At 35.7% G+C, this 72,089-nt stretch overlaps 5 protein-coding genes across 6 annotated transcripts in view; 1 reads left to right on the top strand and 4 right to left on the bottom strand.

The window, feature by feature from the left end:
- Positions 1-240: 240 nt before the first annotated feature.
- LOC120426821 (uncharacterized) lies at positions 241-30,549 on the bottom strand. 2 transcript variants are annotated; one of them, XM_039591607.2, is made up of 8 exons: positions 30,056-30,547; positions 22,933-22,997; positions 21,974-22,387; positions 16,732-17,937; positions 16,524-16,673; positions 8,942-10,333; positions 8,677-8,802; positions 241-2,865 (listed from the first exon to the last, which is right to left on the bottom strand). In XM_039591607.2, the coding sequence occupies exons 1-8, from the start codon at positions 30,132-30,134 to the stop codon at positions 1,798-1,800; spliced, it is 4,500 nt and encodes a 1,499-aa protein (XP_039447541.1). In that variant the 5' UTR covers positions 30,135-30,547; the 3' UTR covers positions 241-1,797. The 2 variants fall into 2 exon arrangements, with proteins under 2 accessions (XP_039447541.1, XP_039447542.1); XM_039591608.2 differs by lacking the exon at positions 8,677-8,802 and having other exon boundaries at positions 30,056-30,549.
- Positions 30,550-41,149: 10,600 nt separating this feature from the next.
- Positions 41,150-43,322, top strand: LOC120426831 (uncharacterized). Its single transcript, XM_039591618.2, has 4 exons — positions 41,150-41,305; positions 41,384-41,476; positions 41,535-42,357; positions 42,421-43,322. Exons 2-4 carry the CDS (start codon positions 41,394-41,396, stop codon positions 43,231-43,233), a joined length of 1,719 nt encoding a protein of 572 aa, XP_039447552.1. The 5' UTR covers positions 41,150-41,305; positions 41,384-41,393; the 3' UTR covers positions 43,234-43,322.
- Positions 43,323-61,336: 18,014 nt separating this feature from the next.
- On the bottom strand, positions 61,337-61,723 carry LOC120426819 (RNA guanine-N7 methyltransferase activating subunit). The gene has a single exon (XM_039591602.1). It carries the CDS (start codon positions 61,721-61,723, stop codon positions 61,337-61,339), a length of 387 nt encoding a protein of 128 aa, XP_039447536.1.
- LOC120426833 (protein cereblon-like) lies at positions 61,601-62,752 on the bottom strand. The gene is made up of 4 exons (XM_039591620.2): positions 62,525-62,752; positions 62,215-62,417; positions 61,852-62,029; positions 61,601-61,781 (listed from the first exon to the last, which is right to left on the bottom strand). Exons 1-4 carry the CDS (start codon positions 62,661-62,663, stop codon positions 61,735-61,737), a joined length of 567 nt encoding a protein of 188 aa, XP_039447554.1. The 5' UTR covers positions 62,664-62,752; the 3' UTR covers positions 61,601-61,734.
- Positions 62,753-68,535: 5,783 nt separating this feature from the next.
- The window catches only part of LOC120426832 (protein takeout-like), a 7,216-nt gene continuing 3,662 nt past the window's right edge, over positions 68,536-72,089 (bottom strand). The window contains exons 2-4 of the mRNA XM_039591619.2: positions 69,222-69,456; positions 69,018-69,154; positions 68,536-68,951 (exon numbers count right to left, since the gene is read on the bottom strand). Of these exons, the coding sequence (XP_039447553.1) occupies positions 68,653-68,951; positions 69,018-69,154; positions 69,222-69,456 (671 nt within the window). The 3' untranslated portion in view covers positions 68,536-68,652. The remainder of the gene's footprint in view (positions 68,952-69,017; positions 69,155-69,221; positions 69,457-72,089) is intronic.

A 72,089-nucleotide genomic window follows, 5' to 3' on the forward strand; every position in this document is an offset into this window, starting at 1 on the left:
ATTTGTTGAAGTTTTGAATTTCAGTATTTAAGAATTTTAAAATTTTAGAATTTCGGAATTTGGGATATAAGAATTTTAGAATTCAAGAGAATAAGAATTTCTGATTTTAAATACTTTAGAATTTTAAACTTCTAAACTTTTATAACCTGTAATTTTTTTTAATTTTTTTTAGAGATTAATAACTTAAGAATTTGAGAAATCATGATGTGATATGACTGAATTGAACTAACTTTGCACTGATTTGTGGAGAAAAGTTTAACTTTTTATTTCGATAATAAATTATTGTATCTTGCACAGGAAAAAAAAAAATCATTGAAAAGCATCCTTACTGACGGTTCACAATTTAGCTGGAAGAGTCATACAAATTGTATTTGTTTCATGCATTCTTCCATATGCGCGTGCTTCTTTATTGTGCCGTTTGATTTTTCTTTTTTGCTATTTTTGCTGGTGTATAATTTAAGTAATGTATATATCTTTAAAGTTTATGTTTTTAAATAGAAATCATTCCTGGTCGAATTTCCGCTTCCTATTCCTTGTTTTTTTTTCTCTTTTGCTAAAACTCTCTCTCGCATAGTTTTGAATGTATATGAAGTGTATATTGCCTTGGATTGTTGTCGCTACACGTGAGAGACCGAATCATTATTTTTTTTGTTATCTAGCACACTCTTCCATCTTTCCTTCTGTTTTTTTTCTCAACCTTAGAACAATAATGTAAAATTTGGAAGCAGAAAATGGGGGGAGGAGGAGGTGTTTAGGGAAAAATAACTACGAAATTAATTACAGTATTTTTTTTGTTAGAACTCAGAAAACAAACAAAAAAAGCCTACATTGGGTGAGAATCGATCGTTCTCACGCTTCGCCCAAGTCTTGATTAACAGGAAGGGAAGAGTAACGGGTTTGCATAAGGCACTTATTTAATTTTTCCTAATCAATTCACCTTTGGTTTCGCGCTGCTGCATTTCCACGACACGCCCTCTTTCAAACTTATTGTTTAACAAAAAACACGTGTGTAGGAGATTCTGTTTGCTTGTCTTAACCGCTAGAATATAGAATATAGCTCTCTCTTGTGAAAATATGAATGTTTGTAACAACTTTTTTTTTATTTGGCATCAAGAAGGCACACTGATTTTTTTTTTGTAATCGATTTGATGGCACATTTTTTGTTTTGTTTAAATTGCTCTACTTTTGTATGGTGTGTGGCACCTTAAAATTTACACTTGTGCGAACAATGATGTGCATTGTGGAAGCTACCTTCACGTCGACAGTTTTTTTAAGCTTCTTTTTTGTGTGCACCGAATTCGATTATTGCATTCCTGCTGAGTAAACTTCAGTTTCAAGTTATTTGTGCATGAGCTAAAATGTTGTGCTATTCGAAAGGCTGTGCTGTGCCCAAGGACGACTAGATCAACCTTTAAAAAAGGGACGCGTTTGTCCCAAAACAGGTGGATTGCGTTTTGTTTGTTTTGAAAACAATCAACTGATTTTAGAGAACCAACAAGTTTGGGCACATTAAAATATTTTTTTATTTATGATTACTATTCATTTTCTCTGTATTGTCACTGTAGATAAATATAACTTATCTTAGTCACGTCGGGGGTACAGTTCATGCTGCCAAATTCCACCAGTTTTAATTATAAATAAATATGCGCAATAAATAGAGCTTACAATTAAATAAACGAAAAGCAGGTAAACGAAAAAGAAAACACCAAAAAGCACTTCTTTCTTGACTTAAACAACTAGTGATAATCTGGTTTTTAAGGGAAATTAACTATACCATTGAGAATAAATATTTAGAACTTAAATCAAGAGCACGTTGTCCTCGACGTTCAGCAGCTTGTCGCCAATCTCGTTGGAAGAGTCGTTCGCCATCAGGTTGTTCTGCCACTTGAGCTGTTCCTCGTCAAAGGACAGCTCGGCGTCCAGCTTTTCCTGGATCTGGTCGAACGACGTCTTGAACCGCTCCTCGATCATGTTGTACGACTGAATGGACGTGTTGTCATCAAACTCGTAGTTCTCGATCGAGATGTTGTCAAACAGGTTGTCCAGAATCATCTGGTTGTCAATGTTCGTCGACTGGCCACCTCCCCCTCCTCCAGCGGTCCCAGGTGGATGCATCGGATTACCACCGTTACTGCTGCTGCTGCCCTCGCCTACTCCGATCGACTTCTTGCGCAGATATTTGAGCGCCGTCCCGTTCGAACCAGCGGCGGCAATGTACCGCACCTCCTGACCATTGGCGTCCACCAACCTAATTCGCTTGACCTCCTCACTGCTCTTGCTGCCGCCGCACTGTCCCACACTTCCGCTGCCACTTCCCTCGACCACTCGCCGCTTCAAGCCGTTGCTCTCGTCGTCGCTCCTAACTTCCGGTCCGTTCGCACTACTCCCACAATCCACCCCCTGATTCTCCTCACTCTCGTAACCGCCCAACTGCTGCGAATTGTCGGGAATCGCCGCAGCTTGCTGAGCCGGCTGCTGCTCATCCGAGTAGGCGACACCGATCACCTCCTCCTGCTGCTCGCCAACGGACGCCGCCACATCCTGCACAATCACCACGGCTTGCTGCGACAGCTGTTGCTGCTGTTTCTGCATTTGCAGCTGCAGCTGCTTGGCCTGCTGTTTGGCGCACTTGGCGCGGATCTTGCGCTCGTTCTTGATAAACAGCTCGTTGAGAATTTTTTCGTCCTTGACGACCAGCGTGGCGATAAACTTGTTCATCTCTTCCTTCGGGGGGGCTCGCTCCGGGTGGACCGTGTTGAGGTGCTTGCGCACGGACGTTTTCGCCTTAAGCGGGGACCGGTCGCAGTACGGGCACATGTAGTACGTGCTGTCGTGGATCTCCATGTGGCGCTTCAGCTGGTAGTTCTGCGGGGAGTGAAGCAAATGGTTTAAATCAAAACTCAACACAAAATACGATATACAAAGATCAGAAAAGGAACTTTTATGAACTTTTCACAGCCTTTTAAGGATATTTTTTCTGATTTTTAACCATTTTTGTAAAGATGTATTTAAAAAAAATCCTGAAATCTGGAAAAATTTATCAAACGTTTTTTGAAATTTCAACTATGGGTATTAAAGTAGGTAGGCATTTTTTTAACTTTCGTTACACAGTTCTGACTCGATTATCCAAAGTTAGATTACCAGAAGGTTTGTATGGAACTTCGGATAATCGAATCACGAACAACACATTTTGTTTCTTTTTTTGTTTTTAATATCAAGCTTGAGTTCTGCGACTCAATTTTAGGCCTTCGGATAAACGAGTCTGTACTGTATATAATATACACAGAAAAAATCATGGTAATATTACATCTGGGAAAGGGGTACATTTTTTATGTCAGAAAAAAATAAGTAATTTTACCTCTGAAAATGTGTTATTTTACCACTATTCTGGTGTAATGTCGCTTTTGAGAATGGAGGTAAAAGTTGATCATTGAACCTTCTAAAATAACACCTTCCAAATTTACAAAAAAAATTGCTGTGTACCAGACTCGATTATCCGAAGGACTCGGAAAGTTTTCACTTCGGATAATCGAATCACGAAAAATATGTTTTTTTGTTGTTTTATGTTTGATTGTTGAGCTCAAGTATGCGGATGGCACGTTTCGCGCGGATAGCGCGGATCTGGCGCGGATTTGCTGGCTAATTTTGCTCAGGCGCGGATTTCGCGCGGATGGCAATTTTGATAAATAAATTTATTGAGAGAGATAGAATGAATTTTAAGTTATTAAGAAAAATATTATCAGGAATGACGATAATTTGTTTTTTACTTTGAGTGCAAGAATTTCATAATTTTTATTAATTGAATTTTCTTCTGAAAATGTTTGTTTGTATTTTCTTAGTACGAAACGTCGAAAAATGAAGATGAAGATTATGTAGAAATTATTTTTTATATGTTTCTTGTCATTTCTTAACATCTCCGGCTCTGAATATTTAATTTCTTTTTGAGTAATGTTTTTTAACCTTATTTATTTTTAATTTTATACTGGATTTATTCAATTTTTATTTTGGTAAATCAAATATTACAAACTTTTCCATAAGATATAGACATTAGAATGTGTAACAAAAACTATTTTTGGGGCTTGTTCTTGTGGGCGCCAAATTAGAGCTTGATTGGACGTAACAAAAGCTGACCTTCACTTTCGAATTTTGGAATGGAATTTAATCGGTAGAAATATTTTTTTTCTAAACTTAAACATTCTTGGCAAAAATAAAAAGATCAGAACATTCCAAATTCAAAGCTTCAGAAATTCAAAAATTCGAAAAAATAATTTGTTTTAATAGTTTTTATTATAAAAAAAATTTAAATACATATTATTATTTTTCGAAATTTCTAAAATTGTAATTTAAAAAATCTGAAATTTCGAAATTCAAAATTTTAGCAATCTGAAATTCAGAATACCAAAAATTTGGGTAATCGAAAATTTGAAGATTCAAAAAAATCAAAACTAAAAAGTCAAAATTTAAAATCTAAAAAATAAAAAATTCAAAACAATACAGAAAAAAAATCTCAAATCTAAAATAATTTTAGTATTCTTAAATTCTTAAATTCTAAAATCCTAAATTCTAAAATCCTAAATTCTAAAATTCTAAAATTCTAAAATTCTAAGATTCTAAAATTCTAAAATTCTAAAATTCTAAAATTCTAAAATTCTAAAATTCTAAAATTCTAAAATTCTAAAATCCTAAAATTCTAAAATTCTAAAATTCTAAAATTCTAAAATTCTAAAATTCTAAAATTCTAAAATTCTAAAATTCTAAAATTCTAAAATTCTTAAATTCTTAAATTCTTAAATTCTTAAATTCTTAAATTCTTAAATTCCTAAATTCTTAAATTCTTAAATTCTTAAATTCTTAAATTCTTAAATTCTTAAATTCTTAAATTCTTAAATTCTTAAATTCTTAAATTCTTAAATTCTTAAATTCTTAAATTCTTAAATTCTTAAATTCTTAAATTCTTAAATTCTTAAATTCTTAAATTCTTAAATTCTTAAATTCTTAAATTCTTAAATTCTTAAATTCTTAAATTCTTAAATTCTTAAATTCTTAAATTCTGAAATTCTGAAATTCTTAAATTCTTAAATTCTTAAATTCTTAAATTCTTAAATTCTTAAATTCTTAAATTCTTAAATTCTTAAATTCTTAAATTCTTAAATTCTTAAATTCTTAAATTCTTAAATTCTTAAATTCTTAAATTCTTAAATTCTTAAATTCTTAAATTCTTAAATTCTTAAATTCTTAAATTCTCAAATTCTTAAATTCTTAAATTCTTAAATTCTTAAATTCTTAAATTCTTAAATTCTTAAATTCTTAAATTCTTAAATTCTTAAATTCTTAAATTCTTAAATTCTTAAATTCTTAAATTCTTAAATTCTTAAATTCTTAAATTCTTAAATTCTTAAATTCTTAAATTCTTAAATTCTTAAATTCTTAAATTCTTAAATTCTTAAATTCTTAAATTCTTAAATTCTTAAATTCTTAAATTCTTAAATTCTTCAATTCTTCAATTCTTCAATTCTTCAATTCTTCAATTCTTCAATTCTTCAATTCTTCAATTCTTCAATTCTTCAATTCTTCAATTCTTCAATTCTTCAATTCTTCAATTCTTCAATTCTTAAATTCTAAAATTCTTAAATGTTTTATTTTTAAATTCTTTGTTCTTGAATTCTTAAATTTTTGAATTCCGCAATTTTTGAAGTCCTATTTTATGTAAGAGATTTTGAAATAATGAGGAAACATTATTTTAAATATCGGAAATTAAATTTCTTTCGGAGTGAAATTTTAGCGAGGATTTTGGATTACAAACTATATAAAAATCTTAGATTTTGAATATTTAGACTTTCGAAATATAACATTTTATCATATTATAATTTTAGATTTTGATTAAATTTTGAGGTTATATTTTTGAAGTTAAAGTTTTAGGTTTTTCAATATTGTATTTTCTATTTTGAAGATTTGTTTTTTCATGACCCTTGCCTTGACCGTATCTTGAGGATTTTTTTAAAATGGATTTATTGCTTTCATTCTTTTGGAGCCTTTGAACATAAAACGAGTTTTTTTAATCAAATACTTTCTGAATCAGTTTTTCTTCATTAAGAAATTAAATGTCTTAAATGTTGGTCGCTTTTTTATATGGCGTGGAATTCGCGCGTTTTCGGATTTTAGGTCGGCGCGGATTTTGCGCGGATTTTTTTTCGACTTTCCCGTAACAACCCTGAAAAATGCATTTTTTAATTTTTAAGGCAATCAAACATTCAAGTCTGATTGAAATGGGGTCGCAGAATTTGAATTTGATGTTGAAAGCAAGACAATAAAATGAAAATACGAAAAAGTTGTGTTCGTGATTAGATTATCCAAAATCCCATACAAACATTCGGATAATCGAACTTCGTATAATCGAGTCTGGACTGTATTACAATTTTCTATTTATTACCGATTTCAATGTTAAAAGTTGAAACTTTTGAAGAATTCTTTTCGATAATAATAATTTCATAATTCTAAAATCAAACTTGATTTTTGTTATAGACTTTAACAAAAATCAAGTTTGATTTTAAAATAGGTAATTTTGCTGATTTCATAATTTAAACCAAATTTTAAATTTGTTGAAATATTTTCATTTTTATGATCAGAAAATTTAAGTTTCAATTTTTAACATTGAAAATTTGATCAATACTTGAAAATATCAAGGGAGAGTTATTTTATAACGTAACGTACTTTGAGGGTGGGGGGTCGAAGACCGTGTTACGCTCCATACATTTTTATTTAAATTTGTATGGAAATATAACCTGAACACGGTGCATATTATCAAAAAAGTGTAAAGTTCTTTTTGATTGCATACGAAATCGATATTTTTTATATTAATTTTGATTTTTGTATTTTTTAATCCGGCTGAAACTTTTTTGGTGCCTTCGGTATGCCCAAAGAAGCCATTTTGCATGCCATTTCGGTATGCCCAAAGAAGCCATTTTGCCCAAAGAAGCCATTTTGCATCATATTAACTTCCATACAAATTTGGCAGCTAGAATTTTTTTTTATCGATTTGGTGTCTTCGGCAAAGTTGTAGGTATGGCTAAGGACTACACGGTTTTTTGGTGATTCTATTTTCTCTTTTTGTCACCAAAAGTTGATTTCTCAGGTGAGTTTTCAAAAAGCCGTAAGAGCCATTGGTAAACAAAGCCCTTTTTGCATCGGTATTCGACCTACTTACGATAAACCAATTTCAAAAATGCTTGTGATTTGTCATCTACACGTCCTTCAAGTCCTGCCCGTGTGGATCAATCGGACCGCGCACTGGACTCACAATTCAGAGGTCGCCGGTTCGAATCCCGCGGCGGGCGCTCTAAAATTCTTTGTGTAAATATGGGTATTCGGCGCCGTCGCTCCGTGCCATACTTTCATACACTTAGGAGCCCAGGGCGGCGAAGTCCTTGTAGATAAAAGGAAGGCCGACAGCTATAAAGTCAACTTCGTTTTTTCGTTTTTTAAACTAAAAACAAATGAAATATTGTTGCAATTTGAAAAAAAAAAACTGATAATCAGTGTCGGAGGTCACGGTGGCTCTTACGGCTTTTTGAAAACTCACCCGAGATTTGCAAAAGAAAAACAATTTTTATTTTTTTTTTTTTTCATTTTCTGATATGTTTTAGGGGACATTTCCAGAATGGGCAGAAAATCTTCGACCGAGTAATGAATATTTTAATCAATACATTTTTTTTTCAAAAAATCGAAATACTGGTCGCAACCATTTTTCCACTTAATTTTTCGATGTAAAATCGAATTTGCAATAAAAAAGTACTTAAGTGAAATTTCGATAAAGTGCACCGTTTTCAAGTTATAGCCATTTTAGGTAACTTTTTTGAAAATAGTCGCAGTAATTGCCAACTTTTGAAAAAAATAATTTTGAAATGCTGATATTTTTCATTTTTGAACTTTGCAAAATTTTTAAAAACAGGAAAATTGATGTTTTCTAAGTCTCACCCAAACAACCCACCATTTTCTAATGTCGATATCTCAGCAAGTAATGGTCCTATTTTCAATGTTAACATATGAAACATTCGTGAAATTTTCCGATCTTTTCGAAAACAATATTTTCAAACAAATTTTTGATCAAGACTAACATTTCAAAAGGGCGTAATATTGAATGCTTGTAATAATGTGAAATTATTTATATAAATTTAGCGTTGTTTGATCCCATATTGTTAACTATGAAAAAATCTACATTTTCAAAAAATATTATCATTGTATTAACAGTATTCGAAGTCCGGGAAATTGGTTTTGATTAAATTAATTTTCAAAAGTTACATTACATGTGTTATCGATACTTCGATACTTCTATCTTTATCGTTTCTACGAAAACGTTATCGAACCACGATATGGTTATCGATATCGATTGTCTCATGTAGTTTCTCGACTTGAGTAACAATTCAGTTATTTTTTTTTTAAAGAGAGAACTGTAATAAAAAAAACTTTAATACATCAGAAGATGTAAATTTAAACACTGTGCTTCAAGGCTACGGCCCTTGCGAAGAATTGAGTAAAAATGTTGGTATTTCAATGATATAACCTATTTAATGAGTACAACTAACTTACAGACTTGTTCCAAGTCTTCAACATCATCCTTCGAAAACATTAGAGCCAAAAAATCAGCCAACACAACAAAACAATCAAACACACACTCACCTTCGGGAACACCCTATCGCACTCCTCGCACGGATAGCTGGCTTGGGTTAGTTGCGCACCAGTGGGGCTATCGCCACTATCGCCGTCTTCGTACAACAGCTGCTGGTTACTATCGTTAGCGTCTGCCTATTTTTCGGGAAGGCATTAGGGGGGCAGAAGGCAGAAGCCACACCACACGGAAGAATATAAGCGTTTGAGCAGTTGATAGCGCAATGCAATGCGATCAATCGGCACATCGAGAGAGAGAAACGGAATCGGTACTTACGGAGAGTTCGTCCGGTCCGAGGAAGCTGTTGCTGCTGGCGTCGCCACTGGTGATGATGGTGGTGGCGCCGCCATTGCTGTTGGAGCCCATTTTGATCGGGGACAGCGTGAGCAGGTGCGAGTCTTGGCTTTCGTCCACGTTGATGCCGCTGCTCTCGATGAGGGCGTTCAGGGCGCACGAACCCTCGGATTGGGGGGCAGCCGTCGTCGGCGTCGTTGTTGCTGTTGTGGTGGGATGTAGCGACGGGAGTCCGACAAACTGCTGCTGCTGCTGTTGGGGCGGTGGGAGAATCGAGGGTGGTGACGGGCCGTGGCTCGAGATTGGCACCAGCTTGGGTAACTTGTCCGTTGAGTTTAATACTTTAACATCTATCTTATTGCCTAGAGCGTTGCTGTTTTGGTTCAAAAACAGTTGACTAGTATCGATCAGGTTGTTGTTGGTCAGCTCGAGGTTCGAGATGATGATGATGCTGTGCGATTTGTTGCCGGCCGTTGTTTGGTTGGCCGTGGCCGTCGCCGGGATGGTCGTGAGCTGCAGTGGACCGGCCGGGGTCGTCGAGGTTGGTAACTTGACGTTGTTCAGATGTTTCTTCTTGTTGTATGGGCGAGGCACGTGGACCGGGGGTGGAGGTGGCGGCTGCTGGATCTGCTCCACGGGCGTTATGACGATGGGACCGCTATTGGTGGGACTGTTGGCCGCGGCAGGAGATGCACCGTTGCTGGATGCGGCCGCGGCTTCCATCTTCTTGCTCTTCTGGGTTAGCTTCGTTGCGAGTGCTTTGGCTATTGCCGGCTTAATCGGCGAAGTTTTCTTCTGGTTGATCTGGGTCAACACCTTCTTCTCGGTCTTGTAGTCATTCGAAATGGTGTAGACCGTGTGAACCTTGCGCAGATGCTTCTCTAAAGCGTTTGGATTCTTGAACAACTTTGCACACACGATGCACTTGTACAGCTGCTTGCCGTTTGGAGCCTGAACGTCGGTGATCATGTCCTGACTCGAGCTGGTATTCGTGATCGGGATCGTCGTGATACTCGACAGCGCCACCAAAGGCTGCGCAACCGAAGGTTGCTCAAATTCCACCTGCTGCTCAACCTCCATATCCGACTGTATCTGCAACGGCTCCGCTTCCAACAAAACAGTCCCATCATTTGCCTCGTCCCCGGCCATGTCCAACAAGTGGTGGTGATGATGGTGGTGGTGATGGACGTCCATATCGGTCCCCGGTTCGGTCGCTTCAAACGGCTCCAGACTGGGCTTCAACTCGTCCAGCCCGGTAGACTCGAGCTCGTCAAACGGAATCGACGGCTCGTCCTTGGGTTCACCGCCGGCCAGAAGTAGCATCTTATCGGATGACTCTGACTGTTGGCGGAGCAAACCGTCGGTCATCTGATCCTGGGGAATGAAAATAATATATTCGATGTTGTTAAAAATTTATTGTATTTTTAACATATTTCACGATGTTCACATAGGCATCATTTGCGCTAGAGTTTAGGATGGTATAAAATCTGGTTCCTGAATTGTGAATTTAAAAAATATATTATTTTGGGAAGTACATATCAAAAATATGTCAAATTAAATTTTGAAACTCATATAAGGTTCATTCTCCGCTAACCCACACAGCAGTTGCTCAGACCACTCTTTGAATTGCGTGAAACTTTGAATTAAAGTGTTATTTTTGATATTTGATCCATTTTTTGATTTGGAAATTTTTATGTAAAATTGGACGTCCAATTTGATGACGTACCGTAATCTGGGGTGAATCGGGACTACAGTCTGAATAGGGACAGCAGTTTTTAGAGCACTTAAAGCTTTTAAATTTGGAAATGGATGTACACATTTTGTTGGCCTGAGTCTGTTCTAACCGAAACCAACCAGAAAAATCAAAATTTAGTGCTCCAACATGATTAAAACTGCTGTCCCGATTCGCCCCATGTGTCCCGATTGACCCCAGTTTACGGTACTCAAAATTCCGAAAAAAATCTTTTTCATCGAAAGAAGTACAACACTTGTTTTAGATATTCATCGTTGCTTAACTGTTTAAAAAATGAGATAGATGTAATTTTAGTGGGAATTTCATGTACCGTAAACCGGGGTGACTTTGATAGGATTTCAATTTGTTTTTAGAATATTTTCCAACAGGTAAGGTTTTTCTCAAGATTATTATATTTAAAACATGTACTGGGGTAGACCACACAAAGTCCATGCACTATTTCGGAAAAAAGCTTTTTTTTAATAATTTTTAGAAAAATAGTTACGTTAAAAATTCTTAGTTTTAATTCCGGGGTGACTTTGATAGTCATAGTTTTTCTTGTCAAAATCATATTTAAGATGTTCAAATTTTATTTGTACGCTAAATGTACCATCACTGAAGTAGCTGATATAGTTTTAAAGCAAAAAAATCAATGTTATTATATTTAGTTAACTAAGTGTATAAGCTTTTTAGCAAACTACATATAAATTTTAGGTAAAATTGTTAAAAAGTCGGAATTTTACTTGAAATTTGTTAAAACTAGTTTTGTTTATAAAATTATCGATTTATATTGCATTGTATACTGAATTCGAAGCACAAATCACAAGTTTTCACATTTTACATGAAATTTGTTCAACTGAGATTGCCTATAAATGTGGAGATTTTTTTAATTGTGTTTTAAAAACACATATTATTTATTATTTACAAACTTTTTTAACCTTCTCCTAGTGGAAAATTGTCCAAAGAATCCGAAAATGCATTCCGTTTTCCGATTCAAAATCATGTTCATTGAGAAAATCATGACATTTTGAGTAGTTTAAAATAATGACTTTCATCAACATTTTCTTAACTATAGTTAACTAGCTTTTTAAACTTTTCAAAATTTTATGAAAAGTTCTTCTCGTGGTACTTTGAACATTTCTCTACCACGGTCAGTATGATTCTAAACCATTCCTTACGTATTTTAATTGTACTCTTCATTTTGCGGAAAAATCGCAAACCTATCAAAGACACCCCGGCTACCAAAGTCACCCCTTTTTACGGTACCTTCAAATCTTAAACAACTCAGAAGAGTCTTCCTCATTTAGAATGAAATAAATGATTTTAAAATTTGCTACAAAGCATGGTATTTTTAAGGTGTAAAAATGGTCAACAAAGACGTAGAGCTAAAGCGTCCAATTTCCCGTCCCGGGAAAAAAATCCCGGGAATTCCCGGAAAAAAATATTTCCCGTTTCCCGGGAAATTTGCCAATTTTCCGGGAATTCCTGAAATACAAACGGAATTAACATTTTCCTACCTTTTTGGCACCAATGTTTTGAAATCATACAAAAAATAATAATTTGAGAACCTTATTTGATTTTATTCATTTCAACCTGCTGTTCATATTGAACTAATCAGCTTGTCTGTAAATTCCATGTCAAGGTTTAATTCAGATAATATTTATTCCTGAAGCATTCACAACTTGTTTGCTTATGTGTTAGGCAACAAAAATTATGCTATTATGGAATGAATATTACTATTTTATTTTCGACAACCTATTTCAACGAATTCCCGGGAAATTTGGAAACGATTTTTTTTATATCATTTGAAAATAAGATATTGACCATTTTTGTTTACCTTGTTCAAATTGGATGAAAATTGATATAATAATAAATTTCAAGAAGGGTCGTTCGAGAAGAATTTGTTTAAAAGTATACGAGAAATAACTGTTTGAAGTTATAAAATTTAAATATGAAAAAACATCGTTTAATTTCAACCATTTTTATATTATTAAAATTATTTTAATTTATTTTACATGGCCATAAAATTACATAACTAAAATCATACCATAAGCGGTGTATGCACTTCGGAAGGAATCGGCCAAGAAAAATTTCAAATGGGCAGCGGCGGCAGCGAAAGCAAGCCAGAGAGGGTGAAGAAAAGCCCCAAGAAATCGTTCCCTCTCCTTTGTTCTGCTGTTCGTAAAGCCATTTCTTGACCCATTTCCTTCCGATCAGCGTACTAGCCTATAAATGGAACCATGAAAAATAAAAAAAAACAACTTCGTATCATATGAAATTTACCCAACCATATTTCAAAAACACGCTTTAAATATTGTTAAGTAAATTGTGTGAGTAAATTGTGTTTCAAGTTAAATAGCGATTATCTATTTATTCACAAGTTGAAAATACTTGTTCTGGAATAAGAAATTTGCCATAAAAACCGTTATGGTCACTGAGACAAATTTAAAAGCAATTTTATTGTTGTGGAGCATAGATTTTCACTGTCCGAACAGTTTGTTTAAAAAAATACTTTTCAACAAAAAAATACCTATAATATTTTTTTATTTGGTACGATTTAAAAGACAACAGAAAACATAAGAAAATGTATAATATTTTCTCAAAGTTGCATGATCAAGCCATAATTGACCCTCACAGGGTGGCCACTCAAGTCGGGAAAAAGTCGGGAATTCGCCAAAATCTGCCAAAAATCGGGAAAAAGTCGGGAATTTATGATTTTTTGTCAAAAAGTCGGGAAAAGTCGGGAATTCTGAGCATACTTGCTTGAAAATTTTGTTTTAACCCTTGAATAATTTTGTAATATATTGTACTATTTTCAAATTGAACTCACTCATTGCTGATTTAGTAACTTACTTTAAATTTAAGGTTCTTTTCACTATTCCAATATATTTAAGTATGAAAAGAAGTTTAAGACATTCAAAATCTTAATGAATATTGGAGTCTTTGACACAGATTTTCATAATATTTTTTATGAATCAAATGATCGCTATTAAAAACAAGAGGTAAAGTTAATGAAAAACTCATATAAAAATAGAGTCTAATGGCCAGCTTAAAATTATGATTCTATTTAATTTTGTCACATAAATAATTGTTTAACTAAATTCAATTAGTAATTTAAAATATGTTTTTTTTTTTAATGCTGCCCTTTAACTTTTTTTGTGAGTATGGGTAAATTACTTACCATAGATAAAGCTTGAATCATCGGAAAACTCAAATATCGAATAAAATCCAAAATTGAAAAACTGTTTTTACGTTTTGAAAACATAAAGAAAATATGATTAGTGCGCTGACCACGGGGACGCGCTGTCTTGTTTTTGCATGTTCATTTTCATTTCTTTTGTGTCGCTGTTTGTGTGCTTGGGTACGTGGTTATTATATATAGGTGAAGGGATTTTATTAAATGATCATTATATTGCATTATTATAATTATTTGATTATATAAGCACACTATACTTTACACTTAACACATTTTACAAAACACATATGAAACTGTAAACAAAAGCGTTTGGTACGGTATGTCCACGCATCCTTCCTCCCCTGTAGATTCTGTGAAATGTGATCCGTTCTCAGAATCCTCTCTGCGGTAAACACAACGTAGTAGGGCTGGCCGCTTTAATTTTTGCAATACATTTTCGGGTGTTCTCGGATGTACTGTAATTATTAATAATGACAAGAAAAGTGCTTGGGGCGTAATCTAATCACAAGACTTTCCAGCATGCTTTCATCGGACTGGCTGCGTTTGTGTTAGATTAGATTAGATTAGATTAGATTTGAAAATATAGAATATATTAGATTAGATTTGAAAATATTGAATATATTGAAATTGCAAAAAAATTATCCAAGAAATTTTGAGTTATTGCAAAAATGTCTCTTCAAACAATTTGCTTAAAATAAGTGGAAAAACATAAAATCATATCAAACTGAATTTTCATTGAAAAAAAACAGTTAAATACTGACCACTAGATAAATTAACATTGAAATTCAATATAAAAAAAATAAGGAAACTTGGCAAAAACATTTTTTTTTATGATTTAAAATGATGATGAAGTTTAAAAAAATAGGAACGATATTTTAAGTTCAATTATCTTTAACTTTTTGTTATATCCAGTTGAAACGAAGTATCAAAAACTATACGTTTGCCAATTTAAAAAATAACATGGAAGTTATAAGTATTTGTTGAACTTCAGATTATTTTTTCAAAGACTAATTGTTTGTGTTTCTACTCTGAATCATGATAATGAAATTCCATTTTTGAAGTTTTTTATTTGTTGTTTAGTTTCTGTGTTTACAAAAAATGCCTATACTTGATTTTTTTAAATTCATTGAGATTTTTTTTCTGTGGTTAATATTGACTTTTCTTATAGAAAGTTTTTTGTTTGATATCATTCTTTAGATAAGAAATGCATATTATTTGAGCATTCTGGAAAAGTCTGGAAAAAAGTCGGGAAAAAGTCGGGAATTTGAAAATGGAATTTGAGTGGTCACCCTGCCCTCACACTAATTTTGGACATTAAAGTTGCTGTTCTATACAATTCTGTTGCAAAATATTAATCAGAAACAGGATCAGAATAATTTTCGTAAAATTTCAAATTTCCCGGGAAATTTGTTGAAAATTTCCCGTTTCCCCTTTTTTTTTTTTTTTTGACAGTTTGCCAAACTCGCAAACAAGGCAGGCTGGCGTTGGTACAAACAAATCCAGTCAAACACACAAAGCAGGCAAACTGTCAAAAAGTGCGGGTTTGTTTGTTTGTTTGCCGTAGTGTAATAGCTTCTTCAAAGTTTAAATTTTGTGATAAATGAGTTGTTCTTAGTGACCTTTTATCAGACCTATTTTTTTTAAATTACATTAAAAAAATGTGTCCCGCCCGTGTGGATCAATCGGACCGTGCACTGGTTTTACAATCCAGAGGTCGCAGTTTCGAATCCCGCGGCGGGCGCTCTAAAATTCTTTGTGTAAATATGGGTATTCGGCGCCGTCGCTCCGTGACATTCTTTCATACACTTAGGAGCCCAGGGCGGCAAAGTCCTTGTAGATAAAAGGAAGACACTAGTGGTTGGTACTAGCAATGGTGGCCGACAGCTATAAAGTCAACTTCGTTCGTTAAAAAAATGATTAAGCTGTTTTGAAATGTTAGCCTTTATTTGGAAATTAACAATAAGAATTTGATAATTTATGTTGAAAATTGTCAGATGTTCAAGTTTAAATATAATTTTAAATGATAAGCACAAATTTCGTTCTGTTGTTCAAAACATGGCTAAAACCGCTGTCCCGATTCGCCCCTGATGACGGCATATTCAATCTAATGATTACCGAAATTTACATAAATTTTTAATTAAATATTCGTTAAATATTTGCTTTATCCTCCTAGATCAATTTTTTAAAGAATTGTTTAGCATATAAAAAAAAACGCAAATATTGATTTTAAAATTATAAAGGATAAAATACGAAAAGAAAAGAAAAGATATGATGAAGAACCGGTCTTGTTTGAAAAAATGCAAAAACTTACAGATTTTTTTCTGTTGAGAGGCCAACACTACAGTAAAAAAAATGAAGTACGGCTAGTTGTTAATTTGTTGATTAAATTTAAATCTTTTTTGTTGAAATTTGACCTTAATTATTGTGTAAACAAATTTATAATGACTCTGATTAAAATTTCACCAGTTTTGATGTAAAATTACAATTCTTAAAAAAATCTTCAACGTTCAACAGCGATTACAAAACATTAACTGATTTGGCTCTTATTTGCCACAAATATTTAATGTTTTTTAACGAATCAAAAAAGTGCGTGGGTCCAAAAGTTTTTTTTTTCATAGTCACCGAAGTAAACGTACCCCGTTCGAGTCCTTGTGGATCTTCATGTGGCGTTGCAGCGACCAGGAGTTGGACAGCACCTTCAGACACTTGGGACAGTGCAGGTAGGCGGTCTTGGACTTGCGCTCCGTACACTCGTGGTCCTTCAGCTCCTCGGCCAGTTGGAACAGCTGGAAATACACGAATTTTTGTAGTGAAATGTACAGTTCAAAAGCTTAAAATACCAACCTTCATACAAAACACGCACAAAAACAGGTTATGCTTGCGCATGTGCTTGTCCAGGTTCGACTTGGTCATGTACTTTCGCAGACAAATCTCGCACGGGTACTTTTTGTCCGCTTCCGGATCCGCAGCGCCCGCCAACACCCCCACTCCACCACCACCCATCGCAGATGGAATCGGCGTCACGGAGGACGGCGCCACCGGAACCATTCCTCCGCCCATGCTGTCGTTCAGCGTGACCAGCGAATCGCTCGAGGAAGAGTACCGGCTGTGCAACTTGCCACCGCCGTCCATCAATCCAACGCCCCCATGACCAATGCTGATGCCCGAATCGGCCAGGTTGCTTCCGCTGCTGCTGTTACCACCGTCGTACCCAATCAAGTTGCCAGCTTCGAACGAGTCGAACGCAATGTTCATGTCGCTTGCCCCCAGCGAAATGTTGATCAGGTCCGCCGGGCTGAGCGTGTCCTCGGGAAGCGTCTGCTGGTGATATCCGCCGTAAGAAGAGTGGACTAGCTGCTGATGCTGTTGCTGGTGCATGTCCGCAACGGTGCTGTGATGAGGTTGCTGAACCGCAAACTGCGAATGTGACGGACTGTCGGACAGCTGACTAGAGTGATGATGAGGGTGGTGATGGTGCTGTTGCTGCTGCTGATGATGAATCGGTACCAACGATGGTGAGCAGGAGGTGGCCGTTGGGTTGAACTGGCCATAGTCCTCGCAGGACTGCGAAGTTCCGCCGATTAGATCGAGATCAAACATGTGATAGTGATTGGTGGTGTATTTGGGCGACGTGGTCTTCATCAGACTGTCTATCGGTGGAAGCGAAATTTTGTCATAGCTGCTGGAACTTGCGTCGCCGCATAAACTGGAGGAAGTCACCGTGGCCGAGTTGCCCCCATTGCTGTTATTGTTCACATCACTTCCACCAACCATCGAGGAAGACGAAATCGCGTGGTGGTGGTGATGGGTCAACTGGTTGCTCGACCCACCGGACGTCGACGGGAAGCTCTCCAAATAGTTTTGGTTCTGGTCCAGGTCGAGGCCGTAGTCCAGGCTGACCGAACGCAGGATGTTGTTGCAAATGTCGTACGGGCTGGGCTCCAGCAAGGTGGCGCCGATTTTGGCCGCGTAACTACGCGAGTACCACACGCGCAGAATGTCGCCCAGCTCGATGTCCTTGATGGCGGTGTAGTAAATCTCGTCGTTTTCCTGGCGGGTGGGAAAGGAGTTTGGATTAAAATAGCCTGATTTTGACATTTCAAAAATGTGTTTATTATAAAGAATTTCAAAATGATTTCATTTAATGATATTAAAAATCATACCGATATCTGCCGTGATATCTTCAGTTGCAAAATTATGGCTAATTGGATAGCAATTATATAAAAAAAACTCTATTTCTCAAATCCAATACTTTCAGAAATGTTTTGTCATTGTAAACTTTAAAGACATATTTCTGAGACAATTCAGATTTCTTTTCCAAATTTTATTTCACCGTGAAAAAGTTGTCCATGTAGCTCAAAAGCAGTGTTGGAATTCGAGCGAGAAGAAGGAAGGCATTTCTCGCTCGCGAGCGAGGGAGAGAACTTGTAGTACTTTTCACTTCTCTCGCGAGCGCCTCGTGCTAGCCGTTCGTCGCAAGCTATCAATTGCGAATGCGAACCAGGCAATGGTATAGAGGTGTGTTGTTTTTGGTTCGTTTCTGACACGTTCAACTCCTCGCGAACGGACAATTCTGGCTCCCGAGAAAGCCCGTTTGCGAGCCTAGGAGAGCACGGTCAATCGGAGAGTTTCTCTCGGCAGCTCGAGACTCGCGGCGAGAACTCGAGAGAGAGGGTTTTTTTCTCGCGAGAGCGCGAGAATACAAACACTGCTCAAAAGTTACCATTTATGGCTCCCTCCTATACATGAAAAAAGCGGGTTTGAGAGTTCCACTGTTTGCAAAAAAAAATATATTTTACAAAAAAATATTTTTTTAAGAGTGTAACTTTTTTGTCTGAATTGCCCTACATCTTTGCTGAATACACCATATCGATAAGATTTTTTTATATAAACGGTTGCAAAAATTGTACCAAAATTTTATATGGAAAGCCCTTAAAAACTACGACAAAACAAAACATGTTTAAAAATACAATTTCATGAATTTTGTTACATTTTATAAAAGTTTTTCGAAAATCGAACCAAAATTGGTCAAAATGTCGAAATAACTTATTATTGGCAATATTATTTCTTTGTTAGGCTGTATTTCAACAACAACTTAACCCTCTACAATCTAACCCCGCCCGCCAAAAATCCATTTTTCAACCAATTTTTGATCTTTAAAATGCATTGGAAAGAAGAACTCTTAAAATTTTAGATAATTTTAGGGTTGGAAGTTTTGCTTGTTTTATGTGACTTTGCCAATGTTTTTAAACATGTCCTTTTTTTAGGGGTCAACTCTGGCTGTGTTTTTTACTAACGTTTCCGTTACTTTAAGTAAAATTAAGTATGCAGTAATTTTTGTAGTGTCCCAGACTATGCCTCTACGCATTTTTTTTAACAATTTAAATCATAATGGTGCCATTGTATAGCAGAAAATGTTAAAACAAGTAAAACATGGAAAAAGTGACTGTAAAAACATGAAAAAATTAGATAGGCAAAATGTAATGATAGGAGGTGTTAGTATATGCTAAATACTACCAAAAACAAACATAAGCATAAGCATAAGCATAAGCATAGGTGCCCACCCGCAGTTGCTACTCCGTTATTGACCAGGACCTCCAGAAGTTACATCCACGAGCCGTGGAAGATAAGTGGGAGCTATCTTTCCTCGCTTCGCAACTTCTCAAAGGCCCCTATCATGCTGATCAATACCGGCGCCGGCCACGACCAGTGGTAGGGTCACGGGGAAGTGGATGGGAATGTTAGTCCGATACTTGAGTGATAGAGACCGCCCAATCGACTGCATCTCCGACAAAGTATCACATGAGTTTTGAGGGGGTTAGTAGATGGGTATGAGGTCAGGATTCACGAGTGGCAGTGATGTGACCATGAGCATTTTGTTTATCGGTTGAAAATTTTAAATCTTAAGCAGCCGGCTGCGGAAAGATAGATAATTGATTATTTAAAAAGTTTTTTTTTATCGAACGCGTGCCAGCCGAGCAGTAGTGCTATGGGCTGGACTTATCAGTATATTTTTACTGTTTTTACAATTATGATAACGCGAGCAAATTTCAAAAATAGTAAATAAATAACGCTTTACTCTTCATAAAATCGATAGTTTGATGAGTTAATACTAAAACTGCCAGTTGGAATAAATTTGTACGATCATTTACGACGAAAATTATCGCGAAAAAACAGGACTGCGCGTTCCCAGAAGCACTGCACATTACTCAATTATAATAACCAATCGCCACATGCATACAAACAGCGACACAAAAGAAATAAAAATAAGCATGCAAAAACAAGACAGCGCGTCCCCGTGGTCAGCGCACTAATGATGCCATTATTTAATTATAATAACCACTCACCCAAGCACACAAACAGCGACACAAAAGAAATGAAAATGAGCATGCAAAAACAAGACAGCGCGTCCTCGTGGTCAGCGCACTAATCAAATACTACCAAAAACAAACATAAACTTAAAAATATAATTGAAAATTAAAATTCTAAAAATAAAACAAGAAAAACATAAAACAAGAGAAGTGAATTTTTTCGTAGAACAAAAGTTGCTCAAAATGACCTCCGGAACACGGAAAAAATAAAAAAGATCGAAAAAAAAAATTGGGCAGTAGAGGGTTAATCGATCAACATATTAATAGTTCATTATAGAAAATAGTAATAAGACAACACAACATTTAAATAAAATAAAATAAATATGTGTTCTGAGAATTCTAGCGTTAAAAAGTGGAATAAAAAGTCGGGATTTCCGGAGTGTGTTCTGAATAGTCCAAATCAGCTTTGATAATAATAAGGAAAGTTGATTCACGAAACGTAGACAAAAACTTGTTCAGAATTTTAAAGTCTGTGAAACAATATTGTATCGCAATTTGGATAGCTTCTGCTTGTTTTCATTTATAAATATCGTTTTTTTGCTGGGTTTTCCGAAATACCGAACAAAAAAAATATAAAAAGCAAAATTATTTGTTTTTAATTACCATTTTCTGTGGAACAATTTCTAATTAGAATTATGAAAAGTTTACTACAAAATATAAAGTTTTATAGCAAAAAATGTTGTGAATTCTCAATTCTTTTTTCGACAAAGTATTAAGTAACTTTTGATTGTAAATTAAATTTTGCCTCCAAAAAAATTTTGTAATATTTTTTTGATCGAAAATATTTTAAATGTATTTTCCAAAATTCACTATTTTTTAAATTTTTTATCGTGGTGATTATTGCACTCGATCGACATTTCAGAATCGAAATATTACTATCGTAATTTGTTGTAACTTAGTTACAAGAATTCAACATTTCAAATATTTCCGAAGCTTCAGAAAAAAAAAGAAAAAAAATCTCAAATCCTAAATGCTTTAAAAACTTGAAATTCATGAAATCTTCAAAATTAAAAAAAAAACAGCAAATCGAAACTTTCTCAAATTTTAAAGGAATCGTATATTTCCATTAGGATTTTAAAGTTTTTAGCAAAAATATGTTATGCCCCTGATTTTTTCGGACCGATTTCAAAGGGAGCAATGGCCTGACTTGTGTAATGCATTTACACAAAAAAATGGCCTAAAATTTCATTTGTTGTCCGTTTATCTCGACTTTAACGAAGGTTGTGGAACACACAAGCCTTCCGGAGGAATTTATAAGTCTTTACTTTTTAATTGTTCTCATGATACTAATATTAGTTGTAATACAATAAGATTGAGTGTTTGATGTTGTTTCATAAAAATAATAAAAAAAACACTCTTTGAAAATGTTTCACAAAATGTGACCAAACAAAATAAAAAAAATAACATCAAACTCAAGCAAAACAATGTTAACAATGTTACCGAAGTGTGAATATACAGTCTATCCTGCTCACGTCGATATTAACGTTAGGATTAAGCAGGATAGACTGTTTGTTTTCAATACCACATTGGCATAGTTTTGCTTTAATTCAAGCCTCAACACTAAAATCCACCACGCGTTTCCATCACAGTGCACATTGATCAAAATATGGAGACGCTTGGTGTCTAAACTAAAGTTGACCTACCATGCGTTTCCATCGTAACCCCCATCGATCGTACTAATTCCAACGGAGCCACGCGGTGCCCCCCAAACTCACCTGGTAGCAAATCAGGTTCTGCTCGTTGCTGAACCGCGCCAAACTGACGTGGATCATCCAGTTGCACTTGGACTCGTTGCGCGTGTCCAGGTACACGTTCCGGCCGCTCAGCAGCGTCTGCAGCTCAAAGTCCAGCATGAGCAGATCGGTGCCGTAGTAGTACGAGGGCGGCGTGTTGGCAAACAGCACCAGCGGGAACGGCAGGCCCTTGATGGGGGTGTAGCTCTTCTGGGCCAGCAGCGGTCCGAAGCGCGTTCCCTTGGCGAACTTTTGCGACGTCACGACGCAGGTGCTGCTGGAGGAGGGTGAGGGGGTGGTAGTGCCATCTCCGGCCGCCACCACCCCGGAGTCCATTATCAGCAGCCCATTGGGAACCGATGACCTTGAGAGGTTAAGCGAGGGCTTATCTTTGATCTGCGTTGAGGCCGTCCAGGGTTGGTGGTTCCGTTTGAGGGGAAGTAGGAAAAAGAAAATTAATTAATTAGTCTTTTTTTTTTTAAAAAAAAGTGGGTTTGTAAGTTGAGAGGTGGTAGGTGGGTGTGAATCTGGAACTCGGAGTGGGCGTTTTGGGTCATGGAACGGAAACACGTCGCATCGTTGGAGATCCGTCCATTTGCAAAGTGGCTGCAACATGGGGATAAAAATATTGACTTTTTTTCGCTGCGCAGAAATGGTCTTAAATGGCGCACGGACTGCGCACATGTTGTCATGGACATTAAAACGCGTAATTATATAATTTAATCGAATCGGGCAGCCAGTCTCGGTGTTTGGAACTGATCTCCAACGGTTCCCGCACCGGATGGTACCTGGTCCACGGCGATTGGCCGCCCGGAACCAGTCCAAACAGGAAATACTTCCATAAATGGTATTAAATGTGTCTACTGGTCTGGGGCGCACACACACGACGTACTCTCTTCTTCAACGGGGACGGTTTTTTGGTGGTGCATGGTTCTACTTACATGATCTCCCTTGGCAAAGTCTGGACAATTTTGGGTGTAATGCGATGCTCCGCAGATGCTGCACACTAGTATCATCGTGATGAGTCAACCGGATGATCACCACCAGCCGATCCGAGTCCGGATTTTGACGGATGCGTTGGCGTTCCGGTGGCCACGATTTTTTTTTTCAAAACGGGACGACCGTTCCGATTCAAGACGTCAACGAGATTCGGCAGCCACCGAGAGACAGAGAGAAGAGAAAAAATGATCCAGGGATTGTAGTACCCCAAAAAGACTAGAGAGTGTGACTAGTGGTAGTGCTGGCTGGGAGTGCTCGTTCCAGATTTTTACGATTTTTTCTACTTCTTCTACTCGTGCTGCAGCTGCTGCTGGCCGCCGAGAGCGAGAGTGTTTTTGGTCCGCGAGCACCCCGGAGGCAACTGGCTGGCTGGCTGGTTGAACACCAACTAACTTGGTCGCGGGCGCACACCCAAACTCACTCACTTAGTTGCTGTAACTAGTGCGGCGCGCTAGAACGCAGCGAGCGAGAGCGAGCGAGTTTGGTGAGTGAGCGAACTTGCCCCATGTTTTAATGTTCCCTTAGTGGTAGGGTGACCGGGATTGATTAGAGCATGCTCGGTAGAACGAATAAATATCTGGAGTTTTTTTTTTTTTGAAAAGGTTCAATAAACCCCTGACTCAAGGCGGTTTCAAAAACACCCAAAAAGCAAAAACTGGAAATTTGGTTTATTGGACCTCTTCAAAAAAAAAAAAAAAACTCCAGATATCAACTTTTTAGTTCAGAAAATTATTGAAATATTTCTTTCGATCGATTTTTTTTCAAAATAAAAGTTTAAAAAAACTGTTTATTTTGAATGTCTGTTCTTTTCTAATGATTTTTAGTCCTAATCTGAAGCAAATAAGCTCACTGAACATGCTCCAATCGACATAGCTATTAGAGAATTTGAACTTATTTCCCGACAAAATTCGGTTCAATTTTAGTCAAATTTGAATGGTTTTGCCTATCAAACTAAAAAACACATTTTTTCAATGTTTCGCCACCGCCATTTTGGCCAAATCACTTTAGAATAGTTTAGGGGTCATACTTAAGCTCAACTATCAAAAATAAGACAATTTTTTTTTTTTTTTTGTTATTCGATCATATGAAATTTCGATTATACAAAGTAAAATTTTGCCAAGGCCTTCAAATAATCGAATCTGAACTATACTTGTATACATATATGCCTCCAGACTGGCTAAATATTATGAACTGAGATATCTCATCGAAGATTTATATGTAGAAAATTGTGTTTTATCGGCCTTACTCCGTATAAAAATACAAAAAAAATCTATCAGTGTAAATAAATTGCGTTTTCCATAAATTAGGAGTTTTAGATTTTTTTGTATGGATTTTTAACTGACCTTACCCAATAGATGGAACAAACTTAAATATTTGTTATATCTGAAATCTTTTACATTAAAAAACCCTTTTAAAGTTTGTAAATCGGTTTTGACTGCCAAAAGATATTTAATTTTTTACAAAAACCATATTATAGCATAAGATCGCATTACGAAATTGAATTATATTAGTGGTACAGTCCAGACTCGATTATTTAAAGGCCTCGTAAAAATTTCACTTTGGATAACACAACTCACATCACAAACTTAATTCGAAGACGGTGTAACAAACAACTCGACATTTTTAAAGTTGATGTCAGTAAACGCCTCAGTTTCGTCAAGGTATGATAGATTTGGGCTCCCTAAACACGCTCCAATTGACAGAATTAAATTTTAGTGGATTCCCTGGCAATAAATAAAATTATAAATTTGGGACCAAATTCCGGACCAAATATTCTTCAGCAACCATGCGCACCCACGTTAATCTATGGGGTATCAAAAATAAGGGGGTGCGCAAGATTGCTTATATGAGGGAACGCATGGTTGTTTAACATGATTCCATAGGTTTTGTACCGTAAACCGGGGTGACTTTGATAGGATTTCAATTTGTTTTTAGAATATTATCCAACAGGTAAGGTTTTTCTCAAGATTATTATATTTAAAACATGTACTGGGGTAGACCACACAAAGTCCATGCACTATTTCGGAAAAAAGCTTTTTTTTTAATAATCTTTAGAAAAATAGTTACGTTAAAAATTCTTAGTTTTAATTCCGGGGTGATTTTGATAGTGAGCAATTCTCTACGAAATCGGTCTTTTTTCTTCAATTTTAATTTTTGTATTTTTTAATCCGGCTGAAACTTTTTTGGTGCCTTCGGTATGCCCAAAGAAGCCATTTTGCATCATTAGTTTGTCCATATAATTTTCCATACAAATTCGGCAGCTGTCCATACAAAAATGATGTATGAAAATTCAAAAATCTGTATCTTTTGAAGGAATTTTTTGATCGATTTGGTGTCTTCGGCAAAGTTGTAGGTATGGATACGGACTACACTGGAAAAAATAATACACGGTAAAAAAAAATTTGGTGATTTTTTTATTTAACTTTTTATCACTAAAACTTGATTTACAAAAAAACACTATTTTTAATTTTTTTTATTTTTTGATATGTTTTAGAAGACATAAAATGCCAACTTTTCAGAAATTTCCAGGTTGTGCAAAAAATCACTGACCGAGTTATAAATTTTTTAATCAATACTGATTTTTTCAAAAAATCGAAATTTTGGTCGTAAAAATTTTTCAACTTCATTTTTCGATGTAAAATCAAATTTGCAATCAAAAAGTACTTTACTAAAATTTTGATAAAGTGCACCGTTTTCAAGTTATAGCCATATTTAAGTGACTTTTTTGAAAATAGTCGCAGTTTTTCATTTTTTTAAATTAGTGCACATGTTTGCCCAGTTTTGAAAAAAATATTTTTGAAAAGCTGAGAAAATTCTCTATATTTTGCTTATTTGGACTATGTTGATACGACCTTTAGTTGCTGAGATATTGCAATGCAAAGGTTTAAAAACAGGAAAATTGATGTTTTCTAAGTTTCACCCAAACAACCCACCATTTTCTATCGTCAATATCTCAGCAACTAATGGTCCGATTTTCAATGTTAATATATGAAACAATTGTGAAATTTTCCGATCTTTTCGAAAAAAATATTTTTGGAATTTTCAAATCAAGACAAACATTTTAAAAGGGCGTAATATTGAATGTTTGGCCTTTGTGAAATGTTAGTCTTGATTTGAAAATTCCAAAAATATTTTTTTCGAAGAGATCGGAAAATTTCACAAATGTTTCATATATTAACATTGAAAATCGGACCATTAGTTGCTGAGATATTGACGATAGAAAATGGTGGGTTGTTTGGGTGAAACTTAGAAAACATCAATTTTCCTGTTTTTAAACCTTTGCATTGCAATATCTCAGCAACTAAAGGTCGTATCAACAAAGTCCAAATAAGCAAAATATAGAGAATTTTCTCAGCTTTTCAAAAATATTTTTTTCAAAACTGGGCAAACATGTGCACTAATTTAAAAAAATGAAAAACTGCGACTATTTTCAAAAAAGTCACTTAAATATGGCTATAACTTGAAAACGGTGCACTTTATCAAAATTTCAGTAAAGTACTTTTTGATTGCAAATTTGATTTTACATCGAAAAATGAAGTTGAAAATTTTTTACGACCAAAATTTCGATTTTTTGAAAAAATCAGTATTGATTAAAAAATTCATAACTCGGTCAGTGATTTTTTGCACAACCTGGAAATTTCTGAAAAGTTGGCATTTTATGCCTTCTAAAACATATCAAAAAATAAAAAAAATTAAAAATAGTGTTTTTTTGTAAATCAAGTTTTAGTGATAAAAAGTTAAATAAAAAAATCACCAAATTTTTTTTACCGTGTATTATTTTTTTCCAGTGTAGTCCGTATCCATACCTACAACTTTGCCGAAGACACCAAATCGATCAAAAAATTCCTTCAAAAGATACAGATTTTTGAATTTTCATACATCATTTTTGTATGGACAGCTGCCGAATTTGTATGGAAAATTATATGGACAAACTAATGATGCAAAATGGCTTCTTTGGGCATACCGAAGGCACCAAAAAAGTTTCAGTCGGATTAAAAAATACAAAAAAAATCGAATGACCGAAATCCTAGAGAACTGCTCTAGTCATTATTTTTCTTGTTAAAATCATATTTAAGATGTTCGAACTTTATTTGTACGCTAAATGTACCATCACTAAAGTAGCTGATATAGTTTTTAAGAAAAAAAAATCAATTTTTATATTTTGTTAACTAAGTGTATAAGGTTTTTAGCAAAATAGCAAAATACATATAAATTTTAGGTAAAATTGTTAAAAAGTCGGAATTTTGCCTGAAATTTGAGAAAATCAAAAAAAAAGTTTATGAAAAGTTCTTTTTGAGGAGAAGTGTTCAATCTCTACCACGGTCAGTATGTTTCTAAACCATTCCTTACGTATTTTAACACTGGAACGCCCAACGCATGTCGAACTTACTCGGACGCCCAAGCCTCCAAAAAAGGTGGAACGGTAACTTCAACTCGCTGGTTCTCGGGCATTACTCAACCAATCGGGACGATTCTTGTTTCCAAAGATTTGTAAGAATGTCTAGATGATCCTAAAACTTTGCAGAACTTGATTTGAACAAATCTGTAATTTCTGCGACCGAAAACATCGTTCCACCTTTTTTGAAAACGACTGCCTCCGCGGAATTTTCGGCGATTTTTTTTTACACGCAAAAAAAATTGGAACGATGTTTTTGATCGCAAAAATTACAGATTTGATCAAATTAAGTTCTGCAAAGTTCTAGAATCATCTAGACATCCTAACAAATCACTGGAAAGAAGAATCATCTTGATTGGTTGAGTTATGCCCGAGAACTATTGAGTTGATGTTACCGTTCCAACTTTTTTGGAGCCTTGGGCGTTGGAATGTTAATTGTACTCTTCATTTTGCAGAAAAATCGCAAACCTATCAAAGTCACCCCGTATTACGTTCCCAAATTATCATTTTTTTCTATTTGCAGAGAATTCACTAAAATCCAATTCTGTTGATTGGAGCGTGTTTGCCCAAATCTATCATACCTTGACGAAGCTGAGGCGTTTACTGACATCAACTTCAAAAATATCGAGTTGTATAATCAAATCACGAAAAAAATTTAGTCTTATTTTTAATTGTTGAGCTTAAGTATGAGTCCTAGACAACCCTGAAGTGATTTAATTTTTTTATTTATTTTTCATTTAAGAGGCAATCGACCATTTAAAGTTGACTAAAATAGGGTCACACGACTTGGATTGGATGTAAACACGAAAAAAACATGTTTGGTCATGATTCGATTATCCGAAGTCCAGTAACACAAAAAAATGGATCTTTGGATCCCCACCCCCCTCTTAAAAAAAATTCCATACAAATTTTAAAAATGGTATGAAGCGTAACACGGCCTTCGATCCCTTCCTCCTCCCTCCTCCCCCCTAACTGCGTTACGCAATAAAAGAACGTTCCCTTAGCATATTTGAAGATTTTTGACGTTAAATCCAATGGCGTATAAATAAAAAAAAAATGTTGCGCTTTATGTTTTAAAATGCATTTTTAAGCTTTCGGACGAGCTCTTACGAGAAAAGTGACAATTGCATTCGATTGCTGAGAGTTTTTTTTTTTTACATTAAGAGCGAGTCCACGAACAGGGCATACCCCTTTGTATGGGACGTCGTTTGGACCTCACCAATCTGCCTGAAATTTTCAGGGGTTGTTTGTACATATAAGGTTTAAAAACGTCAAAAATCGTAAAAATGAAAATTTCAGGCAGATTGGTGAGGTCGTTGCGAGATGGGTATGCTTTGCTCGTGGACTCGCTCTTAAATCAATCAAAATCTAAGGTAAATTAAATATTTCTTGAGATATCAAGTTTTTAAGTTGAAAAGCCCCATCCACTTCCACGACCCCGGGTCTTTTGTGGTCTCTATTGCAAGTTCCTGCTCGAACCAAGAAGTCCAATGGCTTGAATGGGGAGAGCACCCAAACCTATTTTTAGGAACCTTCCAGTCCAGGGTTCGAACTGACGCCCTTTGGATTGCGAGTCCAACCGCCGCCAGCGATTCCACCGGAGCAGGCTTGGTTTGGTGTGTTGTTTGTACTTAAAGCGTGGAGACGACTCCTACGCTGGAATCCTACTGTGGAATGACTTAACGGCCTGACAGCATACAAGGCGGGGACCGACGTTTTACATCCCCATCCGATGGAAGGTTGGAGCAGGTGGGAATCGAACCCATGATCTCCCGCTTACTAAACGGACAGCTTAACCATTCGGCCAAGCCTGCTGCAAGACATAACTTTCAAAAATCTCGTCATCAAAATAAATTTTAAAAAATGTCCCACATTGAATCACAATTCGAGTGATAAAAATCAATTTCGAATGAAAAGTTTCTTTTATAGGTAAATTCTTTCTGTTTCTTTTTTAAATTTACCTTGAAATCATAAATTTTATTATTTTTTAATTTGTTTATTATTGTTTGTTCATTAAATCACATTTGTAATAGAAGACATTAAACATACTTGGAACCTGCAAATTATTGAATTAGTTTACGAATAATCGAATCACGAAAAACATTTTTTTATTTTTAAAATTGATGCGTTTGATCACATAGTTCAGATTGTGTAAATCATGTTTATCAATGTTAAATACTATAATGATTTCTCACAATGCACATCATGTTTTCGCCCTAAATGATCATAATTACTTTATCGGGAAACCCTATTCGTTTGCACATGTGTACGTGTACGAGCGCAAGAAAATCCAAGTTGTGCGGAAAATAAGTCAGAAAATGGACACCACTTTTCCTAGCCCACTTTCCCACAAGAGAGGGGAAAAGCCTTTTTTTTCGCTCCTTTTCGGAAGCCACAGTTGGGAGGCACTTTACACTTTTGACGACTCCCTTTTTCGATCGACCTTAGTAGGCCTTACTAGCCGACACACACACACACACTGGTAGATCGTCCGGAAAAGTGATCCCATTTTCCAACCCTTCTCTCAATGAGCCTACTCCGATTGCTACACGCAAAGGGTTGCGTGAAAACTGCGGGGAGGGCTCTGTGCGTGACCCCTTCACGTGTGCCCTTAAAAAAAACACTCTCGTTCGCTCGCGTACGTAATGGCCTGCTGCGATGGGTCTTACCATTTTCGACCAGCTGGACGGTGGTGCCGTTCAGAACCGATAGGGCATCAAAACAAATATTGGTCGACAGGTCACTCATAACTTTTCTTTTTTCTCTGTAGGCGCGCGGGACGGCCTTTTCGTGGCCCCCGAATCTGCCCGTCGGAACAACTTCGTAACCGGGTCCGATATTGGTGGGATGGTTGAACGCGATCGCGAGTTTTTCGGGATAAATAAATCGATTTTAAAAACGGACCGAGGGCTCGCAGCAGCAACAAATTAATTGCTCGAACTATGGTGAATTCAGTCGAGAAAATACGCTTATACTAATCCAAATTTTCTTTTGGCCCCTTGGCCGTAGTCGTGCTCGTGATCGCGCACTGCCACTAATATCTGTATTAACTATACTCGCGCACCAGCAAGAGAGTGCACAAATACCATCGCTCGCTGGCTAGAGCAAGTTTAGTAGGTACAGAGATAGAGGGCAATAAAACCCCCTTTCTAACGTAGCTCGTAGCTCGTAACTTGACTTAAACCAATACCCCAAGCAGCAGGGCAGCAAAAAAAGGTGTGTGTGCGTGAATTCACGAGAACCGAGCTGCCAACTCGTAAACAGTTCGAAAGTGAGACTCACAGCAGTGGCACGAAACGTGGTCTGACAACACTGCCGGGTGCGCATTTCACTAATATCTCGCCCGCAAACACACATGGCCAAGCAGTTATTGGATGAAGTAAACAGTACGATGCGCGCACATGTGTGTATGCAAATCGATGTCAAATGCACTAGGAATATGCATGAAGGCAGGCCCTGTCGGGTGACCAGACCACCGCGAAGTGTCAACAAGAAGGGGGCTTAAGTCGTGCGCTGCGAGGGAAGAAGAGTTGATACGAATTTGAGCTTGGACTGAAATTGACGATTATTTAAGTTGCTTTGTGCAAAACATGTGATTTTATAGTAAGAAGAAGAACACATTTCAAATTATGTGGTTAAAAACAGAATTCATCTAACTTTTATTATTACAAAAAAGAACTAAAAACTAAAAACTAAAAACTAAAAACTAAAAACTAAAAACTAAAAACTAAAAACTAAAAACTAAAAACTAAAAACTAAAAACTAAAAACTAAAAACTAAAAACTAAAAACTAAAAACTAAAAACTAAAAACTAAAAACTAAAAACTAAAAACTAAAAACTAAAAACTAAAAACTAAAAACTAAAAACTAAAAACTAAAAACTAAAAACTAAAAACTAAAAACTAAAAACTAAAAACTAAAAACTAAAAACTAAAAACTAAAAAACTAAAAACTAAAAACTAAAAACTAAAAACTAAAATAAAAAAACACTTAACACTTAACACTTAACACTTAACACTTAACACTTAACAGTTAACACTTAATACATAATACTTAATACTTAACACTTAACACTAAACATCCAATTAAATTTCAAAATTCAAAATGCATCTGAAAGGGCTTGAAAAATGCAACAAAATGCAGAGCATTCCAATTGGTTTAACCTTAATTGATACGTTTACTTTTAGTGTATTTTTTGGTTGCAAATTTTTGCTCGGGGGACCCCTAGATCAAATTTTTTGGTGATAATTTCACCATATTCGTGTTCCCGAGACAATTGCACAATAGAAACATGTACAAAAATGTGTATTTTCATCCATTAACCCTTTGAAAAATGAAAGTAAAAAAAAAATCACCGATTCACATTTATTGAAAAGTAAAAGTATCTATTTAACATGTTAAACTGCCTTACTCTAAGCGTTCTCATTTCCAGATGTTAGTCCAAGATGTCCCCTACAAGCTAGAGGTCGAACCGAGTTGATATCTAGATGGAACTCTTTTGCCTTCCTCACCTTACTGAGGAAAGGCTATAAAATCACTCGAAAACTGAACTTCTCAATTAGACCTCCTAGACCCACCTTCATGTACACCTATCGACTCAGAATCAAATTCTGAGCAAATGTCTGTGTGTGTGGTGGGATGTTGATCAAAAAATTGTCACTCGATTATCTCAACATTGGCTTAACCGATTTTGTCCGTTTTGGCGTCATTCGATCCGTCTTGGGGTCCCATAAGTCGGTATTAAAAATTATGCAGTTTAGTTAAGTACTTCAAAAGTTATGCTAAAAAAACGATTTTAACAAAAGTCCGGAAGATTGTAAAAAGGGTGGTTTTTGTAAGAAAACCCGGCATGTTATACATTTTTAGAAAGGTATTTAAAAGACCTTTCCAACGCGTCCAAGACATTGAAGATTTGACAACCCTATCAAAAGTTATTACCACTTAAGTGTTATTTATGTACTTTTTGGAAGCCGGATCTCAGATATCATGATGAAAACGTTGTCCGGATCTATCATGCGACCTATCGTTGAACAGGTAATCAAAAGACCTTTCCAACGCGTCCAAAACATTGAAAATCTGACAACCCTATCAAAAGTTATAAGCACTTAAGTGATATTTATGCACTTTTTGGAGGGCGGTTCTCAGATATTTTGATGAAAACGATGTCCGGATCTATCATGCGACCTGTCTTTGGATAGGTAATCGAAAGACCTTTCCAATGCATTCAAAACATAAAAGATCTGCCAACCCTATCAAAAGTTATAAGCACTTAAGTGTTATTTATACACTTTTTGGAGGCCAGATCTCAGGTATTTTGATGAAAACGTTGTCCAAATATATCATGCGACCTATCTTTGGATAGATAATTAATAAGCCTTTCCAACGGGCACAAATTGAATTGCAGATTTGACTACGCTATCATAAGTTGTAAGCACATAAGTGCCCTGAAATAATAATGAGATGAATAATTAGTCAAATTGATAGAACACTTAAAGGTCCGCCCTATTTTGGATAGCATTACCTTTTAAATGTGAGGAAGGCACCAACCACCTAAGGGTGGATTAAGTAATGTTTTTATTTGAGTTTGAAAATTATGCTATTTTTCACTAAAATACCGATTACTCCCTTTAGATTTAAGGGGTAACATACATGTAAATCGGCAAAAATGTCAGAGGTTGGTTTGAGCACAAAATTAAACTTTTTCATAATCTGTTTTCGGGGCATTAAAATATACATTTTTATCTATTAACAAAACAAATTTGAATACATTTGGTTGTATCATTGCCGAGATATAGCTATTTGAAGTTAGCAGTTTTAGAAAACGGGTGCCACGATATCTCAACATTGCTTCGACCAAATCGGCTCAAAATTTTGGTGAAGACTCATTAAACCGGTCCCGTGTGCATGACGAAGGCCGATTTTCAAAAAGTTTATTTATAAAAAAGATAAAAATATTTTTCTGTTTTTCATATAAAAAATCGACAGTTTTCGATTTTTGTATTTTTTGAAAATTTAAAATTTCAAAATCGGGCTTCGTCATGCACACGGGACATGTCTTGGGAGTCTTCACCCAAAATTTCAGCCAGTTTGGTCCATCCCATCTCGAGATATCGTGGCACCCGTAAATCAACTTGGTGTTCAGAGAAAAACGCTCAGAAAGTTAGACAGTTGGCTTTGCGCATGGCAAAATTCTGAGCTTAAATCGTCTCTAACTCAGTTAAATCATGAAATATCTTCATGAAACTTTCAGGAGTGATTGAAAACCATCTTTTATGTGGATTTAATAAATTTTCTGTAAAATGAAATTTTGTGATTTTCTACATGTATGTAACCCCTTAACTAATTGGGTACTAAAGCCCTATGTCAATTTGTATGTACAACGGTAAAAAATACGATTAAAAACCATTTCTGATCACTTTTTTTCATTTTAATGTAATTTTTTTTTGACAAGACAACATTTTTTCGATGGATCAATTATGGTCCCCTTGGAACGAGCTGTCAAGTAGCTCAAGTAACATTTTTAAACCAACTAGCCACCACCAAGTTTTATTGAGGTTTTATTGTAGCATCTTGATTGCTTAATAGTTTTATTTGGGCATTCACCGCAACCAACAAGCAAGAGCTAATTAATAGGTTCTAACAGGGTTTTATGCCTCGGACATAAAACCGGGTGGAAATAAAAGCCGACTGGCTTTCAATAAGGTTTTATGAAAGTTTTAATAGAGGCTTGAAAACCAGATGGCAATGCCATGCCAAACGGTTTTATCGCATGCTTTGTTAAAACCTAGGGTGTTGTAGCTGTCAAGTGCCATTAGGCATGTAAAAAGCTCACTTAAAACCATAAGCTCCTAAAAGAGCATTTATCGCGGCCAAATAGCAGTGCATAAATATGGCGCTAAACGCGTGCTCTGATTGAATATGATTGACCGCCATCTTGATTGAAAAAATGAAAAACTGAAAAATTTAATTTAAATTTGATGAAAACACACATTTATGCTGAATTTCTGGTATGATTAATATAGCGATAGATGTTTAAAAATATTTTGAACATTTTTTTCAAAGAATTGCAATAAATAATTTTAACATTAAACACTATGATTACAAAATATTGATTTTTGGTGAAGCGAGTTGAATTTTTTGGCTCTATCTCCCCTACATTTATCAATAAAATTTCAACCGCAGCTGAAATTGAGCCATCAATAGCGAGAATTAAGCTTTCAAATTATTTGGATTACCTCTAATATCTATTATTTATCATCGCCATTTTTGACAACCATCTCCATAATTTCATTTGGCAAGACGAAGACTTATTTTTGCCAAAATAAAACCTATTTGGCATAAGACGTTTGAAGACGTATGAAATGTCATTTTTCCATAACTCCTGACTAGGTTTTAACAAAGGTTTTATCAAGGCTTTGAGGATGTTGTTAGGATTCAGTTGTAAAGCCTTGAACTCCTATGTAGGTTTTATAAATAGGCCGTAACAACCTTTTGCGGAGGTCCTTTTGGATTTTAAGTGCAGGGTTGTTACGGACGGCGCGGATCGCGCGGATGGCGCGGATGGCGCGTATCGCGCGGATCTGGCGCGGATTTGCTGGCTAATTTTGCTCAGGCGCGGATTTCGCGCGGATAGCAATCTTGATAAACAAAATAATTGAGAACGATAGAATTTCTTTCAAATTACAAAGGAAAATATTATTAGGAATTAAATAAATTCAATCTTTTTCTTTGAGTGCGAAAACATCGATTTCTAAGAAGTGGTTAATGATGAAAATTTTCTTCTAAAAATTATTGATTTTTTTTTTCTTAATACGAAACTTTGAAATAATCTTCAAGGAGCGATTTTTTTTAATGTATTGAGATTTGTTATATAAATTTGACATAACATTACAACTCATTATTTTTAAAACATCTGTCAAAATCTAAATAACAAAATCCGAAAAATTTATAGAATTTTAAAAATTTGAAGCTATGAAAATTTGTAAATTTACTATGTTTTTTTTAATATAAAAATTTATTTTTTTAATTTGTTTGTTTATTGAAAAAAATTAAAAATCTGTAACCACTCTGATTCAGGTAGAATTGATTCTACTCCCAATTATCACAACATGACGAAATCCACTTAGAAATCTGCTAAAATCTCCGTCTAAAAGCGAAATGTAATGTTAAAATTTAAAAAATAAGAAATCTGGAATTCAACCATTTGAAATTTCAGAATTTACATATTCAAATAATAAGAAAATAGAATTCATAATTTGAAATTGTCAAAACTTACAGACTCAAAAAACGTAAAAAAGTACAAATTATTAAATTGAAAAATTACGAAAATATTACAATTGATTTTTTTGTTGATTTTTATTTTTTTAAGAAAGTTCTTAAATTATTAAATTATTAAATTATTAAATTATTAAATTATTAAATTATTAAATTATTAAATTATTAAATTATTAAATTATTAAATTATTAAATTATTAAATTATTAAATTATTAAATTATTAAATTATTAAATTATTAAATTATTAAATTATTAAATTTTTAAATTATTAAATTATTAAATTATTAAATTATTAAATTATTAAATTATTAAATTATTAAATTATTAAATTATTAAATTATTAAATTATTAAATTATTAAATTATTAAATTATTAAATTATTAAATTATTAAATTATTAAATTATTAAATTATTAAATTATTAAATTATTAAATTATTAAATTATTAAATTATTAAATTATTAAATTATTAAATTATTAAATTATTAAATTATTAAATTATTAAATTATTAAATTATTAAATTATTAAATTATTAAATTATTAAATTATTAAATTATTAAATTATTAAATTATTAAATTATTAAATTATTAAATTATTAAATTATTAAATTATTAAATTATTAAATTATTAAATTATTAAATTATTAAATTTTTAAATTATTAAATTATTAAATTTTTAAATTATTAAATTATTAAATTATTAAATTATTAAATTATTAAATTATTAAATTATTAAATTATTAAATTATTAAATTATTAAATTATTAAATTATTAAATTATTAAATTATTAAATTATTAAATTATTAAATTATTAAATTATTAAATTATTAAATTATTTAATTATTAAATTATTAAATTATTAAATTATTAAATTATTAAATTATTAAATTATTAAATTATTAAATTATTAAATTATTAAATTATTAAATTATTAAATTATTAAATTATTAAATTATTAAATTATTAAATTATTAAATTATTAAATTATTAAATTATTAAATTATTAAATTATTAAATTATTAAATTATTAAATTATTAAATTATTAAATTATTAAATTATTAAATTATTAAATTATTTAATTATTTAATTATTAAATTATTAAATTATTAAATTATTAAATTATTAAATTATTAAATTATTAAATTATTAAATTATTAAATTATTAAATTATTAAATTATTAAATTATTAAATTATTATATTATTAAATTATTAAATTATTAAATTATTAAATTATTAAATTATTAAATTATTAAATTATTAAATTATTAAATTATTAAATTATTAAATTATTAAATTATTAAATTATTAAATTATTAAATTATTAAATTATTAAATTATTAAATTATTAAATTATTAAATTATTAAATTATTAAATTATTAAATTATTAAATTATTAAACTATTAAATTATTAAATTATTAAATTATTAAATTATTAAATTATTAAATTATTAAATTATTAAATTATTAAATTATTAAATTATTAAATTATTAAATTATTAAATTATTAAATTATTAAATTATTAAATTATTAAATTATTAAATTATTAAATTATTAAATCATTAAATTATTAAATTATTAAATTATTAAATTATTAAATTATTAAATTATTAAATTATTAAATTATTAAATTATTAAATTATTAAATTATTAAATTATTAAATTATTAAATTATTAAATTATTAAATTATTAAATTATTAAATTATTAAATTATTAAATTATTAAATTATTAAATTATTAAATTATTAAATTATTAAATTATTAAATTATTAAATTATTAAATTATTAAATTATTAAATTATTAAATTATTAAATTATTAAATTATTAAATTATTAAATTATTAAATTATTAAATTATTAAATTATTAAATTATTAAATTATTAAATTATTAAATTATTAAATTATTAAATTATTAAATTATTAAATTATTAAATTATTAAATTATTAAATTATTAAATTATTAAATTATTAAATTATTAAATTATTAAATTATTAAATTATTAAATTATTAATTTATTAAATTATTAAATTATTAAATTATTAAATTATTAAATTATTAAATTATTAAATTATTAAATTATTAAATTATTAAATTATTAAATTATTAAATTATTAAATTATTAAATTATTAAATTATTAAATTATTAAATTATTAAATTATTAAATTATTAAATTATTAAATTATTAAATTATTAAATTATTAAATTATTAAATTATTAAATTATTAAATTATTAAATTATTAAATTATTAAATTATTAAATTATTAAATTATTAAATTATTAAATTATTAAATTATTAAATTATTAAATTATTAAATTATTAAATTATTAAATTATTAAATTATTAAATTATTAAATTATTAAATTATTAAATTATTAAATTATTAAATTATTAAATTATTAAATTATTAAATTATTAAATTATTAAATTATTAAATTATTAAATTATTAAATTATTAAATTATTAAATTATTAAATTATTAAATTATTAAATTATTAAATTATTAAATTATTAATTTATTAAATTATTAAATTATTAAATTATTAAATTATTAAATTATTAAATTATTAAATTATTAAATTATTAAATTATTAAATTATTAAATTATTAAATTATTAAATTATTAAATTATTAAATTATTAAATTATTAAATTATTAAATTATTAAATTATTAAATTATTAAATTATTAAATTATTAAATTATTAAATTATTAAATTATTAAATTATTAAATTATTAAATTATTAAATTATTAAATTATTAAATTATTAAATTATTAAATTATTAAATTATTAAATTATTAAATTATTAAATTATTAAATTATTAAATTATTAAATTATTAAATTATTAAATTATTAAATTATTAAATTATTAAATTATTAAATTATTAAATTATTAAATTATTAAATTATTAAATTATTAAATTATTAAATTATGTTACTCTCTTCTATGTATGTCGCATTTTTTTTATATGGTGCGGATTTCGCGCGGATTGGGTTTGGGGTCGGCGCGGATCTGGCGCGGATTTTTTCTCGACTTTTCCGTAACAACCCTGTAAGTGGGGTTTATCAAGGTTCTGGGGAGTTTGTTACGATTAAGGGGTTTTAATGTTGGTTTTGGCTGATAGGTTTTATAGCGGTTGTGACAGCTTTGATAAAGCCTAAAATGTTACTTGGGAGGAGCTTTTCTGTCAAGAAGGACCGCGAGGTTAATTTTTCAAAATTGATTTAAAAATTCATTTTAAACTCTTTGTGGTCGTACAAAGGGTCATTGTACTCAGAAAAATAAGCTTTATCGCTGTAAACAATAATATCAGCAATCTAAGCTTCATTTTAGGACCCAATTGGATTGTTTCTCCCTGCATTTTCTTACATTTTTTAAGCCCTTTCAGATGCATTTTGAATTTTAAAATTAATATGAATTTCGCCTAAGTTATAGCCTTTTTAAGATTTTTGACGTTTTTGAACCTTCAAAATTTGTGTCCCAATTAGCCCCACTTCCCGTTAACATAGAGTGCTCATATTTTGGCCAGATGCTAGTTTTATATGTACAAACAACCCCTGAAAATTTCAGGCAGATTGATGAGGTCCAAACGACGTCCCATACAAAGGGGTATGGCCTGTTCGTGGACTCGCTCTTAACACTTAACACTTAACATTTAACACTTTCCAACGAGTCCAAAACATTGAAGAACTGGCAACCCTGTCTTGAGTTATGACCACTTAAGTGATATTTATGTACTTTTTTGATGCCGAATCTCACTTAAATGTATGTAAACCATGTCCGGATCCATCATCCGACCCATCGTTTGTTAGGTATTTGAAAGAACTTCACATCGAGTCCATAACATTGAAGATCTGGCAACCCTGTCTTGAGTTATTACCACTTAAGTGATATTTATATACTTTTTGGAGCCGGATCTCAATTAATTCCAACACATTGAAGATCTGGCAACCCTGTCTCCAGTTCTGACCACTTAAGTGATATTTATGTATTTTTTTTTGTAGCCGGATCTCACTTAAATGTATGTAAACAATGTCCGGATCCATCATCCGACACATCGTTGGTTAGGTAATTGAAAGACCTTTCTAACGAGTCCACAACATTGAAGATCTGGCAACTCTGTCTCGAGCTGGCATATTGTTGACAGTAGCATAACTGTAATAAAATTATCTCTCGCTTACTTTTTCAAAGGGTATTTTGTACATAGGGCCTCGTGGCTGCCGATCCCTAAGTTGCTATGGGGTGCGGGCTCAATTCCCGTCTTATCCTCCTGGCCTTCTATCGGATGGGGAAGTAAAACCGACCGACGTCCATTTGCGTAAAAGAGGTTTTCGGTGACTCACCACCAGGTCAAAATTTGGCAGACGAAAATTATACATTTGTAAATGGCGAAGGGGAGGCAGAATATGAATTGATTAAAAAAATTGTAGAATTCAATGCAGAATTCAGGTCTAACTGATTTTATGACCTTAAAAAAGTTGAATTTACATCTTCTTTTTGTAAAACATATTCTACTTTTATTTTATTTTCAATCAAATACGTTCATTTTAATCAAAAATGTTGTATAAGATGGGCATAAAGTGAAAAATCTGGCAAAATCTGTCAATATCTGGCACAGAGAAGGGTAAATCTTTATTCTGGCTGACACTTGAAAAATCTGGCATTCCCAGATTTATCTGGCAACCTGGCAACTCTGCTCACCACACATAACCTTCAGACGCCTAGAAATGAGCAGAAACTTGCAACATAGACCACAAAAGACTCGGGGGTCGTTAAAGTGGATTACTTTGCTTTTATTTATGTACATAGGAAACCCATGGTGCATTGGTGATTTTGAAAAAGTAATCTAGATGTAAAGAGTATTTTGAGATTTTTTTTTGTATTAAAATTTTCAAAAATGAAACTAGAAATTTAATGTTTTTGTTTGTTTTATTTTTGGCCCAAATTTCCTGGGTTACCACAAAATGGTTATCGTATTTGTTTTGTTGATTTTGTTTTTCTTTGCAGAGATATCAAATTACACATTTTTGAGAAAATGTCGGAGTTTGCATAACCCAGGATAATCTTTAACTTTATCTAACTATAATTTAAGGCTTATCCTAACCCTTGTTGATATTCAGGAACATGAAACCAGAAAAAAATATGAGGAATTGTTAAGACCACAGCATCACGCTTAATGAAATTGAAACTTGAACTCAGTTGCACTACGCTTGAATCGCCTTTTGCAGGCTTTGTGTTGAAAAATTAATGATTTGTTTATAATACACTCTATTGGACGCAGATATGAGTTCAGCGTTGAAAAATTTAGCACAGACCACAGACTCAATGCAAGTTTGATTTTTACCCAAAAATAACATTGTTTTTTGAAAAAAAAAAATGTAATATAAAACGGGCATCAACACTCAGTTTTAAAGTATAATCACAGTAGGTAATTCATAACCTTAATTTTTTTTTTGAAGCTTTTTGGACAAATTAAAAATTGTGTGCATCCCAAATGGTGCTTAAACATGTTCGGTTAGCTCAGATTGGCTGTTCTGGAGACTGAAGCCGATTGAAAAAAAGCATGATTCATTCATTTCCAAAACAGACTTGTTTCAAGTTGGCGTGCTTTAGAGAGCTGGCTTACCTGTTGATTGGTAATTGTTTTATCGCCAGTTGTAATTTGAGTACCTATTTTGCACTTCAAGCCTAAAAGTGAATTGATATTTCAAAAGGTTTTCCAAAATGGGTGTAAGAGGTCTTGAAAAGTTTGTTCGTACCAAAGTTCCAAACGGATGTCCGGTGGTCAACATCAGAAATGAGATAAGGTAAGAAATTGAAATCTGAGTGGCTTGAAAACTTGTTAAACTTCGACTTTTGTTTTAGAAACTGCCAATCTGATTCGACGCCGGCGACGCTCGTCATTGACTTCCGGGCGCTGTTTGAACCACTTTGCAACCCGGATTTGGGCGGTGTTCTCTGTGGCGGCCGGTACGAGTTGGTGTACCAGCTCGTGGAACGCTTCTTGAGCCGTCTCCGAGAGCTGGGAGTGACGCTGGTGTTTTTCAACGATGGACCCGTTAAGAACTCGAGGAAACTGGCCAGCTGGGCTGAAAATCAGAATCAAAAGTACGACAAAGAGTTGCGCATCATCGACGCCGTGGACAACGGGGATGACGTGCGTACGCTGGCGAAACGGTTCCGCTGGGACATTCCCAATAACACGCAGTATCCGGTGAAGATCCTGGCGAAACGGTACGGCGAGTTCCGGGTGTCGTTGACGGGTGATATGAAGAAGGAAATGGTTGCGTACGCAAACTCCGTCAACGCCTTGGCCATCGTGACCAACAATACGGACCTGTTGATCCTCGGGGGAGGTTGGCGCTTTTGGTCGTCCAAAAATTTGAACTTTGAGAACTTGACTACGCGAGAGTTTAGTCGCTCAGCGTTGCGCTCTCATCTGGGACTGGAAGATTCCGGAAAGTTGGCCCTGTTTGCGACGTTGGGCAGTAGCAATGGCTTCCTTCAGAGTGAAGAACTGGAATCGTTTGCCACTCGGTATTTGGGAAATTATGAAACAAAGTTTTACGATCTGGCTGACTTTGTGAAGCGTCCACATGAAAATTTGTTGGCGGAGATTTTCGGAGAGATGGCCGACGAAGGAGATCTACGGGAGCGATTCCAAGAGAGTTTGGATTATTATGAAACTGTAAGTATTGAACCTGACATTTTTAAAGTGCGTTTCAATACTTAATCTCCGGTTTTATTACAGGAATACCTTGAACAAGAACAACCCCCATTAGAAGATCCCACGTTGGAATTCCTCAAGAACCACGGGAAGGCATTTCTTCACAAGATGTGGATTGGCTTCCCGATACATTTTGCGCCCGCTTTTATAGACTTTCGTGACGACGGTTTCGGTTCGGAATACCCAAACCTTTCAAGGAAAATCATCCTCCGTGAAGCAGCCGTTGTAGTCTACCACCGCCGTGACCAACCGGAGCATACCAGCCGGAAGCTGATCCACAGAACGTCTCACGAGGAAGGTTACGCCGAGCGTACCTACGAGTTGGAGTTCCCACAGCACGTTGAACCGCCCACTCTGCAGGAAATGCTTTCAACAGATCCGGAAACCCAAAAAACTTTAGCCGCCACAAAGCTCAAACTGTACTGCTGGATCATCTCGGACAGCTTGGACCCTCGTCAACTGGACGCACTTCCACCAAAGCTCATGCCGACGGTGGCCACAATCTACTTCCTCGTCGAACATCAGGTTGTGGAACCTTTCGAGGCGGATCTCCTGCTGCAGGTGGCCTACGAGGTCGTGTTCAAAAAGTACGACTTGATTAACATTCGCTACCCACAATATCTGGACGGTCGAGCGTTTCGAGTGGCCTTCCTGTACAATGCCATCAGCAAGCACGTACTGAAGGCGCTGAACGTGGTTGGGTTGAACGCGCAGGAATATCCGGTGTATCCGCAGTTTGACGGCGTGCGGTTCCACAATCTGTACCGTAAGTGGGCCCGCGGGGAGCGTGATTTGCAGCAGATTCAGCAGTGGAGAATCTATGAGAATGCATTTTAAATCATGATTGAAGTTATTATATCAAATGATCTATTGAATAAGGACATGTTAGGCGAAGCCTAACCGCCAGCAATGTAGCAATATCAGTGAGTTCTAAATAAAGCATTTTTTCTGCAAAAACATTTTTTTTTCTCAAATCACATAAGGTTTAAGAGGTGGGCAAACCCGCTCTTTTTAGGAGCCGTTCATTTTCGTTCGCTCATTAAAATGAGCGGCTCTTTTGAACGGTTTTTTCACTATTTTTCAAAATTTTGATGAAAAGGCTATTGTTAAGAATGGAGTGATTTTTTTTTAAATATTTTCTATATTGGATTTTTACAAATTATTGAAGCAAAACTAAAGAGAAGATTCGCTTAAAAACCTTAGGTGGATTATATTTCTAGTTTTCTTCTTGAACCTACGTTGAACGTTTATAATTGTTAGAATAATAGGATCGGATCAAATTTCAAATCTAGAATTAAAAAAAAATGCTATTAATTTTATGAAATTGCGTTTATTTCTGCTAAAATTGAACAAATTCTGATATTTAATTGGGAGAAAATATCTATTTTAACTGATTCTGATTTAATAAAAAATATCTATAAATGCTTATGTTAAGCCGGGCAAGTGGATTTGATTTTTTTTTATTTATATAGAAGATTTTTGGTAAAATTTTCTTAGTTGGACAATTTGAAATGGTGAAATTTGTATTCGGGTTATACTTTAATATACCTTTTCGAAAAGTTGCGTAATGGAAAAAATGTTTGTTTTGTTAAGAAAATCATTCATTTTGAAATTTCAAATAAAAACTAGGAACCTGAAAATATGGGTTTAAAAACATTTAACACCTCATTTGAACAACACAAATATTGGCATTAATACTATTTACAGTCTTTCAATATATCGATAACTCTGTGCACTCTTGTACTGAGTTTGCTGGGATTCCTACGCTGTGAGCATAAGAGAGCAAAGAGGCATCGATGTACTGATGAGCAAAAAAGAACGAAATATGTCGATTCAAATAGTCCCTCTAAACCTGCCATTTTGTTTATCCTAATGTACTACCTGGCAAATTTGGCATCAATCTAAAATCATTTAAAAATTAAAATTTTCAAAAACAAAATTTAATGCAAATTTAAAATAATTGTAATTTAAAACTCATTCTATTTCTTAGAACAACTCTTTGAAAAAACCGGAGTTCCAAAAAGAACCGCGGCTCATTTTTTTGTTTGTTATTTCTTTGTTTCGTTTTTTGCTTCGTTGGCTCTTTTCAGTGTTTTTAGTGAACCGACTTTTTAAGCGGCTCGCTCTTTTTTGCCCATGGGCAGAATAATAAGGCATATTTGAATCAACAAAACGTTTTGTTGATTTGAAAATCAAGATTTTTGTTGAATCAACGCTAGACGGCAAAGCAACTTTTTCAGAACAACAAAAGATTTTTGTGGAATTGAGAAAATCAAGGTTTGTTTCAACGCATAATCGGCGTTGATTATATTCAACTATATTTATACCAAAGTTTAAAAAAAAATCAGCTTTCAAAAGTTAATTTTATCAGATTAAGGGCACCATTTCATGGTCAAATAAATTTCCACGATTAAATTGGTCAAAATTATTCCATAGTTCTAGCCAATTTTAGTAAAGTCCTTTAGGGGGTATATCAAAGAATTAAAAAAAATAAACTTTCAAAATTTCAACTTTTTAGAATAATTTTAGCTTAAGGACCCCATTTCATGGCCAAAATTATCCCATAGTTCTAGCCAATATTAGCAAAGTCCCTTAGGAGGTATATTAAATATTTAAAAAAATCAACTTTCAAATTTTCAACTTTTTAGAAAAATTTTAGTATAAGGACCCCATTTCATGGCCAAAATAATGACCCCGACGAAATTGGACAACATTATACCAAAGATCTAAACACATTAAACAAAAGAAAAAATAATAACAGATTGTGTTATGGACACTTAAAAACTCTTCCATTTGTGCGATTTATGGTAATTTTATTTCTAAGTCAGAATACCAAACGAATAAAAATCTTGTTTAGGAGAGTTTTTGAAATGTATAACATTTCCTCTTATTAGTGTGTTATTAAACATTTTCAGCAAAATATCACTTCAATACCAAATCTTGTTATTTTATCAGAAACTGTTATTATTTTTTCTTCTTGAAGTTGAAGTTGAGGATAAAATAATAACTCTTTTTTGTTATTTTGACAGAATTTGTTATTGAATTATTATTAATTTTGTTATTACCGCCTGGCCGGGATAGGAAAAAATAGTTTTAAAATCGCACCCATTTCCCTAATTAGCAATAAACAAGAGAGGTTATTTTTCAAAGATTCAAATCAAAACCAAAAGCCCCCCCCCCCCTTTCAGATTGGTCCGAAAAATCGGAAGGCAAACATTTTTTTTTCAAAAACATCAAAATTTTAATGAAAAGTTAAATCAACTGAAAACAATCTAAAATTCATTGTTCTGCATTGTTTATCATATTTAGCATGTTTGGGCTGGATTAAAAATATTTTGATTTTTTAAGAAATTCCAATGCACAGCACGGCAAAAACTTTTTTTTTTTTGAAAAAATAAAATTTTCGTCAATATTTGGATAGAGAGGCTCGTAAATTCAATGTTTAAACTGGTTTAATGTAGACCCCCCCCCCCCCTTCCCCTCGAATTTGATCAGAGGTGAGGGACATGAACTTCAAAAAATGTTTGCAACGACTTTATTTAAAAGCGTTAGCAATTTTTTTTTGCGTTTTTTCAGTTAAAATGAATCCTTCCAGACAAGTTATACATAGGACCATTTACAATAAAATCTCACATCTCTCTCCTGTCACTTTTGTCATACCCTCGACACCCAAAAAGGTAGTCGAAATATTTATACAAATCAGGATACGATTCCGTGAGTCACAAAGTGTGACTTCACAGTTGTTAAATCGCACAAGTTGCACATTCCTTCGTACCGCCAAGGACGAAGCGTCCCCATCGGAGGAAGTAATTATGCCACAATGTGCGAGCGAAAAGTGCAGCAGCGTCCTCTTGTATTTGTTGTGTTGTGTGGGCTTCTTCTTGATCTTCTCCTCTCTCACTTGTCTCTGCCTGTACGCGGGTCAGAAAGGCTGGAAATTGATATTGGTTTGTACCATACCAGCATTGGGGGGATTTTTTGAAACCGTAATACAGGTTTCCCGATTTAGCAGCCGTACCGGTGGCTCAATCCGTTTGATCTCGTATAAAACAGACTACCCGAGCGTGTTTAGCTTGGGGAGCCTTATATAAGCCGCTAGTGAGGGAAACAGTTCTATCGATGGACAAAACTAACTGTGGGTAAACTCTTTCTTCATTTTTAAACGTGTTCTACAAGTTACATTTCTCACATTTGCTTCGACTGTACAAGACAACGATACTCTCGGTGCTGGAATATGGCAATTTCTGCTTCCAAACAGCTGCGAAATCACGCTTGTTGGTTCTCCAGCGGATACAGTACCGAAGTCTTCGCATTGTCTTGGGATGCATGCACTCAACTCACAACATGACCCTCGAGGTCTTGGCGGGAGTGTTGCCTCTGCGAACTCGTTACTACGAACTGTCTTACCGGTTCCTGATCCGGTGTGATTACAGGAATAAACTGGTAATTGACAATTTTGAAACGTTGCTAAACCTTCACGTTGAGTCTCGGCGCATGCTTCTATATTATGACTTTATGTCATCGTGGGAGCGGAGCCCGAGCACAACGGTACAGCGCACGCCTCCGTTAACCAGCAGCACCCTGATTGGCTTTGACACGTCCATGAAAGCCGATACTCGCGGTATCCCAAACCATCTTCTGCGGGGAGTTGTACCGTCGATCTTCGCATCAAAGTACAACCATGTTCCTCCAAACAACAGATTCTTCACCGATGGCTCCAAGCTTGACGGCTGTACGGGCTTCGGTGTATATCATGAATCTTATCAGCTGTTCTTTAAGCTGAAGGACCCGAGTTCGGTTTACGTCGCAGAGTTAGCCGCGGTTTACTGCGCACTGCGAATCATCGAGACCATGCCACCTGACCACTACTTCATCTTCACCGATAGCTTTAGCTCTGTTGAGGCTATCCGGTCTCTGAAGCCGACCAGGGAGTCTTCGTTTTTCCTCACGGAAATACGTAAGACTTTAAACAACCTGGCGGCTCAGTCCTTCAACATCACGGTGGTGTGGGTCCGCGCTCATTGCTCGATTCCGGGTAATGAGAAAGCGGACTTGCTCGCTAAGAAGGGTGCTGAGAGTGGAGACATTTTTGAAAGGCCAATTAGCCTACAAGAATGCTACGGTTTTCCGAGGCAGCGTGCGCTTCTGGATTGGCAAACACAATGGGACGGCGACACCAAGGGACGTTGGATGTATTCCATACGTCCTAAGGTGCAAAGAAAAGCCTGGTTCAAGGGGATGGACTTGACGCGTGGATTCATCAGAACGATGTCCCGCCTTATGTCGAACCATTACTCGTGCAAGGCTCATCTTTACCGTATCAACATGAGTGATACGAACCTTTGCGACTGTGGGCAGGGTTATCAGGACATCGACCATCTCGTATGGGCGTGTCCAGATCACCAGGCTCACAGAATTAAGTTGAAAGATACCCTCAGGGCCCGAGGAAGACCACCAGAAATCCCGATGCGAGACGCGCTATCTCAACTAGACCTTGATGTTCTCTATCCTATCTATCAGTTCCTCTCAGATTCCAAAATATCTATTTAGTTTTCTTCCAGTTAGTTTTCTTTCAGTTAGTTTTCCTTCAGTTAGAATAACTCGCCTTCACACAAAGCCGTCGTTTCTGGTTTGCACCGGATGCAAAGCAAGATCGCCCCAGCAGCTGGACACCGAGTTGCGGCTGAGGACAAAACGCAAAGGCCAGCAGAGCCAACCAAGACCCCTACACAATCCCCCTTCCCTTCCCACGCCTTGTCTTTAACATCAATCCCTTCCCTACTTACCCCGAGTAGGCCGCGGGTAATCGGCTCCCCTCCCACTAACATTTACACACAAGATCCTCTGTAATTATTAAGTCAAATGTAATTACAAAAGCCGACTCGGTCCTAACCAGGTCCCAGTACCGAAAAGGACCTAATAAAAATAATTTTATGAAAAAAAAAAAAAAAAAAAAAAAAAATTTCTCACATTGCTCCGGCAGAAGTCTCAGCGGTTAGTCGTGTTTTTTCGCGGTGTGTTTGGTGCGTTTTTCACGGCGATTCCGAGGCGTGTGCGAGCGGACAAGCCCGTTCCGGTGGTCAGAGAGGCCACAATCTGGTCGTCGTGGACACGGCGGCGGTGCAGCAGCGGAAGAGGAACGAGTTCCTGCATCCGAGCAGCAGCAGCAGGAGGAGTGAGCAGCAGCGGCCGCGGAGGCAGCTGAGGCGAGAGACGGTCGTTGGTCGGTGGAAACGGCCCCGGAGAGTCGACTGCGGTCGGCGGACCAGTTTTCGGCCAGGCCAGGTCGGAGACAACCCCCGTTGTTTACGTGGCTGGCAGCAGGCAGCACAACAACAACAACAAGCGCGCGCAAACGAGCTTCCCGCGCATCCCGCTGCGGGCGGCAGCCAGTGCGGCCAGTTCGGCGGTGAGTGCGAAAGGCGAGTTTTTTGTTAGCGTTTAGTTTTTTTTTTTTTTTTTTTTTTTTTTTTTCTCATAGTTTTTTTCTCGGTTAGTTTTTTTTTTTTCCTTTTCTCCTTTTTTACTTTTGCGTTTAGTTTCATAATTTTCATTTTCGTTTAGTTTATCGCGTTTCTTCGCAAACATGGATCCGACCAAGTCGGACCAAGAGGAATCCGATTTCGATTCAACCCTTGAGGGTGACGAGGACGTGGAAATGGAGGACTCCGTTTTGGGAGTTCCTTCAAACACCACCAACAGGGACCTCTTCCTGAAGGATAAGAATGATGGCGGTAAAGGGGGATCCACGGACGGGTCTAAGAGGACGAAGCGAAAGCGTCCTAAATCAGATCCGAATCCGGTTCCCCCTCAACCACCGATTCCTCCCTTGACTCCAGACCCGATTCCTCCCTTGACTCCAGACCCGATTCCTCCCTTGACTCCAGAACCGATTCCTCCCAATCCAGATCCAATTCCTCCTAAAACACCGGTGCCGAATCCGGATCCAAATCCTCCCCCGCCCCTGAATCCTCATTCTCAAAAACCGATTTCTCGTCCTCGTCAGTATCAAGAGGGATCGCAAACGGAATGGGTGGTCTTCTTCCGGCCCAAACAGAAGCCGCTAAACTTTGTACAGATCACCAAGGATTTGCAGAAGCACTATCCTGGGGTGGTCGAATGTACCAAGCTGAACAAGAGCAAGCTCCGCGTGATCGTGAACTCCGCGGTGCAAGCTAATCAGATCGTAACTGATCTGCGGTTCAGCATTGAGTACCGTGTTTGGATTCCGGCCCACAAAGTCGAGATCGACGGCGTGGTGACCGATGACAGTCTGTCGCTTGTCGACCTCTCAAGGGCGGTGGGACGCTTCAAGAACCCTAAACTTCCAGCTGTGGAGGTACTCGAGTGCCGGCAACTGGGCAACGTCACCACCGAGGGTGGCCAGAAGAAGTTCATTCCTTCTGCCTCGTTCCGGGTGACTTTTGCAGGGTCAGCTCTGCCGGACTACATTGAGCTGTACAAGCTTCGGCTTCCAGTTCGATTGTACGTTCCGCGAGTGATGAGCTGCGAAAACTGCCAGCAGTTGGGACACACCAAGACCTACTGCAGCAACAAGAGCAAGTGCTCAAAGTGCGCCGGCCCCCACAAGGACGTGGATTGCCAAAAGCAGGCTGAAAAATGCCTGCTTTGTGGCGGGGAACCGCACAAAACTCGACAGTGCCCAAAGTACAAGGAGCGCGAGGACAAGATGAAGCGATCCTTGAGGGAACGCTCCAAGAAGTCCTTCGCGGAAATCCTTAGTCAGGTGACCCACCCCAATCGCTTCGCTCCTTTGGCGGACGAAGATTCGGGGGACGAAGATTCCGATGTGGAGGTCCTCTTCCAGAGAGACGAGGAAAGTGACTCTTCCGGGCCAAACCCGAAGCGCAACAAGGCTTCCAAGTCCAGGAAAGCCGCTGGCGGCAAGGGTAAGGAAAGTGACTCGTTGAACTTCGAGGAGGATTTTCCTTTCGGTCCGTCGGGTAAGCCCGCTCCGAATCCGGCACCGAAGCCGGCACCGAAGCCGGCACCGATTCCTCTCAAGCCGCTGAAGCCCGTTCCCAAGCTGCCAAAGATCCCCCTAAAAACGGTTCCTCAACCGAATCCGATCACCGATGCCTTCAAAGGAGTCCTTCCTTTTTCCACAATCGTGGAATGGCTGTGCTCTTTTGTGAGTGAACCGACGCGTTTAATCATAAAGCGGTTTGAGCCTCTCGCTAGACACATCGGGAAACAGCTTGCTAGCACGACGCCCCTCTTGTCGTTCATTTCCTTTGATGGGTAATACACCAAAAACGAAAAACGGCATCTCCTTTCTACAATGGAATTGTAGAAGTTTAACCCCCAAGTTAAACGATTTTCAACAATTCGCATTCGAACGGGACTGTGATGTGTTTGCGCTGAGCGAAACGTTTCTTATCGGAGATGAGACGCCAGCTTTCCGGGGGTACAACATCATCACAGAGAGCAGGGCAGGGCCAAATAGAGGTGGAGGCGTACTGATTGGGATCAGGAAATGCCACACTTTTAGAAAGATCACGCTCCCGAAGCTAGGAGGAATCGAAGCAGTCGCAGTACAGGCCAGGATCAGAGGACTGGACATTTGCATTGTGTCCGTCTATGTTCCCCCACAGGTGTCGTTAACTCGACAAAAGTTGTGGGGTATGCTTGAGCTGTTGCAGGCACCGCGACTAGTTCTGGGTGACTTTAATCTTCACAGCACCGAGTGGGGAAGTCACAAGACAGACCCTCAAGCATATCTGATTCATGAACTGTGCGACGACTTCCAGATGACCCTCCTAAACAGGGACAAGCAAGTTACGCGGATTGCAACACCACCAACGCCAACTACGTCTGGTACGAAGGCGAGTGCCATCGACTTGTCGCTCTGTTCCAACAGTCTGGCAGTTCTTTGTGACTGGAACGTGCTTCAAGATCCTCGTGGCAGTGATCATTTGCCGATCGCTATTCTGGTTAGCCATGGCCCACAGCAATCGACAACGGTGGAGATGCCTTACGATCTGACGCGAAATATCGACTGGAAACAGTACGCGGAGGCAGTCTCCATTGGAGTTGAGTTGCGAGCAGGGTTGGCACCGCTTGAAGAATATGCGTTTCTGGCTAATTTGATCTATGACAGTGCGATACAAGCTCAGACGAAACCCGTCCCGGGACCATACATCCGAACGCGCCCTCCACTCCCCTGGTGGGACAAGGAGTGTACGGATCTCTCGGCGGCCAGGTCTGTAGCTTATGTGGACTTCTGCAAGTGTGGAATCCGAGCGAACTTCCAAAAGTACAGAGCTCTTGATCGCAGGTACAGTAATACTCTGAAGCGGAAGAAGCGAATGTACTGGCGGGAGTTCGTTGAAGGACTACCAGCAGATACGTCCATGAGCACTCTGTGGCGCGTTGCGAGGGCCATGCGTAGAGGTTCCGTTCCGAACGAGAGTGTGGAAAAATCGGACAAGTGGATATTGGATTTCGCCAAGAAGGTGTGCCCGGACTCGGTGCCGACACAACCATCATTCGACGTTGTTGATGGGAGCGATGCTAATCCTCCCTTCTCGATGGTAGAGCTCTCCATAGCACTATTGACGGGCAACAATACTGCTCCTGGTCCGGACAAGATCAAGTTCAGCTTGCTGAAAAATCTTCCGGACGTCGCCAAGCAGCGTCTGTTGAATCTGTTCAACACGTTCGTGGAGCAGAACGTAATTCCACACGAATGGCGACAGGTCCGGGTGGTTGCCATTCAAAAGCCCGGTAAACCGGCATCCGACCACAACTCGTATCGTCCAATCAGCTTGCTGTCGTGTCTACGCAAGTTGCTGGAGAAGATGATCCTCGACCGCCTCGAACCATGGATGGAACGAGAGCACTTGCTGTCTGACACGCAGTATGGCTTCCGGAGAGGCAAGGGAACAAGCGACTGTCTAGCCTTGCTGGCGACAGGGATCGACATAGCCCGTGGTAAAAAACAGCAAATGGCTTCTGTCTTCCTAGACATCAAGGGTGCGTTCGATTCAGTCTCCATCGATGTGTTGGGAGTAAAGCTGCGGCGGAGCGGTCTCAATCCGACGATGTGCAACTTCCTCATCAACCTGTTGTCAGAAAAACACATGCACTTTGTGCAAGGTGATCTGGCAATCACCCGGATAAGTTACATGGGTTTGGCACAAGGCTCACGCCTTAGTCCATCCATGTATAACTTCTACGTCAGCGATATCGATGATTGCTTGACCGGAGACTGCACCCTTATACAGTACGCAGATGACGCAGTGGTTTCAATCGCTGCCAAGAAGGAAGTCGATCTGCTAGAACCCTTGCAAGATACCCTGAACAACTTGGCCCATTGGGCAGTTGGAAAGGGTATTGAATTCTCTCCGGAGAAGACGGAACTGGTCGTTTTTACGGGGAAGCATGAACCGCCGCAGCTCAATCTTTCTCTGTCGGGAAAGACTATCGAGCAGTCGGACCACTTCATGTACATGGGTACCATCTTCGATCAAAAGGGAACATGGGGGAAGCACATTAACTACCTGAAGCAAAAGTGCCTGCAAAGAACTAATTTTCTGCGCAGCGTCTCTGGCAACCGGTGGGGTGCTCATCCTTCTGACCTGCTTCGACTGTACAAGACAACGATACTCTCGGTGCTGGAATATGGCAGTTTCTGCTTCCAGTCAGCTGCGAAATCACGCTTGTTGGTTCTCCAGCGGATACAGTACCGAAGTCTTCGCATTGTCTTGGGATGCATGCACTCAACTCACAACATGACCCTCGAGGTTTTGGCGGGAGTGTTGCCTCTGCGAACCCGTTACTACGAACTGTCTTACCGGTTCCTGATCCGGTGTGATTACAGGAATAAACTGGTAATTGACAACTTTGAAACGTTGCTGAACCTTCACGTTGAGTCTCGGCGCATGCTTCTATACTATGACTTTATGTCATCGTGGGAGTGGAGCCCGAGCACAACGGTACAGCGCACGCCTTCGTTAACCAACAGCACCCTGATTGGCTTCGACACGTCCATGAAAGCCGATACTCGCGGTATCCCAAACCATCTTCTGCGGGGAGTTGTACCGTCGATCTTCGCATCAAAGTACAACCATGTTCCTCCAAACAACAGATTCTTCACCGATGGCTCCAAGCTCGATAGCTGTACGGGCTTCGGTGTATATCATGAATCTTATCAGCTGTTCTTTAAGCTGAAGGACCCGAGTTCGGTTTACGTCGCAGAGTTAGCCGCGGTTTACTGCGCACTGCGAATCATCGAGACCATGCCACCTGACCACTACTTCATCTTCACCGATAGCTTTAGCTCTGTTGAGGCTATCCGGTCTCTGAAGCCGACCAGGGAGTCTACGTTTTTCCTCACGGAAATACGCAAGACTTTAAACAACCTGGCGGCTCAGTCCTTCAGCATCACGGTGGTGTGGGTCCGCGCTCATTGCTCGATTCCGGGTAATGAGAAAGCGGACTTGCTCGCCAAGAAGGGTGCTGAGAGTGGGAACATTTTTGAAAGGCCAATTAGCCTACAAGAATGCTACGGTTTTCCGAGGCAGCGTGCGCTTCTGGATTGGCAAAATCAATGGGACGGCGACACCAAGGGACGTTGGATGTATTCCATACGACCTAAGGTGCAAAGAAAAGCCTGGTTCAAGGGGATGGACTTGACGCGTGGATTCATCAGAACGATGTCCCGCCTTATGTCGAACCATTACTCGTCCAAGGCTCATCTGTACCGTATCAACATGAGTGATACGAACTTATGCGACTGTGGGCAGGGTTATCAGGACATCGACCATCTCGTATGGGCGTGTCCAGATCACCATGTTCACAGAATTAAGTTAAAAGATACCCTCAGGGCCCGAGGAAGACCACCAGAAATCCCGATGCGAGACGCGTTATCTCAACTAGACCTTGATGTTCTCTATCCTATCTATCAGTTCCTCTCAGATTCCAAAATATCTATTTAGTTTTCTTCCAGTTAGTTTTCTTTCAGTTAGTTTTCCTTCAGTTAGAATAACTCGCCTTCACACAAAGCCGTCGTTTCTGGTTGCACCGGAAGCAAAGCAAGATCGCCCCAGCAGCTGGACACCGAGTTGCGGCTGAGGACAAAACGCAAAGGCCAGCAGAGCCAACCAAGACCCCTACACAATCCCCCTTCCCTTCCCACGCCTTGTCTTTAACATCAATCCCTTCCCTACTAACCCCGAGTAGGCCGCGGGTAATCGGCTCCCCTCCCACTAACATTTACACACAAGATCCTCTGTAATTATTAAGTCAAATGTAATTACAAAAGCCGACTCGGTCCTAACCAGGTCCCAGTACCGAAAAGGACCTAATAAAAATAATTTTATGAAAAAAAAAAAAAAAAAAAGTTACATTTCTCAAAACAGCAAAAAGGTAGTCAAAATTTTGAGAGGTTGAACTATAATAGTTCTGGGGTGAGGGTGAACTCTTAAAGTTCTGTAGGTGAACAATAACGCAGTTTGCAGCTAAGATAGCCCTTAAGCCATTTACGGTGGTTTACTACGTTTGAACTCTTTTAAAGCTGATCTTATAGCCTTATATAAACCTAGCAGAAAATAAAACGATTCTACCGATTGACAAGATTGATAAGTTCATATAAGAAAGTCGATAAGGCAGTATCTGCACTCAAAGTCCTATCCATCACTAGAACCGAAACGTCAAACGTGTGTTATAAAAGCTTCTCTTTTCAATCTAAATGACCGGGTAGTCTGCCTTCTCACCAGGTCAAATGGTTAAACTCTCCAGTTCGAGTTCCCGCAGTGCTGCTATCCGATAAGGCAAGAGTGTTTGCAGCTCACCTCCTGCCAAAGGTTGCTGCCCTCTTGACTTGATCGAGCACTTCTCCAGGTTCATTCACTCAGAAAAACCGTTCCATCGCTGGTACGGGAAATCCTTTTCCCCGTTACCAGCACTCCAACAGTAAAGTGTATCTCTTTCCCTCTTTTCCTCTTATGAGGAGAAAGTGGGAAGGATGAATGGCTTTGCAGACAGCTTTTGAGGTTCGTTCAGGCAAAATAGTGATGGACGTGTGTTGGCTGCTGCAGTTGCGAGAGAGGGTTCCGGAATTTCCGGGAACCCTGTGTCTCGGACAAACGCAGCCTCGTGCGTTCAGATGTCGACTTTCGAGAGAAAGTAAATAGTACCGGTGGGGAAACAATTCGACTACCTTTTTGTGGAAAGGGACCATCCGTATACCTCGTGGATACTTTTTTTCAAAATACAAAAATAAACGTCAAAAATACAAAAATACAGAAATAAAAAACACAAAAATACAACATGACACAAATGACAAAAATAACAAAAATTACAAAAATGACAAAATTACAAAAATATAGAAATAAAAAACACAAAAATGCAACATGTCAAAAAATGACACAAAAATACAACATGACACAAATGACAGAAATGACAAAAATGACAAAAATGACAAATATAACAAAAATAACAAAAATGACAAAAATTACAAAAAATACAAAAATTACAAAAAATACAAAAATTACAAAAAATACAAAAATTACAAAAATTACAAAAAATACAAAAATTACAAAAATTACAAAAATTACAAAAATTACAAAAATTACAAAAATTACAAAAATTACAAAAATTACAAAAATTACAAAAATTACAAAAATTACAAAAATTACAAAAATTACAAAAATTACAAAAATTACAAAAATTACAAAAATTACAAAAATTACAAAAAATACAAAAAATACAAAAAATACAAAAAAAAAACAAAAAATTACAAAAATTACAAAAATTACAAAAATTACAAAAATTACAAAAATTACAAAAATTACAAAAATTACAAAAATTACAAAAATTACAAAAATTACAAAAAAAAAACAAAAATTACAAAAATTACAAAAATTACAAAAATTACAAAAATTACAAAAATTACAAAAATTACAAAAATTACAAAAATTACAAAAAATACAAAAATTACAAAAATTACAAAAATTACAAAAATTACAAAAATTACAAAAATTACAAAAATTACAAAAATTACAAAAATTACAAAAATTACAAAAATTACAAAAATTACAAAAATTACAAAAATTACAAAAATTACAAAAATTACAAAAATTACAAAAATTACAAAAATGACAAAAATTACAAAAATTACAAAAATTACAAAAATTACAAAAATTACAAAAAATACAAAAATTACAAAAATTACAAAAATTACAAAAATTACAAAAATTACAAAAATTACAAAAATTACAAAAATTACAAAAAATAAAAATTACAAAAATTACAAAAATTACAAAAATTACAAAAATTACAAAAATTACAAAAATTACAAAAATTACAAAAATTACAAAAATTACAAAAATTACAAAAATTACAAAAATTACAAAAATTACAAAAATTACAAAAATTACAAAAAAGACAAAAAAGACAAAAAAGACAAAAAAGACAAAAAAGACAAAAAAGACAAAAAAGACAAAAAAGACAAAAAAGACAAAAAAGACAAAAAAGACAAAAAAGACAAAAAAGACAAAAAAGACAAAAAAGACAAAAAAGACAAAAAAGACAAAAAAGACATAAAAGACAAAAAAGACAAAAAAGACAAAAAAGACAAAAAAGACAAAAAAGACAAAAAAGACAAAAAAGACAAAAAAGACAAAAAAGACAAAAAAGACAAAAAAGACAAAAAAGACAAAAAAGACAAAAAAGACAAAAAAGACAAAAAAGGCAAAAAAGACAAAAAAGACAAAAAAGACAAAAAAGACAAAAAAGACAAAAAAGACAAAAAAGACAAAAAAGACAAAAAAGACAAAAAAGACAAAAAAGACAAAAAAGACAAAAAAAGGAAAAAAAGGGAAAAAAGACAAAAAAGACAAAAAGGACAAAAAAGACAAAAAAAAAAACAAAAAAGACAAAAAAGACATAAAAGACAAAAAAGACAAAAAAGACTAAAAAGACAAAAAAGACAAAAAAGACAAAAAAGACAAAAAGGACAAAAAAGACAAAAAGGACAAAAAAGACAAAAAAGACAAAAAAAAAGAAAAAAAAAGACAAAAAAGACAAAAAAGACAAAAAGGACAAAAAAGACAAAATAGACAAAAAAAAAACAAAAAAGACAAAAATTAAAAAAAAAACCAAAAAGGTAGTCAAATTTTCCATTCAGATACTGGTGAGAGATGCACACGTTTAGCGTGCAATTCTCGTGATGGTGGGAATGATTCCCATTTTTGTGTGTGTGTGCCTTGATCAAGCTTCCTTTGGAGTTTTGATAAGACACAACAACACACGGTTAATTGCTGTTGCTGCTGCTGCTGTTGGTTCTCGTCATCGAGAGCTGATCATTGGACCTGGTAGATGTCCAACACCAGAATGGATTCCATCAATTTAGAATGGTAAATCGGGGGCCAAATGCATCCGAAAATGCTACCCGTACTGGAGGGTTGAACCATTTGATCTAATATGAAAGCAGACTACCCACCAAGATTCTTAAGACATTCATTCTTATATGACTCAATGTGAATTGGAATTCTAGCGATGCATTTAAATCCAGCGAAACGTTGCTATTTTTAGACATTTTTCCCGTAAGAACTGCTTTACCTTGGTAGCCATCACTAGAACGAAAACGACACTCATCGGACATATAAAGGATGCATTTTCGAAGCCGGTGGGTGGTCTGCCCCTGCATAAGATTCAATGGTTCTGCCCTCCAGTTCGGGTTTTACACTGATCGTGAGTAGGAATCGCTCCAACCAAGATGGGCACGTCTTCTGCTAAAGATGTTTGCTCCCCGCGGAGATTCTCGATTTCGTTTAGCGATCGTCATTCATATCTGGTACAGCACTTCTCTAGCTCGCTTCCAGCTGCTTGAAAAGTGTCGTCGCCGGTTCACGTCCGGCAGATGATGCTTGGGAAAGTGCTCTCTGAGTAAGCCAAATCTCGGTGGAAAACAAGTGCGGTTCAACAATAAAATCGTCCAAGTGCTGGAGCCGCAATTCGGGTAACATTCTCGCACGATGTCACTCAATAAACGCTTCAGCACTTTCAATCAATGGAGGATTTCAGTAAAAATGAAAATCTAACATGAAGTATCTTTGCAGGAAATTCGACCACCTTTTTTGCTCTGAAAAGAAAAAAATCATTAGTGTACGCATAAAAAGGTAGTCGAAATATTCATACAGAATACTCTATTGTTGCTGCTTTTTCAAGCAACCTTGTTATGATTTTTACCAACTGTCGCTTCATCAATGCAAGGGCACCGAAGAATCGACAGCTGATAAATTTACTAAGTTGAGCGCTTCCTCTCTCTCTCGATGCTGGTTTGGGTTTACTTCTGGTGTCTTGTGCGGACCTCCGAGAACGTGACAAATTTTATTTGCAGTCCTGTTTAGTGCTAGTAATGGATTTTGTTTGCAATCATACCAACTATGGGCAGAGTGTGTGTCAAAAAACCAACTCTGATTTTTGGGGGACCGTACTGGTGGCCTAATCCATTTGATTCTGTACGAAACAGACTACCGGAGAAGTCGAATTCTGGAGATGAAGATATACTGAAGCAAAGGAAACATTAGTTCTAGCGATGAGTTGAATACAGACTGCAAAAGGGGAGTTTGACACAACTTAGACGTAAAGGGTAACGCTTGATTGGTGCATTAAATTTAAAACAATCGCCACCAATTTAGTTTTGAGTAGATACAAAATTCAATTGTTGTTAATACATTTGCGTCATTTTTGTTCTAACTTAAAACAACTGTCGAATAACTGAAAAATTGTTAACAGCCAAAATTTAAAATAATCCTTAATCTTAAAATTCGTCTAGTTGTTTTTTTTCAAATTCTCCAGATCTAAAATAAATAAAAAACTAAGCGTTTTAACAATATCAATGAAATTTGTAATCCTCAAATTCTAAAAATCCACTCTAAAATTCTACAATTCTATAAATCTAAAATTCTAAAAATCTAAAATTCTAAAATTCTAAAATTCTAAAATTCTAAAATTCTAAAATTCTAAAATTCTAAAATTCTAAAATTCTAAAATTCTAAAATTCTAAAATTCTAAAATTCTAAAATTCTAAAATTCTAAAATTCTAAAATTCTAAAATTCTAAAATTCTAAAATTCTAAAATTCTAAAAAATTCTAAAATTCTAAAATTCTAAAATTCTAAAATAAAATTCTAAAATTCTAAAATTCTAAAATTCTAAAATTCTAAAATTCTAAAATTCTAAAATTCTAAAATTCTAAAATTCTAAAATTCTAAAATTCTAAAATTCTAAAATTCTAAAATTCTAAAATTCTAAAATTCTAAAATTCTAAAATTCTAAAATTCTAAAATTCTGAAATTCTAAAATTCTAAAATTCTAAAATTCTAAAATTCTAAAATTCTAAAATTCTAAAATTCTAAAATTCTAAAATTCTAAAATTCTAAAATTCTAAAATTCTAAAATTCTAAAATTCTAAAATTCTAAAATTCTAAAATTCTAAAATTCTAAAATTCTAAAATTCTAAAATTCTAAAATTCTAAAATTCTAAAATTCTAAAATTCTAAAATTCTAAAATTCTAAAATTCTGAAATTCTAAAATTCTAAAATTCTTAAGTTTTAAAACTCTAAAATTCTAAAATTCTAAAATTCTAAAATTCTAAAATTCTAAAATTCTAAAATTCTAAAATTCTAAAATTCTAAAATTCTAAAATTCTAAAATTCTAAAATTCTAAAATTCTAAAATTCTAAAATTCTAAAATTCTAAAATTCTAAAATTCTAAAATTCTAAAATTCTAAAATTCTAAAATTCTAAAATTCTAAAATTCTAAAATTCTAAAATTCTAAAATTCTAAAATTCTAAAATTCTAAAATTCTAAAATTCTAAAATTCTGAAATTCTAAAATTCTAAAATTCTAAAATTCTAAAATTCTAAAATTCTAAAATTCTAAAATTCTAAAATTCTAAAATTCTAAAATTCTAAAATTCTAAAATTCTAAAATTCTAAAATTCTAAAATTCTAAAATTCTAAAATTCTAAAATTCTAAAATTCTAAAATTCTAAAATTCTAAAATTCTAAAATTCTAAAATTCTAAAATTCTGAAATTCTAAAATTCTAAAATTCTTAAGTTTTAAAACTCTAAAATTCTAAAATTCTAAAATTCTAAAATTCTAAAATTCAAAAATTCTAAAATTCTAAAATTCTAAAATTCTAAAATTCTAAAATTCTAAAATTCTAAAATTCTAAAATTCTAAAATTCTAAAATTCTAAAATTCTAAAATTCTAAAATTCTGAAATTCTAAAATTCTAAAATTCTAAAATTCTAAAATTCTAAAATACTAAAATTCTAATTCTAAAATACTAAAAATAAAAATTCTGATAAAATCTAGAATGCAATAGGTAGAAATTCTAAAATTAAAATTTAATCTAATCTAATCTAATCGAACACAAGCGCAGCCAGTCCGAAGAAAGCATCCTGGAAGAACTTGCGGTTAGATTACGCCCCAATTCCTTTCTTGTCAATATTAATAATTGCAGTACATCTAAAATTCTAAAATCAAAATTTAAAATAAAAAATACAGAAAAATATGAAAATTACAATTAAAAAAATTTAGGCTTCAAAAAGTCGATGCATCAAAATGTACAATAATTAAATTTATAAACGCAAGATTAAAAAATTGAGAAGTCCAAACAATATAAAAATTACAATACTTGAAATCTTCAAAAAAAATACTACTGAATTCTTTTGAAAAAGGGAATGGAATTTCTTTTTAATTGTTTATCCAACTGGACATTTTATATACAGTCTTTATTTACAATTTATTCAGAAATCGTTTAAAGAGCGCATTTTTAATCTATATTGTCCGCGTTTAAAATGAAACAACGAAGAGTTGAAGAGTGGTAGCAAAAAGTAAAAATCAGAACAAACACACCAAACCGTGCTCTCGTGCTAAATCCATCCTCCGCCCAAGCTTTTCTAGTATCTTCTCTCCGAGTTGTTGTACCGATTGTTGTTGTCGCGATTGTTGTAGTCCCGGTTGTTGTTGTACCGGTTCCCGTGATGTCCCGACTGATTGTACGGCCGATCCCGGTAATCCCGGTTGCGATTGTGGTGGTGGTGCTGGAACCGACCCCGTCCACGACCTCCGCCGTCGTGGCGCCGATCTCCACCTCCGCCACCGCCGTGATAGTTACGGTTTTGCCACGGCTCAAGCACGGGCGGCGGAGGCGACGGTTGGGCGCAGTACGCCTGGAACTCGGCGTCGTCCTCGGTGAAGCGGTCCTTGAACTCCTCCTCGCACTCGTTCAGGAACAGCTGGTGCTCCTCGGACAGGATGTTGATTTTGCGGTTTGGGTCGACCATTTTAGTTTAGTTTAGTTGTCGCGCAGGGCCTTTTCTCGCATAAGCAGCGAGTTGACGTCTGAAAGCAAACAATTTTATAGCAAGAGTTAGTGATGAAGTCGTTAGCTCAAGTCCGAATCTATTCTCACATCCTTCCGAGATGATGTTGCTGGAGATGAGCGCGTAGAAGCCCTTTTCCGTGGGAAAGTATCGATCCGAGGTGGCCGTCTCGAGCGGCTCAAACATCCAACCCAAGTGGGTGCGGCACTTGGGACAAACGCACAGCTTCCAAGCGTACCCAGGGAACCACGAGTGCAGAAGACTCCACTGGAGGAGAGAGGGCCCTTTAGCATCATGTTTGACCTACTTCAAAATTCTTAAAATAGATTCTTATATGTGACACAAACATTTGTAACGTTTACTTCTATGACAAGATCCTTCGACATGATATCCTCAATGTTTACCGATAATCACATTTTACCTTAAAATTAAAAATTCAAGAAACAACTCACCGACTCAACCTTGGCGCAGTACGCCTTCTCGACCACGATGATCTTGAACCGGATGCCAAGCGTATTCTGCACCTCCTGCACGATAGCTTCCCGACCCGCCGAGAGTGTTTGGTTGCTGGAGCCCAGAGCCAACGGGCTGTACTTTTCCAGCACAAAGTTGGACAAACTGACGTCGTGACCACAGGAACGGCAAATGAAGAAATCTGCGGGTAGCGAAAAAATATAACTCGTCCCTTCTAATTGGATTTGCTGCCAACAATTCCTTTGGTAGAACAAATGGCAAGGCTGGCAGCTGTGCCTTTGAACCTACCTTCGACGAGGGTTTCCTGCGAGGGCTCTGCTGACGACGACGACGCTGGCGATTCCAGCAGGGACGACGTGCTAAACAGTTGCGACACGAAAAAGATCACCAACAAATTTTGCATCAGCCAATTTTCATTACACTTCATAGCTTTCCCAAACAGGTCGTAGAATGACGACGATGGAGCTCGAGGATTTTTCACCGGAGCGGAGCCGCTGCCGAGGGTGACGTTTTGAGTTGGTGGATTCTGCAGCGCGATGAAGTTTGGTGTTGTTATTGTACTTTACGCTCAGAAGGAAATGAGTATAAGGTGATAGAAGTGGGTTGATTGTACCCAAAACAGCGTGTGATGTAGAACTTTTTTTTAAAGTAGTCACCCGAATGCTTCTCCACGACTCAACCTTAATGCAATAAATTTTTCGAAGAAATTCTACAGTTTATCCAATTTTAATATTGTTGTAGTGCGTCTTGACCTGGGTTTGTGTTGTAAAGACAAGAAGATTCGGCCAACCGCCGGCCGACCGTCTTGTATTGAACTAGCTAAACATTGTTGTCACTTTCGCGCTAAACTTTTCCTTCTAACGGTCTGCAATGTAAACAGACACTCCCTGTCAAACATTACACGCTTATGGGAGGTCTACACTTTGGTGGGTTTCTTTTACGTTAGGGTGAGCAGTTTCACAAAAAAGTTTTAAATTTAATGATATAAAAAAATCTCGTCGCCATTTTGATTTTCAATTTTTGATCATAGGAGGCGCCTGTCCCGAGCAGGGGTAAATAACACGGGAATACCAAATTTTGGTATTACTTGGGCAAATAACAGCGACCAAAATGTGCCCTTGGTTGCCCAGTAATAGATGGTAAAATACCATGAAATCATACCAAAAGCTTGTATGTGGAAGGGCACAACAATACCATACCATGTTATTCCAAAGGTAAAATAATACCACAAAATAAAATTATTTCAATACCAAGTTGAGGTCTTCTGGATTTTTGAACATTGCTTGAATACCAAAACTTGGTATTGTCATGGTTTTAATTTTAGGTATTCCCGCGCCCTTGGAAAATCATATTTTGGTATTCCTGTGGTCTTCCACAAACATGATATTGGTTTGATTTCATGGTATTTTACCATCTATTACTGGGCAACCAAGAGCACATTTTGGTCGCTGGTATTTGCACAAGTAATACCAAAATTTGCTATTTTCATACCATTTTTAGTGTAGCAGTTGCAGTTAGTGAAAAAAACGTAAATGATCCTTATGCAACAACCAAATCTACTCACCTGATGATTCCATGTTGTTATTAGTGATATTCTTCACCACACCGAATGCATTTGTCATTGATGAACGGCTGTACTTGAAGTTCTTGAAGCTTCTGAAAAATAACAAGATTGTAAAATAAGTATTATTAAAATGAAACTGGATTGAAATTCACCAAAATTCAATAATCTGTTGATTGACTCGTTTTTCAAAGTATTTGGTTATCCCAACTTAGAAAAATTTCAACGTTTTTGAAAAAAATATTAGTGGGTATATCACAAAAAAAAATTTAAATCAGCTTTAACATTTTTGGGTTTCAAGTCAAGTTAGCGCAAAATTAATTATCTCGTCAAAAATTTAAAAAAATCCATAGTTTCAGAGAAAATTGATGAAACCTTTCAATACCAAAATAATACCAAAATGTGGCATCCTGACTTAGAAATTTTTCCACAATGTCAAGTCATTTCTGTAGGGGGTATATCAAAAATGTTTAAAATCAAAATTGAAATTTCCGGTTTTCAATGAAAGCATTCGCTTTTAGACATCATTTTGAGCATGAGCATGAGCATGAGCATGAGAGACCACCCATGGTTGTCCTTCTCCGTTACTGAACAGAACCGTAATATCCTATCAACACAACCGGTCATACGCTTCAACGATCAAATAATGTTTCCCTTATCAACAGCATGCATGAATGCGCTGAAAAGATAAAACATCACGATCATCAAAACTAGAACCGTTACTAATAGGAAACAGTCATTGGCCACCAACGGCGCCCGCCATGTCAGTTTGTAGATCTCGAGGGAACGGGACGGGAATGTTAGTTAGCACAGGCTGCTACCAAGGGTGGGTTCTATACGATATCCACACCCCCGCGTGTGCCGGAAAACTACTTCTACTTGGGATTTTGTTAGTGGGTAAGGGTAATGGCCAGGATTCAACATAGAGGATGATGATGCGACCCAATAATCAATAAATTTTGTTTAATGGTGTGTTGTATTATGCATTCTCAAGGCAATCAGTCGGAGTATGCGGATGAGACTATTCCCGGTTATTTGGTGTTAAGTTTAGCATAAATGATTCAATCTTAGACAGCCGGCTGTGGAAAGATAGAATCAAAATTGTGTGTAATTAAAAGGTGAAATATTATACTCAGCGTAACACATTTACGTAGAGTTGACCTGAGACTATTTATACTTTTAAGTTTTTATAAGATGAGCGACCAATTAATTACTGATGAGTTATGAGTTATCTGAAGGACTTGAACAATCGCGTTGAAACAATATTTGTCACCGTGCTTTACGAGCTATAATGCTAAAAGGTGATTTCGCGGGAAACGAAAGGTCAAATATAATTTATATTATGCTAACGCAGTTAAAAACGAATCTTCCCATGAAACAATCGCGAATCATAGAACAAAGAAACCCGACTCATTCGCTTTTAGACATCATTTTAGCGCAAAATTAATTATTTTGTCAAAATTGGTCAACATTTTCCCATAGTTTCAGAGGAAATTCATAAAACACCTTAATACCAAAATAATACCAAAATGTGCCATCCTGACTTAGAAAATATTCCACAATTGTAAGTCATTTCTGTAGGGGGTATACCAAAAATGTTTAAAATCAAGTTTGAAATTTCCGGTTTTCAATGAAAGCATTCGCTTTGAGAAATCATTTTAGCGCAAAATTAATTATTTTGTCAAAATTGGTCAAAATTTTCCCATAGTTTCAGAGGAATTTGGTAAAACACTTTAATACCAAAATAATACCAAAATGTGGTGTTCGACCATTGACAAATTCTGCAATTTTGAAATATCAAAACAATACCTTAAATTGGTATGATACCACATTTTGCTCTTGCATAATCCTTAAGACAAATTTTTAAGGGTCCAGGAATACCAAAATTTGGTATTGATACCAGAGAAAGGTATTATTACGCATTTCCCTTGTTATTTACCCATGCTCGGGGTGGTGGACATAAAAAAGCCCTGGTGCGAATTTTGTTGAATAAAAAGTGCCCTTGAGCAACTCTCTACGAAATCGGCCGATTTCGACCATTTTTATTTTTTGTATTTTTTTGATTTGACTCAAACTTTGTGGGGGCCTTCCCTATGACCAAATAAGCTATTTTGCGTCATTGGCTCACCCATACAAGTCTCCATACAATTTTGGCTGCTGTCCATACAAAAATGGTATGTAAATATTCAAACAGCTGTAACTTCTGAGTGAATTTTCTGATCAATTTGGTGTCTTTGGCAAAGTTGTAGGTATTGTTGAGGACTTTTGAGAAAGAATAAATACACGGAAAAAAAATTTGCAGATTTTTTTTATCAACTTTTTTTTCACTAAAACTCAATTTCCCAAAATACGTATTTTTTGATTTTCGAGATTTTTTGATATGTTTTAGGGGACAAAAATCCGCAACTTTTGAGCCATAGAGAAACATGGTCAAAAAATCTGCCGCCGAGTTATGAATTTTTGAAAAAATAGTGATTTTTGGAAAAAATCGAAGTTTCATGAAAAAACAAGTTTGACATTATTTTTTAATGCAAAATTGAATTTGCAATCGAAAAGTACTTTACAGATTTTTTGATTAAGGGCTCCGTTTTCAAGATAGAGCGAGTTGTGGCGCTTTAACCACGGCAAATAGTGTCCAGGGCATTCGTGGAAATACAATGTCCCATCCCAGAGGGTCCCGGAGTACCAAACCTTCTTAGCATGGTGCTCCCAACGAATACAACCAAATCTCGGAGCGTATGGTGGTGTGTCCCCACGCTTCTTCCTCCCCTGTCGATTCAGAATTGTGTTGTTGTTCGAACACTCAGTGCTCAAACTCAACCCAATTACGAGTCATCTCTGCGATACGGCTTTACGCAGTAGGCCTGGCCGCTTTAACGCTTGTGATGTTTCAATGCATTCCAATGCAATGGCGCACTACAAATGTTAATAAATGACAAGAAGAGTGCTAGGCGTCATCTAACCTAAGGCACTCTCCAGGATCCCTTCGAAAGATTGGCTGCGCTAGGGTCTGATTAGATTAGATTAGATTAGATTAGATTAAGGGCTCCGTTTTCAAGATATAGCCACCGAAAGTTTGATTTTAGCGAAATATTTGCAGTTTTTCAATTTTTAAAAATAGTGACCAAATATTGAATATTACGCCCATTTAAAATGCTAGTCTAGATTTAAAAAATTTCAAAATATTTTTTACGAAAAGATCGGCAAATTACACGAAAGTTTCATGTATTAACATTGAAAATCGGACCATTAATTGCTGAGATATCGTCATTAGAAAATGGTGGGCTGTTTGGGTGAGACTTAGAAAACTTAAATTTTCGTGTTTCTTTTTCTTTAAGCCGCTGTATCTCAGCAACCAGAGGTCCAATCTTCAATGTCTCTTAGACAATTTTATAGCAAATTTTATGAACTTTTCAAAAAAAAATTTTTTAGAAATGGTCACTCATGGTCACTATTTTTAAAAATTGAAAAACTGCAAATATTTCGCTAAAATCAAACTTTTGGTGGCTATATCTTGAAAACGGAGCCCTTTATCAAAAAATCTGTAAAGTACTTTTCGATTGCAAATTCAATTTTGCATTAAAAAATAATGTCAAACTTGTTTTTGCATGAAACTCCGATTTTTTCCAAAAATCACTATTTTTTCAAAAATTCATAACTCGGCGGCAGATTTTTTGACCATGTTTCTCTATGGCTCAAAAGTTGCGGATTTTTGTCCCCTAAAACATATCAAAAAATCTCGAAAATCAAAAAATACGTATTTTGGGAAATTGAGTTTTAGTGAAAAAAAAGTTGATAAAAAAATCTGCAAATTTTTTTTCCGTGTATTTATTCTTTCTCAAAAGTCCTCAACAATACCTACAACTTTGCCGAAGACACCAAAATGATCAGAAAATTCACTCAAAAGTTACAGCTGTTTGAATATTTACATACCATTTTTGTATGGACAGCAACCAAAATTGTATGGAGACTTGTATGGGTGAACCAATGACGCAAAATAGCTTATTTGGTCATAGGGAAGGCCCCCACAAAGTTTGAGTCAAATAAAAAATACAAATAAAATCCATGTCCGGTTTTGGTAGAGAATTGCTCACTTATATGAGTGAAAATTGCTATTTTAGGTCGTCATTTTTTGTAATGTGTTTCGGACAAGAAAAAAACATAACTGATATTTTTTGGTGTGAGAATAAGACTGAATTTTAATTGTTATCTGTTTGCCAAATGGGCCAGAGATAATTCAAAAGTGCATATTTAGGTAATAATGTAACATTTCTTTTTACAAAATTGCCAAATATTCTCTGATTTCGTTGAAATATTCATTAGGGCCAATGATTTTCATGCAAGATCAAAACCTAAAAAACTGAAGCCTGTAGTGATTTGGATAAAATTTCGACCATTGGAATAAGTCATCTAATGTTAAGCTAGTTAACAAATAATATTTTTCTCGGGGACCATAATTCCAAAACAAATTTTACAGAACGTGAAAAATGTTAAATTAACCTTGATAATCTTATGTTTAGATTACAGAAAGTGCTTTTTATATCAACCAATTAGATTAAATTTAAATGCTCATTTCTATATCCCGATTGCTTTTTCCAACTACGATCTGGTTATAATGGTTCAGAAAAAGTCGACTTTCTCTGCTAAAGGTTCCAGTTTTATTTCAACCTTGATTCACTTCTTTAAAGCCGTGCAGCTCATTGTCAGGAGATTTTCGGAAAGTTAATCAAACTCACTGTTACGTTGTAAAACGTTGTATTTATAACACAATTACTGCTAGTAAATCACGTAAAAACCAATGTAGGATGAAATGGTGAGCGTCAAAACTCTTTAAATAGGATTAGGGTGATGCTCCTTACTGATACAACTCCGCGTACGGAACCTTGTCAAACACGTTCGTCACTACCCTCTGGAAGATCTGGGCAAAGGCCGTCACAATCGACGGTTTCAGCTCCTTCAGGATGTCCTGCCAGTTGTCGTTCAGGAACTGGTTCATGTTATCGCCCAGGGCTTTGTCTCCGTTGAAGAGGTTCGAAAAATGCATATGGAACCGGGTGGTGTCGAACGTTGCCTTCAGCTTGTCCAGCTGGTAAAACTGCTTGCCCGCCTTTTCCACCAGCTTTCCGGTCCACTTGAGCTGAATGTGGCAGTTTTCTGCGGGATTTGAGGAAGTCGTTAGTTTTTAAGCATATTTAGAAAAGCTTGGGAGTGTCAAGTTACCCATCGTCATGTTGCTCTTGCCCTCACCCTGGATGGGCAGAATCAGAACCTTGCCGTTGATTTTGTAACCTCCGACCAGCGATGCCACCGGGACGAGTACGGCCATTTCCATTTTGGTAGGATTCGCCGTGAAGCCACTGAAATAAAAAGAAGTTACAACTTTAGACTTTACTCCAAGATGGACCACGTGATTAGAGAAATTACTTGGCCTTTTTGACGGTGCTCTGGGACAGTCCGGTCAGGTCGACGTTCTTGAAATTGAGCACGATGTTGATCGGCCCGTCGCCACCCTGGACAATGTCCATTTTCTCGATCTTCAGCGGGTCCAGCCCCACCAGGTTCATCTCCGGGATTCCCTGGCTGTGTTTGGTGAAGGTGGCGCCAATTTGGTCCAGCAAGCATTTGTCGTCACCCTGTTTGCAGAGCGTGTAACCGGCAGCTGTTTGGGGGAATAATTTGATGGGGTGTTTAATGTATCGATTTAAGAAATTAGCACATCAATGTAGAAAAATAGCAGCAGCAGATCAGCCAGCAAAATGGTAGCGGCGTTGTTCCGTACTTAACAGAAAAAAATAACAGTTTAAGGATGAATCATAACATTGCAATTTCGGCTGAAGATCGTTTAAAAATTCAAAAAAATCTGATGAATTTAGGAAGTATTTAAAGGAAGAAACTAATATAAAACGCATCAGTGAAATCAGAACAAAAAACTTTCCTAACTCACCTCCTCATCTCGATCAAAGATTAGTTACACAACAAAAAAACAGGAAAAGGCTAATGCACTTAGAGTGCAAAAAAAAGCTGTTGGAATTTTACAACGCCATTACATTGTGCGATTGTTCTCCATGGGATTGGGTTTGCCTCGGATGATTCAGAATAACAAGTGTCGTGGGTAATTACTACCTTCGCTTTGCTTTATTGCAGGGTGCCGTCCTGGTTAACGCATCGTAAATCTCTGTTTAATCGACGAGGTTCCTGAACTGGTTTTTGTGCATAAAACTTAATTAGTTTTTCTGTTAAAAATATATAACAAGTATTCCTGTTTTGGTTTCACCTTTTAACTAAACTCTTCTTTTTCAAGTTTCAATGAATTTTAAGGAATGATAAAAAAACGTTGACGGTAGTGTTTAACCAACACAAATTGAGAGTTCAGAGGGGCATCGACACCGTGTAGATTATTGATGCATGGTAAATATTAAGCTGAGCGGTCGTAAGTGCAGCACTATCAACGGAAGCAAATTTATCTTCATTAGGTAATTAAGTGACGAGGACTATTCAAAGGTGTCTGATCTTGGTGCTTGTTCTCATGAGTGCTTATTAGCATATTAGCTGTGGCAAAAAAACTATAACTTCAAGAAGAGAATAAAGTTCTCAGCTGGTGTAAATTTGATTAAGATTAAATTACACATTTTTGTGACACAAAGTCTATTCACATTCTCAGTAATTGGATCGAACATCCGGAATATATATTTTTAAAAATCAAATATTTGATCAAAAATTAATTTGTTATTTAACGCTTTCAGACTTGGGGGGTTCTTAAAATCATTTTGTTAACAAGTAGTCTATTATTTGCAGCGATGGAATAATCATCATCAAAAGAAAATCTTTGGATGTTCATCAAGAGAAAAAATCCGAAGAGAGCATGGCTCTCCTCCCTCGCGCACGAAAGATCGGTAAAAAGAAACCAAATAAATCATCATCTTGATTATTCGGCGGAACATCTTTCTTACCACTACACTTGCAAGTGTAACGTCACACGTCAAAAAATGATTTTTCACATTTTGTAGATGGGCAATGTGTGTAAATAACGTGAAATAAATATTATTAAGTGGTGCTGGCAAGGAAATTCACAAAAATAAAATCATCAGCAGATTGATATTTTTGGAGAATTTCGGGAGCGATTTTCTTTTGCGTGATTTGCCTCCTCTCTATTTCCCGGGTGAGGAAAGTTCGCAAGCGAAATGGATGCGGATTGCGATTATTCCATCCCTGATTATTTTCGTTAGACCCTCACAATAATTTTCCCAAAGCATATTTAAAAATATTGTTCAAACAATACAATTTTGGAAGAGAACAAATATACCTTGAATGAAGAAGTTCGCTTGTCTGTGAGAGGAAGAAGTTCGGTGTTCGGTCGGTCCTCGATAATTTTAACTTTTTGGCGTGTTTTTAGTGAATTTAAAAGTTTCCCTTGTGCTGTAACAATTCAAATTGACATACAAAAGAGAAATCAAGTGAAATCTAGGGCAAATAGTTGTCATTTTTCAAGATTTTCATCATTTTTATGATTTTTTTCTTCTTCATATTTGTTTTGTTATTGTGCTTTTGGTAGCGCAATGCTTTGCTTGTCAAATTAAGGTTAAACGTCAGTTTTGCTGCATGGGCACATACAGGTTCTCACGCTCATGACGCTCACCTCTCTTACTCTCTTTCGGAAATATGAGTGCTTGTTTTGATTGTGGTACAGTAGTGCCAGAATTTTGTCAACAGGACAGGTCTAGGAACTATGAAAAATGATTTATTTTGTGAGTTTTGTTCGAAAAATTAACAATCAAAGGAGTCGTTTCACGATATTCTAGAGCATAATCCATCAATTAGTTTCGGAATCGACGGATCGGGCCGCGGATTTTTTTTTTTCGTAAAATGTCGCGACGATTATTTTGGTCATTTCGCGTGAATTCGCCGTCGTCGTTGTGGTATGTTGGCATATTGTGAATCTGCGTTGCGTATGGAAAACGTCGTGACTGGACCTGGCCATCATCATCATATAAGGAAAACTAGAGGCAGCTGCTTCGCGAATTTGGTGAGATCAGTCCATATTGGACTTGTTGAAACCTGACATATTTTTGCTAGCAATTTACTAAATACGCGCCGATCCCTGTTTTGCCTGATGGGATTGGAAGTTTAAAGATAGATCGAGGACCCGTCTGGTTCTTGCTTTATCTTTAGGCGGGGCCAGACAATGCCCAGTGACCTCGGAATTGGACCGCAAGGAGCTCTGTCATTCTGAAATGGGTCACTGGAAGCAGCGCGAGGGCTAACACCACCTAATACCCGGGACTGAGATAAGCT

Source organism: Culex pipiens, chromosome 3 (assembly GCF_016801865.2).
Source record: "Culex pipiens pallens isolate TS chromosome 3, TS_CPP_V2, whole genome shotgun sequence".
NCBI classification, from domain to species: Eukaryota; Metazoa; Arthropoda; class Insecta; order Diptera; family Culicidae; genus Culex; species Culex pipiens.

Coding starts and splice junctions, on each gene's coding strand:
- LOC120426819 (XM_039591602.1), bottom strand. CDS start 61,723: ATGGTCGACCCAAACCGCAAAATCAACATCCTGTCCGAGGAGCACCAG.
- LOC120426821 (XM_039591607.2), bottom strand. CDS start 30,134: ATGAGTGACCTGTCGACCAATATTTGTTTTGATGCCCTATCGGTTCTG. Junction 22,388..22,932: donor ACTTTGCCAAGGGAGATCAT/GTAAGTAGAACC, acceptor GCCTCAACGCAG/ATCAAAGATAAGCCCTCGCT. Junction 17,938..21,973: donor AGAACCTGATTTGCTACCAG/GTGAGTTTGGGG, acceptor CCCACCCGCCAG/GAAAACGACGAGATTTACTA.
- LOC120426833 (XM_039591620.2), bottom strand. CDS start 62,663: ATGAAGTGTAATGAAAATTGGCTGATGCAAAATTTGTTGGTGATCTTT. Junction 62,030..62,214: donor ACTGCGCCAAGGTTGAGTCG/GTGAGTTGTTTC, acceptor TCTCTCCTCCAG/TGGAGTCTTCTGCACTCGTG. Junction 61,782..61,851: donor CAACATCATCTCGGAAGGAT/GTGAGAATAGAT, acceptor GTTTGCTTTCAG/ACGTCAACTCGCTGCTTATG.
- LOC120426831 (XM_039591618.2), top strand. CDS start 41,394: ATGGGTGTAAGAGGTCTTGAAAAGTTTGTTCGTACCAAAGTTCCAAAC. Junction 41,477..41,534: donor AACATCAGAAATGAGATAAG/GTAAGAAATTGA, acceptor CTTTTGTTTTAG/AAACTGCCAATCTGATTCGA. Junction 42,358..42,420: donor GTTTGGATTATTATGAAACT/GTAAGTATTGAA, acceptor GTTTTATTACAG/GAATACCTTGAACAAGAACA.